The sequence below is a fragment of the Haliotis cracherodii genome, unplaced genomic scaffold (assembly GCF_022045235.1).
Source record: "Haliotis cracherodii isolate W230 unplaced genomic scaffold, xgHalCrac1.p SCAF_5, whole genome shotgun sequence".
Taxonomy (NCBI): domain Eukaryota; kingdom Metazoa; phylum Mollusca; class Gastropoda; order Lepetellida; family Haliotidae; genus Haliotis; species Haliotis cracherodii.
Genome location: NW_027266308.1, coordinates 12,822,476 through 12,883,423, shown reverse-complemented (window position 1 = coordinate 12,883,423; position 60,948 = coordinate 12,822,476). Strand labels below are relative to the sequence as shown.

At 43.5% G+C, this 60,948-nt stretch overlaps 3 protein-coding genes across 3 annotated transcripts; 2 read left to right on the top strand and 1 right to left on the bottom strand.

Moving 5' to 3' along the window:
- Positions 1–452: 452 nt before the first annotated feature.
- LOC139442673 (G protein-coupled receptor 137Ba-like) lies at positions 453–25,004 on the bottom strand. Its single transcript, XM_071223538.1, has 7 exons — positions 24,461–25,004; positions 15,697–15,740; positions 10,205–10,439; positions 7,161–7,310; positions 5,940–6,068; positions 4,619–4,731; positions 453–1,828 (listed from the first exon to the last, which is right to left on the bottom strand). Exons 1-7 carry the CDS (start codon positions 24,917–24,919, stop codon positions 1,597–1,599), a joined length of 1,362 nt encoding a protein of 453 aa, XP_071079639.1. The 5' UTR covers positions 24,920–25,004; the 3' UTR covers positions 453–1,596.
- On the top strand, positions 8,132–10,183 carry LOC139442150 (uncharacterized). The gene is made up of 2 exons (XM_071222954.1): positions 8,132–9,475; positions 9,608–10,183. Exons 1-2 carry the CDS (start codon positions 8,132–8,134, stop codon positions 10,181–10,183), a joined length of 1,920 nt encoding a protein of 639 aa, XP_071079055.1.
- Positions 25,005–25,247: 243 nt separating the features above from the next.
- On the top strand, positions 25,248–54,335 carry LOC139442610 (isoleucine--tRNA ligase, mitochondrial-like). The gene is made up of 23 exons (XM_071223467.1): positions 25,248–25,534; positions 28,142–28,264; positions 29,550–29,697; positions 31,282–31,430; positions 32,940–32,989; positions 33,382–33,491; positions 33,614–33,704; positions 36,015–36,130; positions 37,210–37,376; positions 38,605–38,695; positions 39,414–39,559; positions 40,363–40,523; positions 40,878–40,977; positions 41,391–41,484; positions 42,027–42,135; positions 43,869–43,971; positions 44,095–44,220; positions 48,716–48,847; positions 49,222–49,328; positions 50,207–50,361; positions 50,520–50,707; positions 52,428–52,572; positions 53,384–54,335. Exons 1-23 carry the CDS (start codon positions 25,316–25,318, stop codon positions 53,527–53,529), a joined length of 2,976 nt encoding a protein of 991 aa, XP_071079568.1. The 5' UTR covers positions 25,248–25,315; the 3' UTR covers positions 53,530–54,335.
- The last annotated feature ends 6,613 nt before the right edge of the window (positions 54,336–60,948 follow it).

Here is a 60,948-nt window from a genome sequence, read left to right as displayed (position 1 = left end):
ATGCAATTAAGGTCAAATATTACGAATAAAGAACTAAATGTTACTACTAAAGCTCAAAATACAATATTAAAAGTCAAAAGTTATGAAAAAGCGTCATAAGAAAAGAAAGAACAATGTGTACGAAAGAACGCCAGTGAGCACAAAAGGACGTTTTCAATAAAGAACATCAGTGAGCACAAAAGGATGTTTTCAATAAAGAACGTCAGTGAGCACGAAAGGGCGTTTTCAATAAAGAACGTCAGTGAGCACGAAAGAACTTTCGTGCTTACTGACGTTCTTTCGTACACATTGTTCTTTCTTTTCTTATGACGTCTTTTCGTAACATTTGACTTTTAATATTGTATTTTGACCTTTAGTAGTAACAGTTAGTTCTTTATTCGTAATATTTGACCTTAATTGCATACTTTTGTCCTTTTTTTCAACTTTGTACTTTTTGACCGAATGGCCGCCCATATACATAAGGAGTTATGTCATGTTACATCTATGTTGATGAGGATACAACAACCAAATGAATTATTATGTATATTACAATCTGTATGAAGTTACCATATTCACCGTATTTAGCGCCCTGGTTCAATAAGCCCTCTGACCAACTTCTGGACCAATCTGAAAGTAACCTTTATAAGCAGCCCCTATGACTGTCAACACGACAGTCCATATTTTCCTGTGCATATCACAGATTTTTTTACAGAAAACACCAGTGCAAAAGGCGAATACAGTTGTCTCGTAACTATTAAAAAGTCTCAGCTTCACCTTCCCGAGTCATCTTCCCAACGCAAGGGCGTTTTCACCCTTGCCAAACTTGGCTGGAACTTCCAGGATCGATCATAGCGCCACCAGTGGCTATTACAAGTTACGTCCCTTCTATGTTCCTCCTATTGACCAATCAGATTCAAACAAAATGGCAGCTCCGAGTCAAGACGATCTGCTCAATAATCAAGACCTATATTGTAATAAAACGGGTCTTACCCCGCAAAGTGCATCAGATCACCTGAGCACCTTGATTTAAAAAAAAATGAAACAATTTGCAAAATATCTGTCGATACCAAATTGCTTTGCAAAGCCTTGCAAATCCTGCAGTCGATCAAAATCTGCATTTGAAATCCATTTTGTTTAGGAACCGGTTGTCAATTTCGTTACGCGATTTTGATTGTACTATGAATAGCTTCCTTCCTTAGTCCAGTCCATAATTGCAGCCTAGTTCGGCAAGGGTGGAAACTGGACTTTTATAGTCAGTTAACTCCCTTGATTCGGGAAGATGTAATCAATTTGATCACTACAACTCTTTGTCAGATTTTTCTAAGCACCCAGGACACTTATTATGTTAAATACGGTATATCAATGAATATGCATATCAAAACATGGTCATAAACATATACTTCCCTTTCTCAAGGTACTATTTCCAGGAAAAGTACCATTAATTCCTTTTGACCTTGACATTCACGACCTTGAGTCAACAAAACATGTTAAACATTCTCTGAAAATATCATATAAACATGATAAATCTCGCCTTTCCCTCACCACCATTTTGACAAAATATAGATCGTCCATCACAGCACCAGCAAGTCATATCACATTATCACGATCCCACCATCATCAGCCATTATGTCCCTGATACAACTGGGATCCGTTATACATGACCGGTGAGGGTGACGCCCCCTGGCGACTTGAGGGCATACTTCTACTCATAATGGACCCGTATGCTGTTTTGGGGGTGCCTCTCGGTGTGCCCCCTCGTGGCGTGATCCTCCCATTTGGGGTGAGGATGGGGGTACCATGGGAGATGCCTCCAGTGTCCATGCTGTTGTAGGAGTTGTGTATACTGTAGCTGCAATAGAAATGGGTTTTACTGTGGGTAGCAGCCTTCTTTCTATTCAATGGATTCAAACAATGGATACATCCTGTGACACCCTGTGACACCCTGTCCCCTTCTCCCCCATGTATCCTGGCCCATCCTGCCCAACCCTGTGACACCCTGCCCCCATCCTGTGACACTCTGGCCCATCCTGCCCCATCCTGTGACACCCAGGCCCATCCTGCCCAACCCTGTCCCCCTCTCCCCCATGTACCTTGACCCATCCTGCCCAACCCTGTAACACCTTGGCCCATCCTACCCCACCCTGTGACACCTTGGCCCATCCTGCCCCACCCTGTGACACCTTGACCCATCCTGCCCCACCCTGTGACACCTTGACCCATCCTGCCCCACCCTGTGACACCTTGACCCATCCTGCCCCATCCTGTGACACCTTGACCCATCCTGCCCCATCCTGTGACACCTTGACCCATCCTGCCCCATCCTGTGACACCCAGGCCCATCCTGCCCAACCCTGTCCCCCTCTCCCCCATGTACCTTGACCCATCCTGCCCCACCCTGTGACACCTTGACCCATCCTGCCCCATCCTGTGACACCTTGGCCCATCCTGCCCCACCCTGTGACACCTTGACCCATCCTGCCCCACCCTGTGACACCTTGGGCCATCCTGCCCCTCCCTGTGACACCCTGGCCCATCCTGCCCCATCCTGTGACACCCTGGCCCATCCTGCCCCACACTGTGACACCTTGACCCATCCTGCCCCACACTGAGACACCCTGGCCCATCCTGCCCCACCCTGTGACACCTTGACCCATCCTGCCCCAACCTGTGACACCCTGGCCCATCCTGCCCAACCCTATGACAACCGTGACCCATCCTGCCCCACCCTGTGACACCCTGGCCCATCCTGCCCCACCCTGTGACACCTTGACCCATCCCGCCCTACCCTTTGACACCCTGGCCCATCCTGCCCAACCCTGTGACACCTTGGCCCATCCTGCCCCACCCTGTGACACCCTGGGCCATCTCACTCCACCCTGTGACACCCTGGCCCATCCTGCTCCATCCTGTGACACCTTGACCCATCCTGCCCCACCCTGTGACACCTTGGCCCATCCTGCCCCACCCTGTGACACCTTGACACATCCCGCCCTACCCTGTGACACCCTGGCCCATCCTGCCCCACCCTGTGACACCCTGGCCCATCCTGCCCCACCCTGTGACACCTTGACCCATCCCGCCCTACCCTGTGACACCCTGGCCCATCCTGCCCCATCCTGTGACACCCTGGCCCATCCTGCCCCACCCTGTGACACCTTGACCCATCCTGCCCCACCCTGTGACACCCTGGGCCATCCTGCCCCACCCTGTGACACCTTGGCCCATCTCACTCCACCCTGTGACACCTTGACCCATCCTGCCTCACCCTGTGACACCTTGGCCCATCTCACTCCACCCTGTGACACCTTGACCCATCCTGCCCCACCCTGTGACACCTTGACCCATCCTACCCCACCCTGTGACACCCTGGCCCATCCTGCCCAACCCTGTGACACCTTGGCCCAACCCTGTGACACCTTGGCCCATCCTGCCCCACCCTGTGACACCTTGGCCCAACCCTGTGACACCCTGGCCCATCCTGCCCCACACTGTGACACCTTGGCCCATCCTGCCCAACCCTGTGACACCCTGGCCCATCCTGCCCCACCCTGTGACACCTTGGCCCAACCCTGTGACACCTTGGCCCATCCTGCCCCACCCTGTGACACCTTGGCCCAACCCTGTGACACCCTGGCCCATCCTGCCCCACACTGTGACACCTTGGCCCATCCTGCCCAACAATGTGACACCTTGGCCCATCCCGCCCAACACTGTGACACCCTGGCCCATCCTGCCCAACACTGTGACACCCTGGCCCATCCTGCCCAACCCTGTGACACCTTGGCCCAACCCTATGACACCTTGGCCCATCCTGCCCAACCCTGTGACACCTTGGCCCATCCTGCCCCACCCTGTGACACCTTGGCCCATCCTGCCCAACCCTGTGACACCTTGGCCCATCCTGCCCAACCCTGTGACACCCTGGCCCATCCTGCCCCACACTGTAACACCTTGGCCAATCCTGCCCAACCCTGTGACACCCTGGCCCATCCTGCCCCACCCTGTGACACCCTGGGCCATCCTGCCCCACCCTGTGACACCCTGGCCCATCCTGCCCAACCCTGTGACACCCTGGCCCATCCTGCCCCACCCTGCTATGACTTCACCCTGTACCCCGACAGGCCCCGGGCCTCCTAGACTGGTGGTCATGGAAACATGGCTAGCTACTTGACACAACACTACACAGTGACTATCAAGGATATATTTAAGGACAATCAGTTTTAATGAAAGGAAATGTATCTGTTTCCTCATAACACATCAGTATGATCAAAACCGACTTAAAGTTGTTTTGTGCACACCACGATCTATGTCAGTAAGTGTATGTATTCACATTGACTGTCATGGCAAGGTTGAAATAATCATTTTGAGCCAGAGAAATAAAATACCAGAGACCAGCAAATATAATATCTTTAAAGTCAGATCATTTACTCTAAATCGACACCTCTCTCCATAAAGATCTGATAAATTCTCAAAGTTGTCATGTGAACATTCTAACCAGCGTAAGCAGTTCTGAATGGAGAATAATAAAGGTTCTGCTATATATTTCCAGTCCCTTACCAAATACAATCTAAAAATGGCACATGGTCAAATTTGCTGAAAGGAAGAGAGAGCGTGTATTGTATGAAGACAATCAACTTACTTGATGGAATGTGGATCTTCGCGTGTCAGATCATCATCACTGTCATAGCGCCGAGGGTTATCAAAGAAAAATACTTTTGAACTATGGCTGTGGCTGGAGAGATCATTCAGAGCCTGTAAATATCAAAACATACGTCTCAGGCACTCACTGTAGCAAGTATAGGCAGGGTATAGTGTGTAAATATTAGCTGCATTTCCAAGAAATATAATTTACATTTGTTTACATCCTTTTCTTATTATTTTAACTTTTACAGCAAAAATGTTTGAGAGAAAAAAAAGTAGGTTTGTTGACCCCCATTCTCATGAAAATAAGATCTTAGTTCTCGCTATCGCTTAACAAAGATCTGAGGACATCCCATTACAGGTTTGTCAGAACGACCTTTCATCCGACCAATCAGAGCATTGCTTACCAGATCATGAAAGTGACATTCGGAAAGTGTTTTCTAATCATGCAACCTTGAAAACTTTAAAACAGGGTATTCCAAACGACAGTCTGGCCCGGAAGACTGATTCCGTCAAAATTATTGTCTGTCTCTCACTTCCGTGGGATAAACATTTGGACGGAGGAGGCGTTGCAAAGTACGTGGGAAGCACTGCCATACAATCGCAACTATATATTAGACATTCCGGAATGTTCGTTTGTTCAGTTTTAAAAATTTTAATAGAGAACCGTGTCGACATATTTTTCACGAGTAGTCTGAAATGGAAGTCGCCAGGTTGAAAAAAGTGTCATAAAGCTCGAGAAAGCTGCTTTCTCAATGACTGATATTGACTTCTTGTTATTTGTTTCAGTGGTCGGTCAAAGTTCGCGAAAGGTCGTTCTGACGTGACCCGCAATGGGATGTCCTCAGATCTTTGTTTAGCGGCAGCGAGAACTTAGATCTGATTTTAATGAGATTGGTTGACCCCCAAATCTAAGGCAATGAAATGTATCTTGCTAATCAGAGTGATCCTTTGTTTCACGTTTCATAGATAAAGTTTTTAAGTAGAGCTAGCAAAGGGTGACTTGTTTGATTTGAAACAGGAAAAAATGATTGATTTCTTTGTTTGTTGTCTAAATTTGCCTCTCATCAATATTCCAGCAACATGATGGCAGCCTGTAAATAATGTCTGAGGATAAGTCAAACCAGTGATTGATGTCATGAGCAAAGATCCATGACTTTGGGGTATGTTAACACATCTGATTCATTGAGTTGTCTTGTATGACAATGACAAAGGTTGCTTGGGGTCTGTTCTAACCCCGAGTCCCAACAAGGGTAATTTGATTGAACACAAAACACGTACATCACGTCATAAAAGCAAATAACATGAAATCTACATACCACAGCATTGACGGCTCTTTTGACTCGAAAAAACAACACAACAACAAACGTAGGTAGGACCTCCCAGACGAACAACACTATCCCAAAAGACAGGTACTCGTATCCCCCGGACAGATCGTTGAAGTCAGCCTGCAAGAAATTGAAATATATGACAGCAACCACTGCAATCTCATTAAAAATCGAACTTTCAAATCAGATCTTTTTCCTTGGAACGTCCTGTCCAGTCAACCCTGACCATCTAATCAAAAAGTAGGAAACATGAGTTTTTTAAAGAATGAGTGAGTGAGTATGGTTTTATGCCGCTCATCACGGCGGGTGAACACTGGAAATGGGCTTCACACATTGTACCCATCTTGGGAATCGAACCCAGGTCTTCGGCGTGCATGCGAACGCTTTAACCACTAGGCTACCCCACAGCCTGAGTTTATAAAAGATGTATCGAAATAGAGTAAAAGATCTGATCTGATACAACTTTGTTTTTTCATAACATTTCAACATGTTTTTAGCCATTTTTTAAAAGAAATTGTTGACAATTTCTTAATACCTTAACATGTTTCATTTCCACCAGAATTTTTTTAATTGGTTTACAGATTCTGTTGATCCCAAAATAATATAAAAAAATATAAACATTATTTTTTTCATACTTTGGAAAGAAATCTTTGCATAAAGAACAAGCAAAAAAGACGAATTTTTTTCACAAGGCGACATATCCTGCGAACAATTTGAAGGCTCAACAAATCTGAAATGTCTGTTTGTTCTTCTTCTTTTCCCCCCTATCAACCAGGAATTTAAAAAAAAAAGATATGCAGACAAAAAATAAAATGAAATTTTGTCATAACCATTGATAACAAGATTGTTCAGGTGAACTGAATTAACTTGTGTTTCTGGCAACCTGACAAACCCATTTCAAATTTGACCTTGACATTTTCCAAAACTGATGTTAAAGCATCATTTTTGCAATTGTTTTGTTTACCAATTTGAAAATACTTTCCAAACAACCATAAACAAGATTTTGCCAAATAATCAGATAGAACTTCACAATCATAATTAAAATTATAAAAAAGCCAATAAAGATAAAAAAGAAAAAGCAATTGTAAAAAAAAATAATCCATATCTGTCCCAAGGAAACAACCTAAAACATAAATTGTTGATTTTTGGTCTTACTAAAACATGGCCTGGTTTAGAATGTAATCTAAGACTATATCAAAAATAGATACTAACCTGATCAGACACATTGACCCAGTCATAGCCGAAGTCAGGGACCTTGGTCTTGAGGGCAGGGTAGATGGAGATAAAGTTGTAGATAGCTCTGGATGTAAACAGCATCAAGATGACAACACAGGCTGCAATGGCCTGACACATACTAGTCCCCTGTGGACAGAGACAGCAGGCATTCAGTTCCACGGGGAATTGGCATTGGAACATTACTGTCACATCTGTCTGATGTTGTATCAAAATTGTTTGGGCAGAATATAACATTGCCTGATATAACACCTACATTCACCACCTAGCCTACACCACCCAGCCTACACGGCCAGGTTCACCACCCAGCCTACACGGCCAAGTTCACCACCCAGCCTACACGGCCCAGTTCACCACCCAGCCTACCCGGTCCAGTTCACCACCCAGCCTACACCACGCAGTTCACCACGGTGCCTACACCACCCAGCCTACACCGTCTAGCCTACACCACCAAGCCTACACCACCCAGCCTACACCGCCCAGTTCCCCACCCAGCCTACACCACCCAGTTCACCACCCAGCCAACACGGCCCAGTTCACCACCCAGCCTACACCACCCAGTTCACCACCCAGCCTACACCAAATAGCCTACACCCCCCAGCCTACACCACCCATTTCACCACCCAAATCACCACCCAGCCTACACCACCCAGCCTACCCGGCCCAGTTCACCACCCAGCCTACACCACCCAGTTCACCACCCAGCCAACACGGCCCAGTTCACCACCCAGCCTACACCACCCAGTTCACCACCCAGCCTACACCACCCAGTTCACCACCCAGCCTACACCACCCAGCCTACACCACCCAGCCTACACCACCCAGCCTACCCAGCCCAGTTCACCACCCAGCCTACACCACCCAGCCTACACCACCCAGCCTACACCACCCAGTTCACTACCCAGCCTACACCTCCCAGCCTACACCACCCAGTTCACCACCCAGCCAACATGGCCCAGTTCACCACCCAGCCTACACCACCCAGTTCACCACCCAGCCTACACCAAATAGCCTACACCACCCAGCCTACACCACCCATTTCACCACCCAGCCTACACCACCCAGCCTACACCACCCAGCCTACCCAGCCCAGTTCACCACCCAGCCTACACGGCCCAGTTCACCACCCAGCCTACACCACCCAATTCACCACCCAGCCAACACGGCCCAGTTCACCACCCAGTTCACCACCCAGGATACACCACCCAGTTCACCACCCAGCCTACACCACGGCGCCTACACCACCCAGCCTACATGGCCCAGCCTACACCGTCTATCCTACACCACCAAGCCTACACCACCCAGCCTACACGGCCCAGTTCACCACCAAGCCTACACCACCCAGCCAACACGGCCCAGTTCACCATCCAGCCTACACCACCCAGCCTACACCACCCAGCCTACACCAAATAGCCTACACCACCCAGCCTACACCACCCATTTCACCACCCAGCCTACACCACCCAGCCTACACCACCCAGCCTACCCGGCCCAGTTCACCACCCAGCCTACACCACCCAGTTCACCACCCAGCCTACACCACCCAGTTCACCACCCAGCCAACACGGCCCAGTTCACCACCCAGCCTACACCACCCAGTTCACCACCCAGCCTACACCACCGAGCCTACACCACCCAGTTCACCACCCAGCCTACACCACCCAGCCTACACCTCCCAGCCTATACCACCCAGTTCACCACCCAGCCAACATGGCCCAGTTCACCACCCAGCCTATACCACCCAGTTCACCACACCAGCCTACACCAAAAAGCCTACACCACCCAGCCTACACCACCCATTTCACCACCCAGCCTACACCACCCAGCCTACCCGGCCTAGTTCACCACCCAGCCTACACCACCCAGTTCACCACCCAGCCAACACGGCCCAGTTCACCACCCAGCCTACACCACCCAGCCTACACCACCCAGTTCACCACCCAGCCTACACCACCCAGCCTACACCACCCAGTTCACCACCCAGTTCACCACCCAGCCTACACCACCCAGCCTACACGGCCCAGTTCACCACCCAGCCTATACCACACCACCTAGTTCACCACCCAGCCTACACCACCCAGCCTACAAGGCCCAGTTCACCACCCAGCCTACACCACCCAGCCTACCCGGCCCAGTTCACCACACAGCCTACACCACACAGCCTACATGGCCCAGTTCACCACCCAGCCTACACCACCCAGCCTTCACCACCCAGCCTACACCACCCAGCCTACCCGGCCCAGTTCACCACCCAGCCTACACGGCCCAGTTCACCACCCAGCCTACACGGCCCAGTTCACCACCCAGCCTACACCACCCAGTTCACCACCTAGCCTACACCACCCCACCCAGTTCACCACCCAACCTACACCACACCACCCAGTGCACCACCCAGCCTACACCACACCATCCTGTTCACCACCCAGCCTACACCACACCATCCTGTTCACCACCCAACCTACACAACACCATCCTGTTCACCACCCAGCCTATACCACACCATCCTGTTCACCACCCAGCCCACACCACACCACCCAGTGCACCACCCAGCCTACACCACACCATCCTGTTCACCACCCAGCCTACACCACACCATCCTGTTCACCACCCAGCCTACACCACACCATCCTGTTCACCACCCAGCCCACACCACACCACCCAGTGCACCACCCAGCCTACACCACACCATCCTGTTCACCACCCAGCCTACACCACACCATCCTGTTCACCATCCAGCCTACACCACACCATCCTGTTCACCACCCAACCCACACCACACCACACCACACCACACCATCCTGTTCACCACCCAACCTACACCACACCATCCTGTTCACCACCTAGCCTACACCACACCACCCTGTTCACCACCCAGCCTACACCACACCACACCACACCATCCTGTTCACCACCCATCCTACACCACACCATCCTGTTCACCACCTAGCCTACACCACACCACCCTGTTCACCATCCAGCCTACACTTCACAAAACAATTTAAAGGGAAAAACAGGCAACTCACCTTAGCTTCCAGGACCAGTGAAGAGGAGGACATTTTTGACATTTTGTAAATACAGAACGAAAGTAAAATTCCAAAAATAATAAATAAAGAGTCGTTGATGGCCACACGTATGTAGATCAGCTCCAGTGGAATGGACGAGTAATTCTTCTCATGGTATTTGATAACCATGGCACATGCAATATTGGACACAACAAACAGAATGATCGCTAGGAAGACCAGGATACGAAGGGGACGTCTGAAAGGAAACAAAGGGTTATCAATACGCATCGTCATGAGTTGGGTGGCATGCCACTTTAAACAGTATTTCAGTTATATCATGGCATGTCAGCTTGCTGTGGGAGGAGCTGACAGAAGGAGCTGACAGAAGGAGCTGACAGAAGGAGCTGACAAAAGGAGCTGACAGAAGGAGCTGACAGAAGGAGCTGACAGAAGGAGCTGACAGAAGGAGCTGACAGAAGGAGCTGACAGAAGGAGCTGACAGAAGGAGCTGACAGAAGGAGCTGACAGAAGGAGCTGACAAAAGGAGCTGACAGAAGGAGCTGACAGAAGGAGCTGACGTCACAGGTGATAGCAACACTCAGAGCTTCCCTCACTCTTTAAGCTGACACACCGTGTTATAATCGAAGTACAGTTCAAACAGCACTAAATTCAACTCACTCACTCACTACTGAGGATTACTACACGTGTCAGTGAAGAATACAAACCAGGTTTTTTTTAATGTAAAAAAATATTTTTAAAAGTATATTTTTTAATGACAATAAAACAGGTAACTATAAAATAAGGATAACTCACATTATTATCCAATCAACAGCCAGCTACTGTGTACAGAGTTCAAACCATTCTAAACATTGGGCATCACTCACAAATTAAAGCAGAATGTTTTGTTTCACAGACCATGACATCTAGATTAGACATGACAGTATTTGGTTTACGACCCATTCAAAAATTCAGCTTCTAGACCAGTTAGGATGGCCTCTTGCCCATGTGGCAATTCAATTCCCATAACTCTGTGTAGAAATTCAGTTTGGCCTGTTTTTACATATTTTCCCCCTTTTTGTTATCAAAAAAGTATTAACTTGCATGAAGAAAGACACAAATAGTAGCATACTTTCATTATGTTTGTATTGTACTTTTGAAAATAAATTAACAGTAATCTTGACTTAGAAAGGGAAAATGTTAAAAAAAATGATGCAAAACAGTAGGGTAATTTCAATTGGTAACTGCAAACTTCATGTGATGAATTTTGTAATAAAACTTATATCATTAGAATCACAAATGCTTGAGGAACACTATAACTGCGATTTTTTTCACTTATTTTCGCCAACTTCCATGCGTTACGCCATGTAGACCATTTTGTTCCACATGAGTGAACTTAACTGTGCTTTCCATGTTAACCATTAGACTAATTTTCACATTTTCTGTGAGTAGATTGAAAATGACTAAGATCCCCAATACCATTTGTTTCGTCACATACCATTAGTAGTATAGCCTGTTTATTTCGCGCGTCCATGTGAGGCTTTCTTGTTTTTGTACAGGCGTTCGCATTTATTATTTGTTTAATTCATTTTTTAGCCTGCAAGGTTCCACTCGGGGTATAGCTTTCTTTATAAAGATTCTGCTAGGCCTTTTCCAGGTCAGGACCCTGTTCCAAAAAGCAATCTTAGCGCTAAGATGATCATAACTCCCATAGTTTAACATGGGCTTACGGTAGTCATAGCGCTAAGATCGCTTTGTGGAACGGGGCCTTGGTTTCTACCCAGTATCTCGTGCTGTCGAGACCAAATATTCTATTCCCATCATCCCTAGCCATATGGTTTAAATTTTGGTGTCATCGGCTAGCTGAATGCTACTTCGAACACATGTCTGTTTTTGTTCCCGGCCCATCTGCCGCCTTTTCTATTCAGTATATTCTAGTTGTATGTCCCGGTGGGTTGTAGGCTCAGTACAAGTTACAGTCTACTAGCAACTTAATATTTTCTCTTTAAGTTTAGATTTTATAACTGAGCTAATTTGTATTCAAGTCATTCAAGTACTGTAAATCGTGAAATCAATGCGTCTCCAAAAGAATGCAAATGCTGGCCTCTTGCCAAAAATGTGACTCAATATGAATGCGACACCTCCTCCTTTCAAGCATCAGTGGATTTCTATCTAAAGAAAATGTCCTCTGTCAGGTTTACCGGAGAATCCTCACCTTAATCCATCCTCACATTAATCCAATCACACACCAAATAGCACTGCTCTTTTGATGAGTAGTGTACATCTGCTAAAACAATTGTTGATATAAATGCGATGTTTAATAATGCGAGCCAAGACAACTCGCATTTTTTGCATTTAATTCACGCTCTCGTTAATTTCAAGATTTACAGTATACATTTTCTTATTGTGTTACTTTTGGGCTCTACATTGTAACTGGATCTGGTCTGCTTTTTCAACCTACTTCGGCCAAATAAATCTAGTCATGTTAGTCCTGTTGTGGTTCTTAATTAACACCTAGACATAATTGTTTATTCATCACTTGCATTGTTGTTGTCAAGACTACACTCCTTAGAGACTGACCAGTTTATAGTGTGAGGTAGGGAGCGTAGTGTTTTTAGTCTCTGCCTTAAGGTATTCCATGTTTTTCTTTAAAATGATTTGACCAACAATGTATCTTTTAATTGCAAAACACAATTCTGTCAGGACATGTCCCACATATAGGTTTATTTTGTTTGGTACATTCTGAAGACAAACATTTTCCATGACTATTAACTGTCAAATACTGATTCCAACAGTAGCAGTTGTTGGTAGGCCTATAAGCTGGTATATTGTGCAAAAACAAAGTTAAGGATCACCCGATTCTGTCATATTATTATGGTTAATCCAGCAAGCCATGACAGATTAAACACTGTACAATGTAATATGAAAGACAGATTAACGAATGTAATATGAAAGACCGATTAATGAATGTAATATGAAAGAATTGGGTGGTCCTTATTCATGTTATTATAACTTTGTTTTGAGCGAGTGAGTGAGTTGGGTTTAACGCCGCTTTTAACAGTATTCCAGTTATATCACGGCGTGTCAGCTTAATGTGGGAGGAAAGCCACAATCATAGGTTTCTTGCGTGCCCAAGGGACACAACTCTGCACTGCGTAACCGCGGCCCCTTAGATGACTGGGCCACCCGTGCCCCCACTTTGTTTTAATAGTATATGATATATGAGATTGTAGTTAAGCTTGCTACCACAAAGAGTCTCACTTTAGAAAGTAAACATGTTTAATTTTAACAATTTGTGTTGTTGCAAGTTTTTCAAACCAGCATGGAAACTCTAAACATTCTCCTTAAACTTGCTACAAATTAAAACCTGTTTTTATCATAATCAAACAGATGAGTCCAGACATCCAGGAAGTTGGGTGCAGGTCATTGAAACATCAATTTGTCTGCTAGCTCCAGTTTTATAGTGTATACTACTCAACTTTTGACAGGGATCATCAGATATGTCATTCTATTTAGATGTACACTTAACATACCATGATCATACAATACACATATACATATAGTTTTATGTATCATGGAAAGGTGAGGGTATCCCTGTACAAAGTGGAGTAGTATAGATCAATCCAACCGTGAACATGGCTAATGATTACTCTAAAGATACAGAGATAATGTCACAATTTCACCTCACCTAATGACACAGAGATAATGTCACCATTTCACCTCAACTAATGACACAGAGATAATGTCACCATTTCACCTCACCTAATGACACAGAGATAATGTCACCATTTCACCCCAACTAATGACACAGAGATAATGTCACCATTTCACCTCAACTAATGACAGAGATAATGACACCATTTCACCTCAACTAATGACAGAGATAATGACACCATTTCACCTCAACTAATGACACAGAGATAATGTCACCACCTCACCTAATGACACAGAGATAATGTCACCATTTCACCTCATCTAAAGACACATAGATAATGACACCATTTCATCTCACCTAATGACAGAGATAATGTCACCATTTCACCTCAACTAATGACACAGAGATAATGTCACCATTTCACCTCAACTAATGACATAGAGATAATGTCACCATTTCACCTAATGACACAGAGATAATGTCACCATTTCACCTCACCTAATGACACAGAGATAATGTCACCAGTTCCCCTCACCTAATGACACAGAGATAATGTCACCATTTCACCTCAACTAATGACACAGAGATAATGTCACCATTTCAAGTCAACTAATGACACAGAGATAATAACACCATTTCACCTCACCTTATGACACAGAGATAATGTCACCATTTCACCTCATCTAATGCCAGAGAGATAATGTCACCATTTCACCTAATGCCACAGAGATAATGTCACCACCTCACCTAATGCCACAGAGATAATGTCACCATTTCACCTAATGACACAGAGATAATGTCACCATTTCACCTCAACTAATGACACAGAGATAATGTCACCATTTCACCTAATGACACAGAGATAATGTCACCATTTCACCTCACCTAATGACACAGAGATAATGTCACCATTTCACCTCACCTAATGCCACAGAGATAATGTCACCATTTCACCTAATGACACAGAGATAATGTCACCATTTCACCTCAACTAATGACACAGAGATAATGACACCATTTCACCTAATGACACAGAGATAATGTCACAATTTCACATAATGACACAGAGATAATGTCACCACCTCAACTAATGACACAGAGATAATGTCACCACCTCACCTAATGACATAGAGATAATGTCATCATTTCACCTGATGACACAGAGATAATGACACCATTTCACCACACCTAATGACACTGAGATAATGACACCATTTCACCTCACCTCACCTAATGACAGAGATAATGTCACCATTTCACCTCAACTAATGACACAGAGATAATGACACCATTTCACCTCAACTAATGACAAAGAGATAATGTCACCATTTCACCTCAACTAATGACACAGAGATAATGACACCATTTCACCTCACCTAATGACACAGAGATAATGTCACCATTTCACCACACCTAATGACACAGAGATAATGATGCCATTTCACCTAATGACACAGAGATCATGTCAACATCTCACGTAATGACACAGAGATAATGACACCATTTCACCTCACCTAATGACACATATATAATGTCCCCATTTCACCTCACCTCACCTAATGACACAGAGATAATGACACCATTTCACCTCACTTAATGACACAGATATAATGTCCCCATTTCACCTCACCTCAACTAATGACACAGAGATAATGTCACCATTTCACCTCACCCAATTACAAAGAGATAATGTCATCATCTCACCTCACCCAATTACAAAGAGATAATGTCACCATTTCACCCTATCTAAAGACAAAGAGATAATGTCACCAGGGCACTAAATACAACATCTAGTCAGACCATCAAAACAATCTCTTACTAAAGAACTATCAACAAATGAAGCAGAACAAACATTTCTTACTTGAATTTGCTTGGCTCATACTTTGCTCGGGCCTTGAAAACAACCTGCAAAAATTACATCATTTATCTTTTAAAACTATTCAACATGTTCAATACTAAATGTGCTTCAGATACAAGATCCATCCTCGATTATGCAGGGTATTATATCTCTATTCCATGTTCATATATACCCTGGAGGCATTTGCTACTAGGGCTTCGTTTCAGGAGTGATGTCACCATCTGCATCTCTCCGATCGCGGCTTGCCCACATAGCTTAGCAGAGTTTTTCTTGCCCACGTAGCTTAGCAGAGTTTTTCTTGCCCACGTAGCTTAGCAGAGTTTCTCTTGCTAATGAGCATCAAATCAACAACCAATCAAAATATTTTTGGTAAATGCAAGTTCAGCTGAGGTCTATTTTCAAAATTGTAAACCAATATGACTGAGCCCTTGATATACATTTGATAGATTTAAAAGAATGTTATAAAATGTCATGGTACATGGTGTTCCTGGGTGTATTAGACATGTCATGCTACATGGTGTCCCTGGGTGTATTAGACATGTCATGCTACATGGTGTTCCTGGGTGTATTAGACATGTCATGCTACATGGTGTTCCTGGGTGTATTACAGATGTCATGCTACATGGTGTTCCTTGGTGTATTAGAGATGACATGGTACATGGTGTTCCTGGGTGTATTAGAGATGTCATGCTACAAGGTGTTCCTGGGTGTATTACAGATGTCATGGTACATGGTGTTCCTTTGTGTATTGGAGATGTCATGCTACAAGGTGTTCCTGGGTGTATAAGACATGTCATGCTACATGGTGTTCCTGGGTGTATTACAGATGTCATGCTACAAGGTGTTCCTGGGTGTATTACAGATGTCATGGTACATGGTGTTCCTTGGTGTATTACAGATGTCATGGTACAAGGTGTTCCTTGGTGTATTAGACATGTCATGCTACATGGGGGTCCTGGGTGAATTACAGATGTCATGCTACAAGGTGTTCCTGGGTGTATTACAGATGTCATGGTACATGGTGTTCCTGGGTGTATTACAGGTGTCATGGTACATGGTGTTCCTGGGTGTATTACAGATGTCATGGTACATGGTGTTCCTGGGTGTATTACAAATGTCATGGTACATGGTGTTCCTGGGTGTATTACAGATGTAATGGTACATGGTGTTCCTGGGTGTATTACAGATGTCATGGTACATGGTGTTCCTGGGTGTATTACAGATATCATGCTACAAGGTGTTCCTGGGTGTATTAGATATATCATGCTACATGGTGTTCCTGGGTGTATTACAGATGACATGCTACAAGGTGTTCCTGGGTGTATTACCGATGTCATGCTACAAGGTGTTCCTTGGTGTATTAGACATGTCATGCTACATGGGGGTCCTGGGTGAATTACAGATGTCATTCTACAAGGTGTTCCTGGGTGTATTACAGATGTCATGGTACATGGTGTTCCTGGGTGTATTACAGATGTCATGATATATGGTGTTCCTGGGTGTATTACAGATGTCATGCTACAAGGTGTTCCTGGGTGTATTACAGATGTCAGGCTTGTGGTGTTCCTGGCTGTATTACAGATATCATGCTACAAGGTGTTCCTGGGTGTATTACAGATGTCATGCTACAAGGTGTTCCTGGGTGTATTACAGATGTCAGGCTTGTGGTGTTCCTGGCTGTATTACAGATATCATGCTACAATGTGTTCCTTAGGTGTATTACAGATGTCATGGTACAATGTGTTCCTGGCTGTATTACAGATGACATGCTACAAGGTGTTCCTGGGTGTATTACAGATGTCATGCTACAAGGTGTTCCTGGGTGTATTACAGATGTCATGGTACATGGTGTTCCTTGGTGCATTAGAGGTGTCATGCTACTAGGTGTTCCTGGGTGTATTACCAAAGTCATGGTACATGGTGTTCCTTGGTGCATTAGAGGTGTCATGCTACAAGGTGTTCCTGGGTGTATTACAGATGTCATGCTACATGGTGTTCCTTGGTGTATTAGAGATGTCATGGTACAAGGTGTTCCTGGGTGTATTACAGATGTCATGGTACATGGTGTTTCTTGGAGCATTAGAGGTGTCAGGCTACAAGGTGTTCCTGGGTGTATTACAGATGTCATGGTACATGGTGTTCCTTGGTGTATTAGAGATGTCATGGTACAAGGTGTTCCTGGGTGTATTAGAGATATCATGCTACAAGGTGTTCCTGGGTGCATTACAGATGTCATGCTACAAGGTGTTCCTGGGTATATTACAGATATCATGCTACAAGGTGGTCTTTGGTGTATTAGAGATGTCGTGCTACATAGTGTTCCTGGGTGTATTGCAGATGTCATGGTACATGGTGTGCTGGGTGTATTAGAGATATCATGCTACAAGGTGTTCCTTGGTGTATTACAGATATCATGCTACATGGTGTTCCTTGGTGTATTAGAGATGTCATGCTACATGGTGTTCCTGGGTGTATTACAGATATCATGCTACAAGGTGTTCCTTGGTATATTACAGATGTCATGCTACAAGGTGTTCCTGGGTGTATTACAGATGTCATGGTACATGGTGTTCCTGAGTACATTAGAGGTGTCATGCTACACGGTGTTCCTGGGTGCATTAGACATGTCATGCTACATGGGGGTCCTGGGTGTATTACATATGTCATGCTACATGGGGGTCCTGGGTGTATTACAGATATCATGCTACAAGGTGTTCCTGGGTGTATTAGATATATCATGCTACAAGGTGTTCCTGGGTGTATTAGAGATGTTATGCTACATGGTGTTCCTGGCTGTATTACAGATGTCATGGTACAAGGTGTTCCTTGGTGTATTACAGATGTCATGCTACAAGGTGTTCCTTAGGTGTATTACAGATGTCATGGTACATGGTGTTCCTGGGTGTATTAGAGATGTCATGCTACATGGTGTTCCTGGCTGTATTACAGATGTCATGGTACAAGGTGTTCCTTGGTGTATTACAGATGCCATGCTACAAGGTGTTCCTTAGGTGTATTACAGATGTCATGGTACATGGTGTTCCTGGGTGTATTACAGATGTCATGGTACATGGTGTTCCTGGGTGTATTACAGATGTCATGCTACAAGGTGTTCCTGGGTGTATTACAGATGTCATGGTACATGGTGTCCCTGGATGTATTAGAGATGCCATGCTACAAGGTGTTCCTGGACGTATTAGAGATGTCATGCTACATGGTGTTCCTGGGTGTATTACAGATGACATGCTACAAGGTGTTCCTGGGTGTATTACCGATGTCATGCTACAAGGTGTTCCTTGGTGTATTAGACATGTCATGCTACATGGGGGTCCTGGGTGAATTACAGATGTCATTCTACAAGGTGTTCCTGGGTGTATTACAGATGTCATGGTACATGGTGTTCCTGGGTGTATTACAGATGTCATGATATATGGTGTTCCTGGGTGTATTACAGATGTCATGCTACAAGGTGTTCCTGGGTGTATTACAGATGTCAGGCTTGTGGTGTTCCTGGCTGTATTACAGATATCATGCTACAAGGTGTTCCTGGGTGTATTACAGATGTCATGCTACAAGGTGTTCCTGGGTGTATTACAGATGTCAGGCTTGTGGTGTTCCTGGCTGTATTACAGATATCATGCTACAATGTGTTCCTTAGGTGTATTACAGATGTCATGGTACAATGTGTTCCTGGCTGTATTACAGATGACATGCTACAAGGTGTTCCTGGGTGTATTACAGATGTCATGCTACAAGGTGTTCCTGGGTGTATTACAGATGTCATGGTACATGGTGTTCCTTGGTGCATTAGAGGTGTCATGCTACTAGGTGTTCCTGGGTGTATTACCAAAGTCATGGTACATGGTGTTCCTTGGTGCATTAGAGGTGTCATGCTACAAGGTGTTCCTGGGTGTATTACAGATGTCATGCTACATGGTGTTCCTTGGTGTATTAGAGATGTCATGGTACAAGGTGTTCCTGGGTGTATTACAGATGTCATGGTACATGGTGTTCCTTGGTGTATTAGAGATGTCATGGTACAAGGTGTTCCTGGGTGTATTAGAGATATCATGCTACAAGGTGTTCCTGGGTGCATTACAGATGTCATGCTACAAGGTGTTCCTGGGTATATTACAGATATCATGCTACAAGGTGTTCTTTGGTGTATTAGAGATGTCGTGCTACATAGTGTTCCTGGGTGTATTGCAGATGTCATGGTACATGGTGTGCTGGGTGTATTAGAGATATCATGCTACAAGGTGTTCCTTGGTGTATTACAGATATCATGCTACATGGTGTTCCTTGGTGTATTAGAGATGTCATGCTACATGGTGTTCCTGGGTGTATTACAGATATCATGCTACAAGGTGTTCCTTGGTATATTACAGATGTCATGCTACAAGGTGTTCCTGGGTGTATTACAGATGTCATGGTACATGGTGTTCCTGAGTACATTAGAGATGTCATGCTACATGGTGTTCCTGGGTGTATTACAGATATCATGCTACAAGGTGTTCCTTGGTATATTACAGATGTCATGCTACAAGGTGTTCCTGGGTGTATTACAGATGTCATGCTACAAGGTGTTCCTGGGTGTATTACAGATGTCAGGCTTGTGGTGTTCCTGGCTGTATTACAGATATCATGCTACAATGTGTTCCTTAGGTGTATTACAGATGTCATGGTACAATGTGTTCCTGGCTGTATTACAGATGACATGCTACAAGGTGTTCCTGGGTGTATTACAGATGTCATGCTACAAGGTGTTCCTGGGTGTATTACAGATGTCATGGTACATGGTGTTCCTTGGTGCATTAGAGGTGTCATGCTACTAGGTGTTCCTGGGTGTATTACCAAAGTCATGGTACATGGTGTTCCTTGGTGCATTAGAGGTGTCATGCTACAAGGTGTTCCTGGGTGTATTACAGATGTCATGCTACATGGTGTTCCTTGGTGTATTAGAGATGTCATGGTACAAGGTGTTCCTGGGTGTATTACAGATGTCATGGTACATGGTGTTCCTTGGTGTATTAGAGATGTCATGGTACAAGGTGTTCCTGGGTGTATTAGAGATATCATGCTACAAGGTGTTCCTGGGTGCATTACAGATGTCATGCTACAAGGTGTTCCTGGGTATATTACAGATATCATGCTACAAGGTGTTCTTTGGTGTATTAGAGATGTCGTGCTACATAGTGTTCCTGGGTGTATTGCAGATGTCATGGTACATGGTGTGCTGGGTGTATTAGAGATATCATGCTACAAGGTGTTCCTTGGTGTATTACAGATATCATGCTACATGGTGTTCCTTGGTGTATTAGAGATGTCATGCTACATGGTGTTCCTGGGTGTATTACAGATATCATGCTACAAGGTGTTCCTTGGTATATTACAGATGTCATGCTACAAGGTGTTCCTGGGTGTATTACAGATGTCATGGTACATGGTGTTCCTGAGTACATTAGAGGTGTCATGCTACACAGTGTTCCTGGGTGCATTAGACATGTCATGCTACATGGGGGTCCTGGGTGTATTACATATGTCATGCTACATGGGGGTCCTGGGTGTATTACAGATATCATGCTACAAGGTGTTCCTGGGTGTATTAGATATATCATGCTACAAGGTGTTCCTGGGTGTATTAGAGATGTTATGCTACATGGTGTTCCTGGCTGTATTACAGATGTCATGGTACAAGGTGTTCCTTGGTGTATTACAGATATCATGCTACATGGTGTTCCTTGGTGTATTAGAGATGTCATGCTACATGGTGTTCCTGGGTGTATTACAGATATCATGCTACAAGGTGTTCCTTGGTATATTACAGATGTCATGCTACAAGGTGTTCCTGGGTGTATTACAGATGTCATGGTACATGGTGTTCCTGAGTACATTAGAGGTGTCATGCTACACGGTGTTCCTGGGTGCATTAGACATGTCATGCTACATGGGGGTCCTGGGTGTATTACATATGTCATGCTACATGGGGGTCCTGGGTATATTACAGATGACATGCTACAAGGTGTTCCTGGGTGTATTACAGATGTCATGCTACAAGGTGTTCCTGGGTGTATTACAGATGTCATGGTACATGGTGTTCCTTGGTGCATTAGAGGTGTCATGCTACTAGGTGTTCCTGGGTGTATTACCAAAGTCATGGTACATGGTGTTCCTTGGTGCATTAGAGGTGTCATGCTACAAGGTGTTCCTGGGTGTATTACAGATGTCATGGTACATGGTGTTCCTTGGTGTATTAGAGATATCATGGTACAAGGTGTTCCTGGGTGTATTACAGATGTCATGGTACATGGTGTTTCTTGGTGCATTAGAGGTGTCAGGCTACAAGGTGTTCCTGGGTGTATTACAGATGTCATGGTACATGGTGTTCCTTGGTGTATTAGAGATGTCATGGTACAAGGTGTTCCTGGGTGTATTAGAGATATCATGCTACAAGGTGTTCCTGGGTGCATTACAGATGTCATGCTACAAGGTGTTCCTGGGTATATTACAGATATCATGCTACAAGGTGTTCTTTGGTGTCTTAGAGATGTCGTGCTACATAGTGTTCCTGGGTGTATTGCAGATGTCATGGTACATGGTTTGCTGGGTGTATTAGAGATATCATGCTACAAGGTGTTCCTTGGTGTATTACAGATATCATGCTACATGGTGTTCCTTGGTGTATTAGAGATGTCATGCTACATGGTGTTCCTGGGTGTATTACAGATATCATGCTACAAGGTGTTCCTTGGTATATTACAGATGTCATGCTACAAGGTGTTCCTGGGTGTATTACAGATGTCATGGTACATGGTGTTCCTGAGTACATTAGAGGTGTCATGCTACACGGTGTTCCTGGGTGCATTAGACATGTCATGCTACATGGGGGTCCTGGGTGTATTACATATGTCATGCTACATGGGGGTCCTGGGTGTATTACAGATATCATGCTACAAGGTGTTCCTGGGTGTATTAGATATATCATGCTACAAGGTGTTCCTGGGTGTATTAGAGATGTTATGCTACATGGTGTTCCTGGCTGTATTACAGATGTCATGGTACAAGGTGTTCCTTGGTGTATTACAGATGTCATGCTACAAGGTGTTCCTTAGGTGTATTACAGATGTCATGGTACATGGTGTTCCTGGGTGTATTAGAGATGTCATGCTACATGGTGTTCCTGGCTGTATTACAGATGTCATGGTACAAGGTGTTCCTTGGTGTATTACAGATGTCATGCTACAAGGTGTTCCTTAGGTGTATTACAGATGTCATGGTACATGGTGTTCCTGGGTGTATTACAGATGTCATGGTACATGGTGTTCCTGGGTGTATTACAGATGTCATGCTACAAGGTGTTCCTGGGTGTATTACAGATGTAATGGTACATGGTGTCCCTGGATGTATTAGAGATGCCATGCTACAAGGTGTTCCTGGACGTATTAGAGATGTCATACTCGAAGGCGAGTTGAGTGCTGGTGGAGTCCGACCACCCAATCCTGTTGGTCACCTCTTACAAACATAGTCGCCTCTTACAATAAGCATGGGTTGCTAAAGACCAATTCTAACCATGATGTTCTTGGTCATATTCATAGCAATAATGCTACACATTTTTTAAGCAACAATTTATTTTAGCATGTTTATAAAACTTTAGGGAAACATATGCATGTAGTACCAGATGCCTTTTCTAAAAAAAAACTACTCATGCTAACAAACAATATTAACATACTAAACATGCTTTATGTATCTGAGGTTCATCCAATTACAAAACAATTCATGTATGCATGATAATCTCTTGTTTCTGTCTTGTCCCTAATAATATACTATATCATCATGTCAATTGTCCTGATACTACAAGAATTGAATTACAATTTACATCATGTACATTGTCATATACATATTCATTATATCTGATACATATGAAATTTATTATATGTTGCATGAATTCAGGAAAATGAATGATCATATATATGTATATATATATATACATATACAGAGCTCCAGATAAGCTTTTGGTGTCGTGGGTATTTTACCCATGCATTTTAAAATCATTGGATATCAGTAATTCTATCTGGGTATTCAAATTTCTGTTACCCACTAGTTTTTACACATGTGGGTATTTAAGTTAAATATTTAAAAACACTATTCATCTAGTCCCTGCAAACTGGTGTCGTGTGGGTTCGAGAGCTTTATAGGACTCAAAAAGACGATACTTCCACAAGAAAGTGTGATGGCAAATGATCTTGATGTAACTGTCATTGTGGAGTTTGGCAAGCTTGACGGAATGTCCGTTTATAATTTCAAAATAAGTTATTTTGATGATACTCACAAGTTTAATTTCTGCAGTGTATCTGTAATGTTTGTTGCGTCTTTGATACGCTTGGATTTTATTTTACTGCGTATTTCTGCATTTCTGATGCGTATTTTACGCAGATATGCAGCTTATCTGGAGCTCTGCATATACATATATATATATATTTTTCAGTCTTGGCAGAAATAATTTACAGAACCCAGCCGTCAACGTACATCATGAACATATAACTAAATATAATCTTCATGTGATCATGACAACATATATACTTTTACCATGTTTACAAACTGACAGCTGACACAGTGGCACATGTCTACATTCCTAATTTTATCTACTATCGTAAGTGTACCACATTCCATTAACAAATGCATGTCATGGTTTGACAAAATGATAACAAACATTTTTGTGTGCGATCTAAGCTATAGATAATTTTTTGTTTGTAAACATCAGTCTTACCTGTGCAAAAAACAAAACCAGCAGACACAGCGTTGTGAACTGTAGGCAGACAGGAAAGCAATATAACAACCAGTAGAAAACCCAAGGCAAGTCATTAGCTTGGTCGCAGTCTTGGACGTAAAAGGAAAATAAAGTTGTTCTCAAACCAGACCATACTAGACAAAGAAACAGAAACACTGTCTGGTAGCTGAAACGTTTGTGTCGATAATACCAAATCATCCATAACTGGATATACACCACGAAGAACAGCAACCCGTATAATGATATGTATACGACTGTCAGACTTAACTGCACGCTCGGCGAGAGAGCGGGTTTCAGTCGGGGTAGACTTGTAATCGGGATATCTAGATCTGCATATTTGTCGTACCCTAAATTGGAGCTGACAGTTGATGCTATATCCTTTGAATGTGACAATAACACGTTTGGAAAGATCCTTGCTATTCTCTGTTGATCTGACATTATCAAAACAACATGTCCTTCGATCAGCTGTTACATGATCTTCCGAGTAAACTCCATGAACGAGTTATCTGCAGTTCCGCCCATCTTTTCCTGAACGAAGCAGCTGATTTGTTTATGCGACCTTGACCTTTGACATTACTTATTTATTCAAACTGAGAAATAAAACGATATCACGATCTTAATTGAACACATGTTTGATGAAACATGATTTGTCTTGGTCAGAGGCTTTATACATTCTAATTACGAGTTTTAGCGGTGTAGTCTACATTTTCTGCTGGGATTGCACCGTCTAATCTCTGCGGGATTGAAACATGGCTGCGCCCATAAAAGTCATATGTTGTTTTTCAGCTACGGCAGATATTTACTGTTAGAGAGCCTACTGCTGAAGTTAACAACATGATAAGTTGCATCGGTAGCTCGTGTAGACATTTCATGTCAAAACCAAAGCTGACATGTTACAACTTTCTTCTTTTCTCACGAAACAAGAGTAACAAGAGCTCGAAGAAGGGCTCCAAAAGCAAACGCTATTCTGAAACACTTAACCTTCCGAAAACATCATTCCCTTTATCCCTTAGAGAGGGAGTGGCCACGAAAAGGGAATTGGAGATACAAAAGGTGAAATATTTTTGTGGTGCATTATGCATAAATACCATAAAGAAAACCCCCTAAAAAGCCTGACATTCTTCTAACTATTAAGGCCGAAGTGGTTGTTGTCTGCACAGGTACTACAGATATGTACCCAGGTACGTTTCTGTATACAGATGTACCCTAGCCCAAATCAGAATGCAGAAAGGTACCCTAGGATGAGTCCATTCCTCCTTAGGCCGTATTCCACAATGCGCTTAACCGGTTCCTTGGACGCTTACGTATGTGACATATCCTGTATGCCAAACCGCGGTAAAATTAAACAGGGCCATAAGCATTGTTATTTTTCTCTCAGTTTTTCCTTTTCATAAATGGATCTGAACTGACATACTATTGTATGGGTGTACATAGTGACGTACTTACATTACTCTAATATTCCACGATGCACAGCCAGAACTACGACATAAACCAGTTTCGGTTTCGGGTGGAGGAATGGGGACTCGTCTGCGGTTTAGGGTACCGGTTACTGAATGTGGTTTGGGTACATTACTGTTTACAGAAACGTACCTGGGGTACATATCTGTAGTACCTGTGCCGACGACCCCTTCATCACTATTAATGGAGCAACTTGGCTGGGACGGTTCCAAATTTACGACACGGGTACTCAAACCCCAATTACCCGACCCTGCCCCGGTACCCACTGAAGGTCTCAGTTTGGTACATTATGTCCAATCTGATCATGCATACACTGAAGTCAACTGAAGTTGTTTCTTTACTCAAACGTATAAAAGTTAGAAACTTTGTGCATAGTCAGAAAGAAATGCAAACATAAGCGACTTTGGTTGTTATTGTATTTAGACAATATGTTACGTGACTAACCACAGGTTCAGGTAGTCCTGTGGTTACGTGGGTCCTAATCAGGACCCACCCAATCCAAGTTATTCGTCCAAGCCCAAGGAGCAACCCATTCGATTTTCGGGATGGGTGAAGAATTTCAGGCCACTGTTTTACTGAATTCTTTTTACAGATTCCTTGCTTTGTAGAGAAAAAATAATGTGCCCCTTTTATTGCAGATGTGTCAAAAGAATTCAGTTGGTTAATTTTATTTACTTAAAGAAATTGAGCACCTGTTTATGTGTTAGATCTTGAATAAATAATCAAGCTCAAAAACAAAATGCTGATTTCAAACCAATCTCAAACAAGAAACAAACAAACACACAAACTTGTCTACCTCCATTTATCATTAGAACAACCACTGCTATTTTGGTTCATAGAGAAAATAATGTTTTTGCTTTGCACGCCAAAGACCTGAGTTCGATTTCCCATATGGGTACAATGTGTGAAGCCCATATATGGTGTTCCCAGCCATGATATTGTTGGAATATTGCTAAAAGTGGAGTAAAACCATACTCACTCACTTTTCATGGTAGTAAGTATAATTCTAACAGGATGAGCCTGTTAGCCTGGGGATCACTGGTGTATAATCTGTTTAAATAACACTGTAGGCAAAAGAAGATGACACCACTAAACTTGTTCTATGGTGTTTTCATTAGTGGGGGCTTCATGCCAGTACTGAAATAGGTCAAACTGTATATGTTTGTCCAAATTGTGAAACAAAAAACTTCTGTAATCATCCTCAGTTGTGAAAAGTATTATGTCTCCAATTCTTGTGATAAATGCCCTGGTCTCTTCTGTCATCATAACCTGGTTTTGAAAGGGACGTCACCATGTCTATCTCTTTTATCACTAATTCAGCGCAGAATTTCTCTCGCTCATCAGCTTGAAATCAAACCAATCAAAACACTCATCGGAGTTTGTCACTGATCAACATTCAAAATCTCAAAGCCCTTGATACATTTAATCATGTAATCTGAATCAGGAGTCTGTTGTGAATTAACTCTTTGATTGAATCCTCTTATGAAGAAACCAATACTTATTAAGAGTAAATAAATATCTGACCCATGAAGATCCAGGGTAGAGTAGGTCTTCAGCAACCCATGCTTGCCGTAAAAGGTGACTGTGCTTGTTGTAAGAGGCGACTAACAGGATCGGGTGGTCAGACTCGCTGATTTGGTTGATGCATGTCATCAATTCTAATTGCAAGGATCGATGCTCATGATATTAATCACTGGAATGTCTGGTCCAGACCGCTGTCATATAGCTGGAATATTGCTGAGTGCGGCCTTAATCAACAAACAAACAAACAAACAAAACAAATAAATATCTACATGTCACTGTAAAAGTGTAAAATCTGCAGCTCTTGCAACAGTGTTAGCATGAGGTTTTATCCACTCGTCTGACGGGGGCACGGGTGGTCCAGTCGTCTAAGGCACAGCGATTCGCTGTGCAGAGTTGCTCCCCTGGAGACACCAGAAACCTATGATTGTGGGTTCGATTCCCGATTTGCCCTGATTATGTTTCTAGGTTTGTCAGCACCATGCCCGTGCTCGTTGGTTTCACCGAAGTGGTAAATGTCTGAGACCTGCATCACTTCGGGCTTTCCTCCCACATTAAGCTGACACGCCGTGATATAACTGGAATATTGTTAAAAGTGGCGTTAAACCCAACTCACTCACTCACTCACTTGTCTGACAGCTTCACATTGACTCCTCGTTGCAGTCTATTTTCTTTTTGTAGACATGTGCGTTTGACAAGTTATACCAATGGCAGCAAGAACAAGATAGAGAAGCGAACTTCGTCCTTCATGATGGTCCCCCATACGCAAATGGAAAACCACATGTTGGGCATGCAGTCAACAAGGTATAGCAATCTGAAGGATTTCCACACAACTTTTAATACATGAGGACCAATTACCATCAATAGCCTCAACTATAGTCTGGAAGTTAATTTAGGTACCCATGTTTACTACAATATCTGAAAAACTTTCACTTTCAGCCTTAAAGCATTCAAATATTTTAACAACGAAACCTTTCGCATCAGCGGAAAGATGCTTGCGTTGAGACATCATGAAATCTAATGCTAACACCGTATTCGTGCATGCGTGATTCCCGTGCAACCTTTCGAGTTTAGTTGATTAGTTCAACTGTGTCATATGGCCCTGTGACGCAGGGGTAGCAATATGCAGATGGCTGTTTCAATGAATGCTCGTTCCACCCGTGACAAACAGGTCTGGTTGTTGATGAAATATAGTGATAGCTAAATAGACAGATTTTTTATTCATGCACCGATTGTCTTTAAATGTAATATCTAGTTATGTATGACTGTTTAATAATCTCATACCAACTTTGACTGGAGTAGGTCCAATAGTTTTTCAGATATTGTAGTAAACGTCGGTACCTTAAATTAACTTCCAGACTATAGTTAAAGGTTGTTAGTAACTATTCACCATCAGTTGTGTAATGTGACATCTGAAAGTGAAACCATGGTAACAGATTGTTAAATTTAAGGTGAAGTTTGACATGAAAATTGATATTGAGTACTTTGTCATGATCAGCAAGTTGTTGACTGATTTTCTGGGGTCACACACTTGTTCATGGTTCATAGTTTCTCTTCAAGTACAAAAAACAACCATTGTCTCAAATTCTTGCCAGGGGCACGGGTGGCCCAGTCGTCTAAGGCGCCGCAATTAGCTGTGCAGAGTTGCGTCCCTTTGGCACGCCAGAAACCTATGATTGTGGGTTCGATTCCCGGTTCACCCTGATTATGTTTCTAGGTTTGTCAGCACCATACCCGTGCTCGTGGGTTTCACCGAAGTGGTAAACGTCCGAGACCCGCATCACTTCGGGCTTTCCTCCCACATTAAGCTGACACGCTGTGATATAATTGGAATACTGTTAAAAGCGGCGTTAAACCAAACTCACTCACTCACTCAAATTCTTGCCATTTTACTGAAGTTAATCATGCCTGAAGTTCAAAACATTTATTTGTAAGAAAGTAAAAAGTGTTGGTTGTCAGCCATTTGAACATTTCTGATAGATCAAAATTTGACATTTTCCATGTTTTTGGTGGACCAGAGAGGGTCTTTATTTTACTCCTTCCTTTGTATTGAGTTTGTCCCTATTATATTCAAAATGCTTCCTTCTAGATACTGAAAGACATAACAAATCGCTTCAAACTGATGCAAGGTTACAAAGTACACTATGTGCCTGGTTGGGATTGTCATGGCTTACCAATTGAACTTAAAGCTGTGAACCACCAAAAGGAATTATCTCCCCTTGAAATTCGCAATAAAGGTAAGGTTACAATCATCTCTATTTCCTTAGACTTCCAGATTTGGCCCAGTGATGATCAGTGGTCAGACAGCATTGTAAACAAGATTTGGTTCCATGCGTATAAAAGTTCCACCTGAACATTTACAACCAACATTTGTTCCTTTGGAGATTGACCGCCTCCGTGGTCTTGTGGTAGAGCGTCCGCCCGGAGAGTGGGAGGTCCGGAGTTCGATCCCCGGCCAAGTCATACCAAAAGACGTTAAAAGATGGTACTTGTTGTTACCCTGTCTGGCGCTCGGCATTAAGGGGCTAAAACAAGGACTGGTCGGCTTGGAGTGTCTGAGTGGGTTATTCATGTTAAACTGTTACATGCTATCTCAGTGAGCTAGCACTATAAATCGGCATCAGTCCGGACAAGTACAAGCAGCCACACACACACGTGCATGCATGTCGCTGTATAAGTGCAATAATCTTGGATGCGACGTTTAACCCAATTTCACCTCACTTCCTTTGGAGATCCATTTCGCGTCAAGTCTTGGTTCCTGTCACACTGACATTGGTTCCGGTCATACAGGAACTTTCACACACATATGTTCTACCTTGTGAAATTGTCAAGTGTCTTAAAGGGGGATTTTGTGATGGGGCTATGTTAAAAAATGGGGCTTGGTTATTTTGTTTTTGGTTTTGTTTTGTTTTTTAAGCATGGAACAAATACTTCTTATACATTTGTTCCAGTCAGAATAAATGCTCCATAACATTTTAGATTATGTTTATTTGTATTGGGATTGTACAATCTCATTAAAATCAGATCTTAGTTCTCGGTACCGCTAAATAAAGATCTGAGGACATCCCATTATGGGCCACGTCAGACCGACCTTTCGCGAACTTCGACCGACCAATTGAATGACTAACAAGAAGTCGATAATAGCCAATCAGAAGGCAGCTTAATCGACTTTTACGGTTCGGGTTTCAAACTGGTGACTACGCTTCGAAACATATTTTGAAATATACTGGATTAAAAAATTAAAAACTGGACAAAAGAATGTCCTCGATGGCTAATAGATGGTATACAGTCACAAAGCCTGTAACTGTCATTCGGAATACCCGGTGTGTGATTTTCCCGAGGTTGCACGATCAAAAATCACATTCCAACTGTCACTTTCAAGATCTGATAAGTGATGCTCTGGTTGGTCAGATGAAAGGTCGTTCTTACATGACCCGCAATGGGATGTCCTCAGATCTTTGTTTAGCAGTAGCAAGAACTAAGATCTGATTTTAATGAGATTGGGGATTGTATGTCTTAGTTTCCCTGTTTTTCATGTTGCATGTTAACAATATACAGGAACATCTCTCATAAACACACCCAAACTATATTCCTGTCGACCAGAACTTTTCACTACAGGGTCGAAACATTTTCACTGCAATTTTATGTATTTAATCCTGATATTTTTTCTGGGTCGGAACTTAATTTGGGTCGAACAAAAATATGCTTACACCATACCAGTACTCATGGGCTACATACAATCTTCATCACTTGCGCCTTTGTCTCACTTTAAGTTGACACACCAAGACATAACTGATATACTCACTTGTTGTGTACCTCAGCTGAAACATTTGCCCGTGAAACCATCAGTGTGCAGAAAGAGAGTTTCAAACGCTGGGGTGTGATGGCCGACTGGGAGAGATGCTACACTACACTAGACCGGGACTATCAAGTCAACCAGTGGGAAGCGTTCTTTGATATGTATGAAAAAGTAAGTTCTTAAGTCTTGTATCTACTTCTTAATACTTATGTTGAGCTTATGTTTGGTGTAAAGAACCTTAATTTTTATTAATAATTTGCATTTGATCAGGTGACCACTTTTCTTACTTTCTTCGTTAGGTTACACAAATATTAAAACTGAAAACTGAACTATAGAAAATCAACGACTTAAGTTATTATCTCATTTGATGTACCCACCTTTTGGGGTTAATTCTTTTTAAGGGAAAATGCTACCCTTTTACTTTAAGGAGAAAATGCTACCCTTTTGTTTCCAGGGGAAAATGCTATCTTTTACTTTAAGGGGAAAATGTTACCCTTTTACTTTAAGGGGGAAATGCTACCCTTTTACTTTAAGGAGAAAATGCTACCCTTTTGCTTCAAGGGGAAAATGCTACCCTTTTACTTTAAGGAGAAAATGCTACCCTTTTACTTTAAGGAGAAAACACTACCCTTTTGCTTCAAGGAGAAAATGCTACCCTTTTACTTTAAAGGGAAAATGCTACCTTTTTACTTTAAGGAGAAAATGCTTCCCTTTTACTTTAAAGGGAAAATGCTACCCTTTTACTTTAAGGAGAAAATGCTACCCTTTTACTTTAAGGAGAAAATGCTACCCTTTTGCTTTAAGGGGAAAATGCTACCCTTTTACTTTAAGGAGAAAATGCTACCCTTTTCCTTTAAAGGGAAAATGCTACCCTTTTACTTTAAGGAGAAAATGCTACCCTTTTACTTGAAGGGGAAAATGCTACCCTTTTGCTTCAAGGAGAAAATGCTACCCTTTTACTTTAAAGGGAAAATGCTACCTTTTTACTTTAAGGAGAAAATGCTACCCTTTTACTTTAAAGGGAAAATGCTACCTTTTAACTTTAAGGAGAAAATGCTACCCCTTTGCTTCAAGGAGAAAATGCAACCCTTTTACTTTAAAGGGAAAATGCTACCTTTTTACTTTAAGGAGAAAATGCTACCCTTTCACTTTAAAGGGAAAATGCTACCTTTTAACTTTAAGGAGAAAATGCTACCCTTTTACTTTAAAGGGAAAATGCTATCCTTTTACTTTAAGGAGAAAATGCTATCCTTTACTTTAAGGAGAAAATGCTACCCTTTTACTTTAAAGGGACAATGCTACCCTTTTACTTTAAAGTGAAAAAGCTATCCTTTTACTTTAAGGAGAAAATGCTACCCTTTTACTTTAAGGGGAAAATGCTACCCTTTTGCTTTAAAGGGAAAATGCTACCCTTTTCTTCAAGGGGAAAATGTTTGAGCGAGCGCAAGAAAACAAACATAGGGTGTCTGGGTTGCTAAGAAGTGACACAATTTTGGAAAACAACTTTGTTTGGCCTTACTGTATGTTGCAAAAAAAATGAATTTCTCAGTACCTTTCATTTTTTGTTGGTGGGGGGGGGGGGGGGGAGAAATACTGCTTTTTGTTGCAATGGTAACCATCTCTCTAGTAACATGCAAAGATCAGACATTTCAGTTAACATGTGTTTTTACTTGCTTTCAGGGTCTGATTTATGAAGACTATATGCCAGTCTATTGGTCTCCATCGTCCAGGTACATTGTACCAAGCATTAGTTTCCATTAGTGAAGGAATGAGTGAGGTAATATTAAAATCACAGTGGCAATATTTCGGCCATATCGTGACAATACCTTCCATTAAAATGAGTTGGGTCAAGATAATATGACTGTTGCCTCTTGCGGAAAATGTATTATTTTCATAGATTGAAACTTTAGTCATAATGAATATGATGAAATATTCTTCTTCCAGATTATCAGTAGTTGCAAAATGAGCATTGTATTTGTATTCTCAGATTAACATTTCCTTAGGGTATTTGAATTTTTTAATATATTTCTCACCACTGACATTAATTCATGCCTATGACACAGTTGTAAAAAATGTTCAGTGGATAGATGAGAAAACAGTGCCTGTGGATTTGTCGTTACAGAACCGCTCTGGCAGAGGCAGAACTTGAATACAATGACCAGCATGTCAGCAGATCTGTGTACGTCAAGTTTCCATTGGTCAGTGTCCCAGGGGAGATAACTCAATGTGTCGGTGAGCATTTACTTTCAAACTTGTATAAACTTGCACAGATGAAGTGATGTGTTTTTTAGTCGCATGTATTCACGTTCCACAATGTTTGTGTTTACTTTTTTGTTTGATGTTTGTTTTGTCAGGATCAGAATGTAAAGTATCGGCCATAGTTTGGACAACAACACCCTGGACGCTTCCCTTCAACCAAGCCATCTGCTATGGCAAAGACATTCGGTATGTATTAGGCATTATAACTCTAAAACCTAGCTATCTGAGTTGCCAGGCAACATCTGGAGTAAAGTCTAGCTATCTGAGTTGCTAGACAACATCTGGAGTAGAACCTAGCTATCTGAGTTGCTAGACAACATCTGGAGTAAAACCTAGCTATCTGAGTTGCCAGGCAACATCTGGAGTAAAACCTAGCTATCTGAGTTGCTAGACAACATCTGGAGTAAAACCTAGCTATCTGAGTTGCTAGACAACATCTGGAGTAAAACCTAGCTATCTGAGTTGCTAGACAACATCTGGAGTAAAACCTAGCTATCTGAGTTGCTAGACAACATCTGGAGTAAAACCTAGCTATCTGAGTTGCTAGACAACATCTGGAGTAAAACCTAGCTATCTGAGTTGCTAGACAACATCTGGAGTAAAACCTAGCTATCTGAGTTGCTAGACAACATCTGGAGTAAAACCTAGCTATCTGAGTTGCTAGACAACATCTGGAGTAGAACCTAGCTATCTGAGTTGCTAGACAACATATGGAGTAAAACCTAGCTATCTGAGTTGCTAGACAACATCTGGAGTAGAACCTAGCTATCTGAGTTGCTAGACAACATCTGGAGTAAAACCTAGCTATCTGAGTTGCCAGGCAACATCTGGAGTAGAACCTAGCTATCTGAGTTGCTAGACAACATCTGGAGTAAAACCTAGCTATCTGAGTTGCTAGACAACATCTGGAGTAAAACCTAGCTATCTGAGTTGCTAGACAACATCTGGAGTAAAACCTAGCTATCTGAGTTGCTAGACAACATCTGGAGTAAAACCTAGCTATCTGAGTTGCTAGACAATATCTGGAATAAAATCTAGCTATTTGATTTGATAGACAATATCTGGAATAAAACCTAGCTATTTGATTTGATAGACAATATCTGGAATAAAATCTAGCTATTTGATTTGCTAGACAATATCTGGAATAAAATCTAGCTATTTGATTTGCTAGACAATGATAGACAATATCTGGAATAAAATCTAGCTATTTGATTTGCTAGACAATGATAGACAACATCTGGAATAAAATCTAGCTACATGTATTTGATTTGCTAGACACCATTTTGAATCAAGTAACATTAGCAGATTGATTAAAATTCATACCAGTTGACCATACATGTCATCAGTTGTCAGTGAACAGTCTGACCCTGTTTGCACTTTGACCTACCAAACTGTGAGTTCCATGGTGATCACAAGAACTCGTATTGTCACATTCACACACAAAAGTTTACCTCTGTGACTTGCGAATTTGTGATGATAATTTCATAAAGTGAGATGTACATGATTGCACAGGCTGAACAATCACGCACAGCCTACAGCCTTTGGTCTCAAATCCATTCAGCTCGTAAAATCATGTACGCTCTACTTTCGACAGTAAAATGCTAGTTATACATTTATTGAGACCTGAGTATGTGCCCCTGTATTCAACTAATCGTCATAAAATTAGATACTTAATAATTATTCAACAATAAAGGTTGAAGCTTCCTTGAATGTATAAAAAAAGCACTTGAATAATAATTGTGTTTTTGGCTGAGGTCACAACAAATATTTTCTGTTTTCTTCTGAATATCCTCATCAATTGTTTACAGTTTTTTACTACTTTTGGAATTTTCTGTATGATCACGATTAGATTTTATGTTTAGGCTTTTAAGTACCCATCTTCATTTGCTAAAAAGGTGTAGGATTATTTAAAATCTCTTTAGAAGAAGAAACCTCTCAAATGTAAACTCAGTGATATGTTTATGGTTTTCCTTCAGCTAATTTGGAGATAATCCTACTGTGTTTTCAATGTTGAGCTGACCCGTGAAGATCCGGGGTAGAATAGGTCTTCAGCAACCCATGCTTGCCATAAAATGCGATTATGCTTGTCGTAAGAGGCGACTAACGGGATCGGGTGGTCACGCTCCCTGACATGGTTGATGCATGTCATCGAATCCCAATTGTGTGGATCAATGCTCATGTTATCAATCACTGGATTGGTGTTTATTGTGATTTGATAACCTCTAATTGACCAATAAAAATCAAGTATTTTCCAACTTCATGGCAGAATGGCATGTAAACATGTGCCAAGAAAATTGTAAACTTTGTTAAAAGTCAGTCTTTGTCATCAACAAATAAAACCATATTTCATCTTCCTTATCCTCGCTTGCTCAACATATTCTGAAGAACAAAAAATAAATTTGCCGTGGCCTGTTGGTGATTCTTTAAGTTTTAAAAACATCCCAGTGACGAATGCCGGTAAAGGACACTTATCATGAGGGATTTTTTGTATAACAGCTACACAGTATGGAAGGATGGCAGTGCAGGGGAGGCAATCCTGTGTGAGGAACAGTTCAGTGAGAAACTCCGATCCTTCCTCCCAGACACGGTCCAGCCTGTAGGCTCCGTACAAGGTAAACGTTGGCTCTGTGTGGAGTATAGGCCACTTTAGCAGGATGAAATAACATAGGTCCGATCGTGTAGGCTCCGTACAAGGTAAACACTGGCTCTGTGTGGAGTATAGGCCACTTTAGCAGGATGAAATAACATAGGTCCGATCGTGTAGGCTCCATACAAGGTAAACTTTGGCACTGTGTGGAGTATAGGCCGATTTAGCAGTAGGAAATAACATAGTTCCGATCGTGTAGGCTCCATACAAGGTAAACTTTGGCTCTGTGTGGAGTAATGGCCGATTTAGCAGTAGGAAATAACATAGTTCCGATCGTGTAGGCTCCATACAAGGTAAACTTTGGCTCTGTGTGGAGAAATGGCCGATTTAGCAGTAGGAAATAACATAAGTCCGATCGTGTAGGCTCCATACAAGGTAAACTTTGGCTCTGTGTGGAGTAATGGCCACTTTAGCAGTAGGAAATAACATAAGTCCGATCGTGTAGGCTCCATACAAGGTAAACTTTGGCTCTGTGTGGAGTAATGGCCGATTTAGCAGTAGGAAAGAAAAATAGGTCAGATCGTGTAGGCTCCGTACAAGGTAAGCACTGATTCTGTGTGGAGTAATGGCCACTTCAGCAATAAGAAATAACATGTGGTATCAGTGAAGACAGATATGGTTTATCATTACTAGTACCCCCATCATGTCAAAATGTTTTATTTGAAGAATAACATAGTTGAAATCCATGGTGTCAACCCACCCTTTTTCTTTGTAAGGGGTTTACGACTAAAGACATCATACAATGTGTTTGATCAAATATTATTGAAAATATTAATAGTTGTTATACCTTTATTGGAATTTTGTTTCTGATTGCTTCTCTAATCCATCAATGATGGTATGATTGGACAAATTAAATAAAATGTGAACTGTTTTTGTTTATTTTACTGATTGTGTTTTTATGCTGTGGTTGATCAAATCTGTAAGCCAAAATTACAAAAAGTGTTACCTGAGCTAGTCATCTGCTTTTAGATTGAAGATCATCGTAATATAAAAACTAGCAAGAATCTAATCCCACAAGTTTTGTTTCATATGATACCTTTGCAGGAGAGGTGTTAAAAAACTCCATCTACACACATCCCTTGAACGGGCGGAAGCTCCCACTGTTGGCAGGAAGTCATGTGACCAGTGGGAAGGGAACGGGATTGGTCCACACAGCACCAGCTCACGGCCACGAAGACTTCCAGCTAGCCGTCAAATATGGCCTCCCTGTAGTAAGGATTACTTGGGAGTATGTTGCTTCTGGCAGTGATCATTACTCATCTTTGTGTTCATCCCGAAATCTTCCTTTGCAATAATCGTATATTTCAGCCTGAGTTGCGTGATCACTACAAACTTGATGTAAGGATCTAAATATAGCTCTATGTTTGTATGAGCCATGTCCTAATGGGGGTTTGCCCAGTCGTCTAAGGCACCACAATTCACTGCGCATAGTTGCATCCCTTGATCTCCTCAGAAACCTATGATTGTGGGTTCGAATCCCGGTTCGCCCTGATTATGTGTCTAGGTCTGTCAGCACCACACCCGTTCTTGTTTCACCGAAGTGGTAAACTTCTGAGACCTGCATCACTTGGGGCTTTTCCCTACATCCAGTTGACACACTGTGATATAACTGGAATACTGTTCAAAGCGTCATTAAACGCAACTCACTCACTCACTCTACATATAATTGCATTGTAAACTCAAGGAAACCATATCAATGTGATTGAAGAATGAATGCATGTTGTTTAATGCTGTTTTCAATTTGCAATTATCCGTTGGCATAAAGGATCCCCGTTAGAATCATACCCCATCCTTTTAATAATTCTTGCATGGATTTTGCAGTTTAGTGTATTAGTAATATTTGGAGTGGCGTTGAAATAAATGTGTCCTATGTCATGTTAATATGACATGAGCACAGCGTTTGTGTGTTCCTGGATTGTCATGTAGATGAGAGAGGCAAGGATATGGACAGTGTGTTGCAGGATTTTCATGTAGATTAGAGAGGCAGGTATATGGACAGTGTTGCAGGATTGTCATGTAGATGTGAGAGACAGATATATGGACAGTGTTTGTGTGTTGCAGGATTGTCATTTAGATGAGAGGGGCAGGTATATGTACAGTGTTTGTGTGTTGCAGGATTGTCATGTAGATGAGAGAGGCAGGTATATGTACAGTATTTGTGTGTTGCAGGATTGTCATGTAGATGAGAGAGGCAGGTATATGTACAGTATTTGTGTGTTGCAGGATTATCATGTTGATGAGAGAGGCAGGTATATGTACAGTATTTGTGTGTCGCAGGATTGTCATGTAGATGAGAGGGGCAGGTATATGTACAGTGTTTGTGTGTTGCAGGATTGTCATGTAGATGAGAGAGGCAGGTAGATGGACAGTGTTTGTGTGTTGCAGGATTGTCATGTAGATGAGAGAGGCAGGTATATGGACTGTGTTTGTGTGTTGCAGGATTGTCATGTAGATGAGAGAGGCAGGTATATGGACAGTGTTGGTGTTCACCTGGCAGGTAAAACTGTTGGTGACGATGCAGATGATACAGGTAATTATATTTCACGTGACAGTTAGCATTACTATCACTAGTTTATTAGTTTTTCTGACTTTTCTATGTGTATTAGAATACTGTGCGAGTGTATAACATTACCCTCCAGTGTTAGAATAAGTGAGTTGGGTTTTTTCACCACTTTTATGAATATTCCAGCAACATCACGAGGAGGGGGAGGGGGGGGGGGGTCTGGGGGACACCAGAAATGGGCTTCATACATTCTACCCATGTGGGGAATCAAACACAGGTCCTTGGTGTGACGAGCGGACACTTTAACCACGAGGCTACCCTACCAAAACTCAACATTTAGAAATTCCTTGTATTTAGAATGGCACAGTTATTGTCGAAATTGCACAGTTAAAATAAGTTCCCAATGCCTGGTGGGCACTCTTAGAAATCATCTTTCACAACACCAATGCCTGGCGACAGTGTTTGTTATATGAAAACACAAATAAACATGACAAACACATAGAAAACCATCAACATTCGCGTAGTATTATTCACCCTAACAAATTTAGGATTCGGAAATTTGAAAGGATATTATCAAGTTATATTAAATGGAAGGGTGCATATTTCTTACAACTGCTTACTATCAAGCCTTGTTTAATGGCATTCACTGAGTACAAACATGATCAAAAGTATTCATCTTGTTGACACTCTTTAATTGCAAAGGGCACACTAAACATTTTCATCAGTGCCCTATGCCACCCCCTAGTGTTGAGCCAGCTCGGAGCCCACGTTCTACACCTGGAGGAGTTTGTGCACAGCTACCCCTACGACTGGCGGACCAAGAAGCCAGTGATTATACGAGCCAGCAAGCAGTGGTTCGTCAACACTTCCAAACTCAGGGACAGGGCTGTGGTAAGTGGATTTCAGTAGCCATTTCATGAATGTGGAATAAAATTGAATTTTGATAAGTTTTTAAACAAATTATATATACATTAGCGCCCTCTTCAAGGATGATATAGACTTCAATGCACGTGGGGGGGGGGGGAAACAAACTGATACCATGTGGGCCTCCAGCTTGATATTCTGTAGTGAGTATGCAAGACCAAGGCTTGCTTTCCTCTCGTCTGAATTGAATCTTTTCAACCTCAGCTGACCCGTGAAGATCCGGGGTAGAATAGGTCTTCAGCAACCCATGCTTGCCGTAAAAGGCGACTATGCTTGTCGTAAGAGGCGACTAAAGGGATCGCGTGGTCAGGCTCGCTGACTTGGTTGATGCATGTCATCGATCCCAATTGCGTGGATCAATGCTCATGATGTCAATCACTGGATTGTCTGGTCCAGACTCAATTGTTTACAGACCGCCGTCATATAGGTGGAATATTGCTGAGTGCGGCGTTCAACAACAAACAAACAAAACAAAAAAACATATCTTTACTTTGTGTTTCCAGTAAAACAGGCACTAATCTGAAGTGTTGCGAGATAGTACCTTGGTAATGTTTTAGATTCATTGTGATGATATTGTATTTTTTTATTATTCTTGAGAAATGAGTCTTTAATCAAGGGAGACAGTTCTATGGATATGCAATTTCTTTATTACGATGAATGTATTTCCATAGAACTTCCTCTCTTGTTAAATGCCACTTAACATGCTTAAGGAAGTTAAAAGATTATTTGAATGATGAAATATTGTTGTTGAATGGTGACTGTTTGTTAAGGCGAGCCTGAAGGACGTGCAGATCTACCCCCCGAACTCGGAGCAGGGCATGCTGCAGCAGCTGGGCAGCAGGACGTACTGGTGCATCTCCAGACAGCGGGCCTGGGGCCTCCCCATCCCCGTCTTCTACCACAGGCTCACCAGGGAACCACTGCTCACCAGGTGAGCTTCAGCAGGGAATATACTGATCCCCTGACATACAACCTGAAGGGGAGATAATCATGTTAAACTGCTTGTATATGTACCATGGATGCAGAAGATTATTCGCATTTCATCCATGGCAGGTAACATTGCAAATTTAGAAAAGTTATCTGTTTTTGAGGAATGTAAACTTTGTCTCCTTAGACTGTTAAGCAGTACCTTAAACAATTCAGCCTGTACATTTTCTGGGTAATTAGTGACTGATTTGCTCTGTATGTGAGGTGAGGTGAAATGGGGTTTAACGTCGCGTCCAAGATTATTGCACTAGTATAGAAGGACCATGTGTCAACTGTACCGATACCGTGTGGGTTGTAGAGACATAATGAGCCACCTCCAGCAGCTGCTGATGGAGCGAGGCCCTGACTTCTGGTGGACGCTGGACATGGTCGACCTGTTGCCGGACCATCTGCTGCAGGTGAGTGGGGAGGGTCCATCTCAGTCAGGGATGTGATTGTCTTTGACACATTGATATGTCTTGTCGAGGGTGAAGGTCATCCTCAACTTTATAACCTGATAAGACTTTGTTTACTGCCAAACTCGAGAAACATTACTGTTGGTCAAGGAAACTTGGTTCATTTCTGCGGGGCAGTTGGGTAGCCAAGTGGTTAAAGTGTTCATTCGTCGTGAAGACTCGGGTTCGATTCCCAACATGGGTACAATGTGTGAAGCCCATTTCTGGTGTTCCCCGATGGGATATTGATGGAATATTACTAAAAGCAGTGTAAAACCATACTTGCTCACTGGTTCTGCCGATATTTTGAAAGTCTTGTATGCTCCAAAACCCAACCAACATTATGGCCCTGTGTGATAGTGTCCAATGTGTTTCAGCCTTGTCAGGGCACAAGTGCAGACTACTGTAAAGGACACGACATCCTCGACATCTGGTTTGACAGTGGAACATCCTGGGCAACTGTGCTCAAAAGTGAGTTATGGTGATACCTTTCACAGTCAAACTCCTCTTCCAGTTTAAACATAGCAAGTTCCTGGTATTGTGTGTGTATGTGTCCCTGTGTGTGTGTCCCTGTGTGTGTGTGTGTGTGTGTGTGTGTGTGTGTGTGTGTGTGTGTGTGTGTGTGTGTGTGTGTGTGTCTGTCTGTCTGTCTGTCTGTCTGTCTGTCTGTCTGTCTGTCTGTCTGTGTCTTTCTGCCTGTCTCTCTGTCTGTGTGTGTCTGTCTGGCTGTGTATGTGTCTGTCTGTGTGTGTGTCTTTCTGTCTGTCTCTCTGTCTGTCTGTGTGTGTCTGTCTGGCTGTGTGTGTGTCTGTCTATGTGTGTGTGTGTGTCTGTCTGTCTGTGTGTGTGTGTCTGTCTGTCTGTGAGTCTGTGTGTGTGTCTGTCTGTGTGTGTCTGTCTGTGTGTCTTTCCGTCTGTCTGTGTGTGTGTCTGTCTGTCTGTCTGTCTGTCTGTCTGTCTGTCTGTCTGTCTGTCCCTGAGTATAGAGTCATACATCTGCTGCATGTCCCCAGACTGTGGAGGTCAGGCCGATGTGTACCTCGAGGGCAAGGACCAGTATGGATGCTGGTTCCAGACATCGCTACTCACAAGTGTTGCTGTCAATGACAGACCGCCATACAGGTAGGACTCTACAGCATGGATGATAGTTCCATATGTTGTTTCCATATTCTTTCTGTAACATCGATGGTTTTTATCTTTCTGATATGAAATCTTACCCATATAGAAGAAACAGCTTACAAGTTAGTTATGTTACGGTGTCTAAATATGTTTATTTAGGATTACAAAAACATTTTATGCAAACCTATGTTATTCCTATTATGTGATTCAGTATTCCCTCCCTTTTGGACCGTTTAATATTGTTGCAATATTAAGTAATGACTGGTCCCTATCATCTCACTGTCCAGTACAATAACTGATCCCCTTAAGTCCGGGCTTGTAAGATCAGGGCCACTGAAAGTAAACGAGTGAAGTCAGACATGCTTCTTGACATGTTTCAGAAATGAAACAATTCTAGCGCTAACTCGATTATGGCGCGGTAACGCATGGCTTCCAAAATTTATGTACATTTGTAATAAACTGAACTTTAGCACTGGTCTGCTGATATTTTTATCTAAATTTTTTCAAATTTTTGTTGACCAAATTTGTTTGTTCACCTGAATTCACTGAAGAGATACTTTGTGTTTTTCTGAATCCTTTGTTACACTATGAATCATAAACAACTGCTATATCGTCACATTTTACAGTCTCTTCAACATATTACACTATATTTTTACTCTGTTTTATTTTTAAAAATTTTGCTTAATAAGATAAACACGTCATGAATAGTGACCTTTCCTTGAGAAAATATCATAAAACATGAGCAACTTTTTTAATTTGCATATTTATCCGTTATTTTACAATGGTTGTATGGTTCTGTGTGTAGACATTGAAGCCCTATGGAGAGCTAGCAGGACTGTGACTTTGATGTGTACAGATATATTGACATAGTCCTCACTATCACAGTTGTAGAAGACAATCTTTATTATTATACAAAACAATCTGTAAGTCAGACTGAAAGGGTTTTATGAGACCAGACTGCTCTGATTTCAGAAGACTGGTCAGTTGGTGTGTAAATTAGATTGTAGCAGTGGTGTAATGTTAAGTCAGAGTAACAATGTAGCCTGGAGGGGGGAGGGGGGTGGGCCTTAAGTTCCTGCTAGGTGACCTCATTATCCCCCGAACACGTTTTGCGGGGGTAGTAAAATGGACATGGTCCGTTTGTCCTTCCAAGATGTCCTTATTGGAGCAGATCTTGCAAACCATACGATATTTCTACACCTAACTTATTATATATGTCTATATAGGTCTAGTGCTGAACTGTTGCTTTTTGATTGTTTGGGATTTTAAAAAAAAAAATCAAATTTCTATGGCAACATCTTCGACTTAAACTGAAATTTGGGGTAATGCTCATTTCCTAGAACAGATCTTGAAAACCGTACAATATTTCTTCACCAAACTTGGCACATAGATAGGTCTAGTGGTGAATTGGTGTCTTTTGATTGTTTTGATTTTTTTTTAAATAATTTTTTGAGTGTCCATGGCAACAAGTTTCTTATATTTATTCATGACAAGTATTTACCATTGTGGGGGATATAGATGACGTCTTTTTTTTTTAATATTTATTGAATCTGGATGCCATGTTAATCTGATCCATTTCTCGCATCAGTTCCACTGTCCATTACATGATAAATAATGGTCGTCCTTGAATACTACTAAAATAAGTTAAGAAATGAAAGATTAGCTACACTAATAGGAAAGAATCTGGTGGTCCTTAACTTATTTTGAGTAGTATATATGTTGTCTTGATGTTACAGGAACCTGATCGTCCATGGTTTCACAACTGATGAAGAAGGCCGGAAGATGTCCAAGTCTGAGGGAAATGTTGTTGATCCTGCTGTGGTCATCAATGGCGGAAAAGTAAGATTCTATACAGGCAGTTTGGGTATGACCAACTCTCAGGGATCCAAAGATCAACAGTCATTACTCTTATCTTATTGTTGTGTGGAAAACTCGGTGTGATAATGTGGCTTTTCTCCCTAGAACAAGAAAACGTCTCCGGCCTACGGAGCCGATGTGATGCGGTGGTGGGTGGCGCATGCTCATCTCAAGACCATTGTGATGATTGGACCCTCGGTGCTGGACCGCTGCGTGGAGGATATGTTCAATGTGAGCGCACAGGGAGACTGGGGATCAGTGTCCAATTGCAGGGTGATGTGGAGGCCTTGTGTGTAAGGAGGGGTGTAGGGAGAGGATGGGGGCTATGGGTGAAGGATGGGGGCCATGGGTGTAGGGAGAGGGTGGGGGTCATGGGTGTAAGGAGAGGGTGGGGGCCATGGGTGTAGGGAGAGGGTGGGGGCCATGGGTGTAAGGAGAGGGTGGGGGCCATGGGTGAAGGGAGAGGGTGGGGGCCATGGGTGTAAGGAGAGGGTGGGGGCCATGGGTGTAAGGAGAGGGTGGGGGTCATGGGTGTAGGGAGAGGGTGGGGGTCATGGGTGTAAGGAGAGGGTGGGGGTCATGGGTGTAAGGAGAGGGTGGGGGCCATGGGTGTAAGGAGAGGGTGGGGGTCATGGGTGTAGGGAGAGGGTGGGGGCCATGGGTGTAAGGAGAGGGTGGGGGCCATGGGTGTAAGGAGAGGGTGGGGGTCATGGGTGTAGGGAGAGGGTGGGGGTCATGGGTGTAAGGAGAGGGTGGGGGCCATGGGTGTAAGGAGAGGGTGGGGGTCATGGGTGTAGGGAGAGGGTGGGGGCCATGGGTGAAGGGAGAGGGTGGGGGCCATGGGTGTAAGGAGAGGGTGGGGGTCATGGGTGTAGGGAGAGGGTGGGGGCCATGGGTGTAAGGAGAGGGTGGGGGCCATGGGTGTAAGGAGAGGGTGGGGGTCATGGGTGTAGGGAGAGGGTGGGGGTCATGGGTGTAAGGAGAGGGTGGGGGCCATGGGTGTAAGGAGAGGGTGGGGGCCATGGGTGTAGGGAGAGAGTGGTGGCCATGGGTGTAAGGAGAGGGTGGGGGCCATGGGTGTAAGGAGAGGGTGGGGGTCATGGGTGTAGGGAGAGAGTGGTGGCCATGGGTGTAGGGAGAGGGTGGGGGTCATGGGTGTAGGGAGAGAGTGGTGGCCATGGGTGTAGGGAGAGAGTGGGGGTCATGGGTGTAGGGAGAGGGTGGGGGTCATGGGTGTAGGGAGAGAGTGGTGGCCATGGGTGTAGGGAGAGGGTGGGGGCCATGGGTGTAGGGAGAGAGTTTTGGGGCCGTGGGTGTAAGGAGAGGGTGGGGGCCATGGGTGAAGGGAGAGGGTGGGGGCCATGGGTGAAGGGAGAGGGTGGGAGCCATGGGTGTAGGGAGAGGGTGGGGGCCATGGGTGTAGGGAGAGGGTGGGGGCCATGGGTGTAGGGAGAGGGTGGGGGTCATGGGTGTAGGGAGAGAGTTTTGGGGCCATGGGTGTAATGAGAGGGTGGGGGTCATGGGTGTAATGAGAGGGTGGGGGTCATGGGTGTAATGAGAGGGTGGGGGTCATGGGTGTAGGGAGAGGGTGGGGGCCATGGGTGTAGGGAGAGGGTGGGGGTCATGGGTGTAGGGAGAGGGTGGGGGTCATGGGTGTAGGGAGAGAGTTTTGGGGCCATGGGTGTAATGAGAGGGTGGGGGTCATGGATGTAGGGAGAGGGTGGGGGTCATGGGTGTAGGGAGAGGGTGGGGGTCATGGGTGTAGGGAGAGAGTTTTGGGGCCATGGGTGTAATGAGAGGGTGGGGGTCATGGGTGTAATGAGAGGGTGGGGGTCATGGGTGTAGGGAGAGGGTGGGGGCCATGGGTGTAATGAGAGGGTGGGGGCCATGGGTGTAAGGAGAGGGTGGGGGCCATGGGTGTAATGAGAGGGTGGGGGTCATGGGTGTAGGGAGAGGGTGGGGGTCATGGGTGTAGGGAGAGGGTGGGGGCCATGGGTGTAGGGAGAGGGTGGGGGTCATGGGTGTAGGGAGAGGGTGGGGGCCATGGGTGTAGGGAGAGGGTGGGGGTCATGGGTGTAGGGAGAGAGTGGGGGCCATGGGTGTAGGGAGAGGGTGGGGGCCATGGGTGTAGGGAGAGGGTGGGGGTCATGGGTGTAATGAGAGGGTGGGGGTCATGGGTGTAATGAGAGGGTGGGGGTCATGGGTGTAGGGAGAGGGTGGGGGTCATGGGTGTAGGGAGAGGGTGGGGGCCATGGGTGTAAGGAGAGGGTGGGGGTCATGGGTGTAAGGAGAGGGTGGGGGCCATGGGTGTAGGGAGAGGGTGGGGGTCATGGGTGTAATGAGAGGGTGGGGGTCATGGGTGTAGGGAGAGGGTGGGGGCCATGGGTGTAGGGAGAGGGTGGGGGTCATGGGTGTAATGAGAGGGTGGGGGTCATGGGTGTAGGGAGAGGGTGGGGGCCATGGGTGTAGGGAGAGGGTGGGGGTCATGGGTGTAGGGAGAGGGTGGGGGCCATGGGTGTAAGGAGAGGGTGGGGGTCATGGGTGTAAGGAGAGGGTGGGGGTCATGGGTGTAATGAGAGGGTGGGGGTCATGGGTGTAGGGAGAGGGTGGGGGCCATGGGTGTAAGGAGAGGGTGGGGGTCATGGGGTGTAAGGAGAGGGTGGGGGTCATGGGTGTAAGGAGAGGGTGGGGGTCATGGGTGTAAGGAGAGGGTGGGGGTCATGGGGTGTAAGGAGAGGGGGAGGCCATGGGTGTAGGGAGAGAGTGGGGGTCATGGGTGTGTGGAGAGGGTGGGGGTCATGGGTGTAGGGAGAGGGGGAGGCCATGGGTGTGTGGAGAGGGGGAGGCCTTGGGTGTAGGGAGAGGGGGAGGCCATGGGTGTAGGGAGAGGGGGAGGCCTTGGATGTAGGGAGAGGGGGAGGCCATGGGTGTAGGGAGAGGGGGAGGCCTTGGATGTAGGGAGAGGGGGAGGCCATGGGTGTAGGGAGAGGGGGAGGCCATGGGTGTAGGGAGAGGGGGAGGCCATGGGTGTAGGGAGAGGGGGAGGCCTTGGATGTAGGGAGAGGGGGAGGCCTTGGATGTAGGGAGAGGGGGAGGCCATGGGTGTAGGGAGAGGGGGAGGCCTTGGATGTAGGGAGAGGGGGAGGCCATGGGTGTAGGGAGAGGGGGAGGCCTTGGATGTAGGGAGAGGGGGAGGCCATGGGTGTAGGGAGAGGGGGAGGCCTTGGATGTAGGGAGAGGGGGAGGCCATGGGTGTAGGGAGAGGGGGAGGCCTTGGGTGTAGGGAGAGGGGGAGGCCATGGGTGTAGGGAGAGGGGGAGGCCTTGGATGTAGGGAGAGGGGGAGGCCATGGGTGTAGGGAGAGGGGGAGGCCATGGGTGTAGGGAGAGGGGGAGGCCATGGGTGTAGGGAGAGGGGGAGGCCTTGGATGTAGGGAGAGGGGGAGGCCATGGGTGTAGGGAGAGGGGGAGGCCTTGGATGTAGGGAGAGGGGGAGGCCATGGGTGTAGGGAGAGGGGGAGGCCTTGGATGTAGGGAGAGGGGGAGGCCATGGGTGTAGGGAGAGGGGGAGGCCTTGGATGTAGGGAGAGGGGGAGGCCATGGGTGTAGGGAGAGGGGGAGGCCTTGGGTGTAGGGAGAGGGGGAGGCCATGGGTGTAGGGAGAGGGGGAGGCCTTGGATGTAGGGAGAGGGGGAGGCCATGGGTGTAGGGAGAGGGGGAGGCCATGGGTGTAGGGAGAGGGGGAGGCCATGGGTGTAGGGAGAGGGGGAGGCCTTGGATGTAGGGAGAGGGGGAGGCCATGGGTGTAGGGAGAGGGGGAGGCCTTGGATGTAGGGAGAGGGGGAGGCCATGGGTGTAGGGAGAGGGGGAGGCCTTGGATGTAGGGAGAGGGGGAGGCCTTGGGTGTTGAGAGAGGGGGAGGCCATGGGTGTAGGGAGAGAAAGAGAGTGTAAGGCCCTTTGGTAGAACCTATAATGTCCAAACTATTCCGTTCAAAAGTGAGTAAACACTTCCTGTCTTGTTCCGTCGGTATGTCACAGGCCCCAAGTCCTCTTCTTACAATCTCACTATTTAATTGAACCGAACCTCCCACCCTTCTCTCTCTCATTCCCCAACTCGCAATCCTTAAGCATTTTCCTCTACCTACACCCGACTTACTATTAGGTCATCTGAAAATTACTGCTGATGCTGACAATATCAACTCAATGTCTGACCTGTGCAGTTTCAGGCAGAGGCTGTAGTATTTTGTCAGGTTTCTACACTCATAATGGAAAGTATCCTGGGTTGCAGAGATCGAGAATGTAATAGCTGCACCCATGCTATTGTAGCGGCCATAAAATTTCTGAGTCCCATAATGGGATTTGAACCACGGACAAGGTAAGGATGTCATCTGTGGGATGACTCCACGCCCTGCTACATACTCCCCAGTCAACAGAAGGCATGTCCTGGGCCGCATAGTAGGGTACTGAGGCTTATTTTGCTCTAATTTAATATGAACGTGTTCAGCCCCACGTTTGGCGCCAATGTAGCGGCCATAAAATTTCTGAGTCCGGTGATGGGATTCGAACCACAGACCTTCTGATCCGAGGTCGGACGCCTTGTCCACATGACCAAAGAGGTTAACCCCGTCCGCAAGCTGACAAGGTAAGGATGTCATCTGTGGGATGACTCCACGCCCTGCTACACTATGGTAGCATCCCCCTGCAGTACAGGTCTGTGTGTTCCAGCTGAGGAAGAGTCTGCGCTACCTGCTGGGCAACCTGGCTGACTTCCAGCCCTCATCACACCTCGTGACGTACGACTCCCTGCTCCCTCAGGACCAGTACATGCTCCATCTCCTGCACAGCTTCGCCGACAAGGTAACGCCACATGCTTCACGGGGAACACTTAATCCAATGTGGCACACAAGTGGAATTTTTTTTTCAACAATCCCATCCAATCTGATAATAAATTTCAGTAATAATTTTTTTTTTCTTAACCGCTATCATGACTAAGGTTTTCAAAAACAACTTGTTGACGATGTATTAAGAGCACAAGGTCTTATCACATGAGGTTCCTGAGATTATTCCATTATTTCATCATGATAGGAGGTTATTGAGATATAGTTTTGAATTTTCGTCCTTGGTTTATCACAGCATCACTTTCGGCTTTGCTCCCATGTCAGGTTAGTTACATATGCTGTTGCATTCAAATCTCACTCACTTGTTAATGTATACCTCTGTTCCTCCTCCAGGTGACAGCTTTCTACGATGGATACAGCTACAACCAGATACTGCGCCACCTGGAGAAGTTCATCAACACCGACATGTCCCGCTTCTACTTCACCATCACCAAGGACAGGTCAGACATACACTTATGTGTACGATGCGTGAGCAGGTCAGATATATGCTTATGTTTATGATGTGTGAGTAGGTCAGACATACGTTTATGTTTACGATGTGTGAGTAGGTCAGACATACGCTTATGTTTATGATGTGTGAGCAGGTCAGACATATGCTCATGTGTACGATGTGTGAGTAGGTCAGACATACGCTCATGTGTACGATGTGTGAGTAGGTCAGACATACACTTACGTGTACTATGTGTGAGCAGGTCAAACATACACTTACGTGTACTATGTGTGAGCAGGTCAAACATACACTTATGTTTACGATGTGTGAGCAGGTCAAACATACACTTATGTTTACGATGTGTGAGCAGGTCAGACATACACTTATGTTTACGATGTGTGAGCAGGTCAAACATACACTTATGTTTACGATGTGTGAGCAGGTCAAACATACACTTATGTTTACGATGTGTGAGCAGGTCAGACATACACTTATGTTTACAATGTGTGAGCAGGTCAGACATACACTTATGTTTACGATGTGTGAGCAGGTCAGACATACACATATGTTTATGATGTGTGAGCAGGTCAGACATACACTTATGTTTACGATATGTGAGCAGGTCAGACATGTGCTTATATTTACTATGTGTGAGCAGGTCGGACATACACTTATGTGTACTATGTGTGAGCAGGTCAGACATACACTTATGTGTACTATGTGTGAGTAGGTCAGACATACACTTACGTGTACTATGTGTGAGCAGGTCAGACATACGCTCATGTTTACAATGTGTGAGCAGGTCAGACATACACTAATGTGTATGATGTGTGAGCAGGTCAGACATACACTGATATGTACTATGTGCTATATTTTCCCTGTTTTCAGATGTTACTGTGGAGCGAGTTCATCCTTGCCGCGCCGATCCACGCAGACCGTCCAGTATCATCTGCTTGATGTGATAGTCCGTTCCCTGGCCCCGATCCTACCTCACCTCGCCGAGGAGGTCTACCTTCATCACCCCGGCGCACACCACATAGACGGTACCTGCTGGTTCCTGATCTAGCTTTGTAGATGATGGATTGACATAGACCATAGCTGACACATTTCATCATAATGCCACATAGAGATATAACAACTGTTTTTCTCATGTATGCTTTTCACATTGATGCATGATCTGTTGCTCTCTGTGTGTTGTCAGGTGTGAAGAGTATATTCCGGAGTGGATGGTTCGACCTCCCACCCCAGTGGAACAATCCTGCCATTGCCCACGTCCTAGAGCCAGTATTCACAATCAAAGATGACATCAACCAAGTCCTGGGCAATGAAAACCCTTTAGAATTTGATGCTGTCATCTTTGCTAGTCACGACCTTGCAGAAACGTTAAAGGTAACATGACATCCATCATTGTCAATACTTTGTGGACCCCATGGAATAGACTAATCTTTACTCAAACGTATAAAAGTCATTTTCAAGGTCATTACAAGAATTTCAAGATTTGGACTTTGTACGCTGTGTGGGTGCAATACCTCAAGAACCAACTCGTACATTTCATTCATATTTGGCACCAAGGTGTATATGGAAGATGTCAAGACACCAGACGATTTTGGTGACCTTGACGTCATTTTCAAGGTCATTACAAGATTTTCAAGATTTGGACTTTGTATGCTTTGTGGGTGCGATACCTCAGGAACCAGTTGGTACATTTCATTCATATTTGCCACCAAGGTGTATATGGAGGTTGTCCATATGCCAGTCAATTTTGGAGACCTTGACATCATTTGCAATGAAGTTGACCTTTCATCTGACCAATCAGTGCTATGCTTATCACATCATGAAAGTGACAGTCAGAATGTGATTTCTAATCATGCAACCTAGAAAACGTTAACGCTGGGTATTCCGAATGATAGTTATGGGCTTAACGACTGAATCCATACAATCTAGACCATCTATTTAGCCATTCCAGAATGTTCTTTTGTTCAGGTGTCAAATCGAGAATTTGTCAAAATATGTTTTGAAGCTTAGTCGCCAATTTTAAATTAGTGCCGTAAAGCACAAAAAGCTGCCTTCTGATTGGCAAATGTCTACTTCTTGTCAGTCATTCCATTGGTTGGTCAAAGTTTGCGCAAGGTCGGTCTGACATGACCCGTAATGGGATGTCCTCAGATCTTTGTTTAGTGGTAGCGAGAACTAAGATCTGATTTTAATGAGATTGATCAGTAAATGCACCCCTATCTTTTACCAGGGACACTGATTGGTCGGGAAGTGTCTTCTACAATGTAAAGTTATAGAACCATGTGATGTAAGGAACAGTCCAGTACTCGGGTACATGGTGCTAACTTTCCATGCATTGCAGTGAAACAGTGATAACTTTCATTTTCCTTTTATGGCAGAAGACAAGTTATGATACGGTCCCTTCTTAGCCCATAGGATCGACACAGTTATGAAATGTACTGTTTGGAAATTGTTAATGTTTTCAGAAGAATTCTAAGGACAAAGGACGAGAAATTGTTCACGTCAGTTCTTGTATGTTTTGCACTTATAACAACACTGTTCGAATAGGCAAGGCTGAAATGAGTCAAAAAGGCTGAATATAGAGGTTTTCAGGTCATGTTTTTGTACTCTGAATGAGTTTGTTTTTTCACCACTTTAGTAATATTACTGCAATATCTGGGTGGGGACCCAACAAATGGGCTCTATCACATTGTACCCATGTGGGGAAAGTCGAACCTGGGCCTTTGGCATGACGAGCAATGCTATAACCACTGTTCTATCCTACCACTCCTTTTTGAACATGCGAAAGTCATTGCCCCAAGTTGATTTTCTTGTAGATAAAGACAGTACAAACATATTGTAAGAAATCCTGTTTGGGTCATGGACGTGATCATAGTTAAAACTTTTCTGTTGAATTTAATAATACACAATAGGGCTTTTTACACATTTTTCTAAATTAAGTCCAAAACAAGGAAAAAGGGCTACCAGTAGTTGTCAGCTATTGGTGGCATGTGGTGGTTGTCATACCAATATCTCAAAGTTTTCCGTAACTTTAATATTGGACATTTCCACTGAGAAAAAGGAACTATCTGACCTCATCCTCTTCTTTGTGTAGCCCTTGCAGGAGGAGCAGACATCGACCAACTCACCTCTCAACGAGGTGCTGCAGCTGTCTCACACGTCGCTGGTGGACGCTGTCCCCACCGTCATCCCTGACGACGCTCACGTGGTGGACGGAGTCTGCAAGGTCCATCGCAAGGGTAATTAGTCCGTGAAAACTTGCATCAGTGTCTCTCCAGTTTCACCCTCATACCAAGGAAATTAGATTAAAATAAATCAATAAACAAATATTAATCCAAATTTTTTGAAAATATGATATTTGAGGCATTTGTTTTTCGTATTTGTTTCAAACTAACAGTTCAATGCATATGATTTTGTAAACTGTCAGTGGTTGTGTTTTACAGAAGTATTAATGTTTGGTAGGGTTAGGTAGTAGTACATGGTGTATTTTTTCAAGTAAAGAACACAGTCAGTGTGTAGGGATTATTAATATCCTGTACCTGTACCAACCTGTCTCACAGTCTCATTAAAATCATATCGAACTTTGTAATGACTAACAAGAAGTCGAAATCGGCTAATTAGAAAGCAGTTTTCTCTAGTTTTACGGCACTCGTTTCAACCTGGTGACTTCCATTTCAGGCTACGCTTGAAAAATATGTTGCCACAGTTCTCGATTAACATTTTGAAAACTGAACAAACAAATATTCTGGAATGTCTAATATTTGGTTTAGATTGTATGGCAGTGCTTTCCACGTACTGTACAACGCCTCCTCATTTCAAATGTTTATACCACGGAAGCGAGAGATAGACGATAATTTTGACGGAATCAGTCCTTGGAATACCCGTTTTCAAGGTTGCATGATCAGAAAACACATTCCGACTGTTACTTCCACGATCTGGTAAGCGATGCTCTGATTGGTTGGATGATTTTAATGAGATTGCTAGCCTCATGTACAGAAATAAAGAACTGAATTTAAGGTAACCAACTTCAACTTTTTATTTCACTTCCAGATGTACAGAGTACGGAGCAGTACAAGCTGATTCTGATGGCGTCGGAGCACCACATCTGCGAGCGATGCCGCCGCTACACATCTAGCTCTGCCTCCACACCATGTGAGAGATGCCTGGATGTTGTTGCCGCGGGCTGGGAGGGATGAAGAGCGAACAAGAAGAACGCCCTACAGTTGTGTGTGCGCATTCAAACTGACATTTGTGTGTACAGTTCAACCCAACAGTTGTGTGTGCGCATTTTAAACTAACATTTGTGTGTACAGTTCAACCCAACAGTTGTGTGTGCGCATTTCAAACTGACATTTGTGTGTACAGTTCAACCCAACAGTTGTGTGTGCGCATTTTAAACTGACATTTGTGTGTACAGTTCAACCCAACAGTTGTGTGTGCGCATTTCAAACTGACATTTGTGTGTACAGTTCAACCCAACAGTTGTGTGTACTGTTCAACCCAGCAGTTGTGTGTGCGCATTTCAAACTAACATTTATGTGTGCAGTTCAACCCAACAGTTGTGTGTGCACAGTCCAAAAAGACAAGTGATCAGTGTTGATGGATCTGCTGTTATCTGCATCAGACGAACCAGTGATTGATATTATGACACCAAGCCTGACCACCCACTCCAAGTCACCTCTTACAGCAGGCATAGGTTGCCAGGGACCTAACTCAGCATCCCCACAGGGTACTACAATCTAGTGACTTGAAACTGTAGCAGTAGCAACCATGTGTTGCAGTATAGACTGTATCCCAGTTGATATCTAAAGCCACACATAGTGGTAAGATATTTCTCTTTTGCTGATGTGGATATTGGAAGTGAAACTGATGCATCTGCTTCTAAAGCACCTGGAACAAAATATACATTGGGCAAAATGTATGCAACAACGCTCGTTGTACAACTTCATCAGATGTCATTCCACTGAGCAGATGTGAAACATTTGATGAGGAACATGTAATAAGTGTGTAAACAGAACAAAGGTGTTTATGTAAAGTTTATGATGATGGTACTGTATGTTCCTCTGCCAAACTGCTGTTTCCGGGCTAAATTATGCACTCTCATAAGTTTGGCCTCGAGTCTTTTTGCATTGATGTCCCTTATAAAAAAAAAGCCTGAAAAAGTCCGAGACCGCCTTAATCATTCCCTGCAAGGCACATTTTTAACTTCTCCGCGGGGTCTTAAGGACGTCTCTAGATATTCCCGGCAAATGTCTCCACACCATCTCGGCAAACTACTCCAACTTGCATCTTGCCGAATAGTATCCAAGACTTCCTTACAGTACCTACTGAAGTAGTCTCCGATACTTCCTCAGAACTAACCTTTCATGGCTATTTAAATATGCTTTGAACCATCTCAGCAAACCTATTCAGGAAGTCCCTGATTAGTCTCCACAAACTATTATTAGGTAATCAAAGATGTTTCTGAAGCATCCCCGTAACATTTGCAAGGAAGTCTCTGAAGTATCTTCGCAAACCTATCATGGGTAATTAAATATGCTTTGAACCATCCCAGCAAAGTTCTTAGGAAGTCCCCATAACAAAGATGTTTCAGAGACAATTTACCTTTCTATCATTTTCAGTAATACAAAAGATCATAATCATAATCTAGTCTTTCCACAGCATCTTAGAAGTTGTAATGGGTCTCTGAAACCTGTACTGTCAAAAATGAGATAACAAAGATGTATAGTATTCTGTTTATTTGGAGCAATAACAGCAATAACAAGTGGCCAGAGGTAGACATCATCATCCGAGGTCTTCATCAACAGAAGATATCATTATATTGTAGCCGTCATATGAAAGTGGAAGTAACCCTCGTCCTGGCAGGGGTTGTTTGTTGTTTAACGCCCCACTCAGCAGTATTCCATCAGAGGTCTGTAAGAAATCGAGTCTGGACCAGACAATCCAGTGATTAACATCATGAGCATCGATCCACGCAATTGGAATCGATCACATGCATCAACCAAGTCAGCGAGTCTGACCACCCGATCCTGTTAGTCGCCACATGCGACAAGCAGAGTCGCCATTTACAGCAAGCATTGGTTGCTGAAGACCTATTCTACCCCGGATGTTCACGGCAGGGGTTGTCATGGCAAGCAGGCAGTCCTTCAAGGGGCTGAAAAGGGATCAGATGCTATTGTTAATCAGTGACGAACTTTATCTTGAAATTAAAAGATGTCAAGGGTGACGAATTAAAAAGTATTACAAAAAAATTTAAAATTCTTACAAACTTACTGATGTCATGGTAAATAATAAATCGTGATAAACTTATCTTGGCTCATTCACGTGAAGGCATTCCTCAGTGTACATATCTTCCTGCTCGCTGCATCAGAAAACTGGTTTGGCAGTAACTTGAACATCTCGGTGGTAAAAACTGTTAAAAAACATAACATTTGAAACATTGTTGGCATTTAAAATATTGTATTTAAAGTTTAAAGTATATATCCATTATCAGTGTGTTTTGATTTTTAGTTCTTTAAGGCTCTGTCCCTCCAGAGGTTTAGTCCCGCCTGAAAAGTCTGCAGCTCTACTTCTGTTAATGAACACTCGTCACAGCTTGTGAGAAGGGCCATAAATGAGCCAGCATGTTCGTTCGTTGCATAACTTATTTAGTTACAGTTCCATTAATCTAAAATTAAATTTACCTCCTGACATTTAACAAAATAAACTGACCTTGGAATCACACACTGGTGTCATTAGTATCATAAAAACACCAAGTTGCTGGCCACCAGGCGGCAACTGGCATCTTCTCCTTGATCCCTTCCCATGAAACAGGCTCATCATCAGGAGTTGTGACTTCTTCTTGATGTATCTTTGCTTTTTATCTTCAAAAGTTGCATGCATTTATAACCTAAAACTGGGTCCTACAATTTAACGCCCTAGGATGCCCGGGAACGTCCGGGGCGTCCGGAAACGTCCGGAAGCGTCCCGGAGTTGAATAATACAGTGCAGTCATCAATAAAACATTTCTTTCTTAGTTGGGTAAGCTCGTGAGATTATCGACTGGCGTACGAATAAATAGAACACACAGCAAAATAAAAACAAACAAAAATATGAGTACAGGTAACAAGGTAAGAAATATTGATGGTTTTGTTTTTTTATCCAAGGCGGACGTAAAAGTAATTACAGACTATGTAAAAAATGTTTGTTTTTTGTTTAACGACACAGTCAGCAATATTCCAGCTATATGACGGCGGTCTGTAAATAATCGAGTCTGGACCAGACAATCCAAGCAACCAAATCAACGAACCAGACCACCCGATTCTGATAGTCGCCTCTTACGACAAGCATGGGTTGCTGAAGACGATCTTCACGGGTCGTATGTCAAGTTTAGTTTGTTTGTTGTTTTTTCCCGCACTCCGCAATATTCTAGCAATATGACAGCGGTCTGTAATCATGTCTGCACCAGACAATCCAGTGATTGACATCATGAGCATCGCCCGATAATGTTAGTCACCTCTTACGACAAGCATAGTCTCCTTTTACGGCAAGCATGGGTTGATGAAGACCAATTCTAACCCATGTACTTATTTACAATACATAAGATGTTTAATAAATAATAATCAATTTTCATCATATTTTTCTGACTTAATTCCTAATTTCCTGCTGTACATGAATTTTTGTTGTTGAAAATACTACTTTCTTAGAGTGAACATCTTTGCTGTGTTAATCCTCTTTGGTTTTCGGGCTGTCTGTGGTGTCTTGGGGATGTTGAGGCACCATCCCACGAAACAGTAATGCTTTGGTGACATCTGGGGCCACGCAGGAACTTTCTTTCTCCTGTTGGCTATTGATCTCCAGCAGGCATTAGACAATTTAAAGCCTGCCATCCACAGTGTCAGTGGATAGTTGCCTTGGCCGTAGAGGGCACGGCGCATGTCAGCATACTGGATTTTTACAACTGTGTGAAGTTTGTCTGTTAAATCCGTGATTTTCAATGATTTGCAATTGCTACTTAATGTGATGATGTTCATGCTCTCACAGGCATTGTTAGTCCAGTGCAACAGAACTACTTTTGGTCTTTCTTTTGAAGGCAGGAAAATGTCAGTTATGGTTTTAATGACTTTCGAAAGATAGGGATAGGAATCGGGAGCAGTTCGCTGCCTCAGAATTATTTTGTTCCAACTCACTTTTTCCTACTTTGCGGGACATGAGTTTGAAAGTTTGGGGTGTTCCCATCAAAGCACCCCATGCTGTGTGACATGCAACGTGGTGCCAAATGTGTTTTAATTAGTAGAGTCGACACAATGGCGACAAAATATGTCCCAAATGGCTTCTAAATTGTTGATACGAAGACATTTCGTCCATCAGATAGAACAGTTCACCTCAATGATTTTGATTGTTTCTGATTCTTTAAGTGTTCTATCTAAATTTGTATAGAAAACTCCATTGCCCATTCGGTAAGTCACTATCATCAATGTAAATATTCGATTTTATAAATATTACAGATTAATCAGGGTAAGATGTGAGACCCAAAGGTGTTCCTTTGTTGTCCCTAAGATGTAAACACCCTTTACATTCACGAATGAATGTGTATTTCATGAATGGTCCAGTTGGGAGCGCATTACAATTTGCCCTGTTTATGTTAAAAAAATATGAGAACAAGACTTTCATGTGTTTTTAAAGTTTAATCTGAAACTGTATAATGTAAAGCCGAAAAAACATCAACTGATTATTTGAAATAAAATAATAATGTATTAAAATAAGTGAGTGTGTTGACAAACATCTCATTTGGATTTGCAGCAACATTTCTTTTCCTTAACCCCTGTTCCTAACATATCAGAGTAATGTCTGATAACCTTTTCAAACAAAATAATAGTTGAACAACTTTTAGAACTCATTCCCTTCGTAAAATACGATACTAGTGTAATGAGAAATACAAATCTTTCAGCTACACGGCAACATAAACTTTAGCAATAACTTGCATTTAATCCAGATAGTGTTTGAGAACAAAATGGTATGTGCTTAAACCATGTGCCCAATTGTTACAGAACAAATCATCTTGTTTTCAGCACAAATATATCTATGATCAACGTTAACCTTTGATAAACTGGAGATCGATCACTTGAACCTGAGTACAAACTGCAAAGAGATAATTTATTGACTTTGATAGACCGTAAGCATATACGCCTTATCATCTTGAGGCAGAATTTTGAGCATAGATCTCAAGTCTTTGATCTTATCTTTGCTCAAGGAAGGTGCTTCTTTGAGCACTGATAGACTTGGAAGGTCTGGATTTCTGCTTCTTTGCCGAAGTGATGTGTAAATCTCTGAAGAACTGAATGAGGTTTTGTACGAGCATTCCCTTGGCTTGTAATCATACAATGTGATCATTTACACTTTAGTGAATGGAATTACCTCAATTTGAAACATTTTGACACTTTGATAATCCAGAAACATGTTCTTTTTCATCTGTATAATGATCAAAGGCTGTTTTCCAATATCCTTCAGCATGCGGATAAAGCTCAAGGGAATAAAGATCTCTCTCTCTCTCTCTGTGACTTTCATGGCTTTTTCAATTATGCTGTGGAGGTTATCAACCTCTTGAATGGAGCTATGTCCTGGCTCACAGAACTACTGCTTGATGCTTTGGATTTCAAGCCTTGCAAGAAACTCCTTTAGGGCTGTGCACTTGATGGAATTTTGATTTTGAGGGACGCAGGAATCTGACCAGATGGAAAGAAAGGGCACAGCACCTGGTCTTGACACAACCAGTTACGAGACATTTCAAAACCAACCTGATTAAACCAAAAGTATAACACGATATGGTCCAAAGGAGAAGTCCCAAAAGCATGGAAACATGCCGCAGTTATCCCGCTTCTAAGGCAAGGGAAAGACGAAGCCCTACCAAACTCTTATCGACTGATCTCACTCACCTCAAACATGTGCAAAGCTATGAAAGCCATGGTTACGAAAAGGTTCGTGCATCACCTTGAAACTGGCAACCACACCAAACCTGATCAGGGAAGGGACACTCATGTCTAGACCATACTTTAAGACTGGAAAATGAAATTTTTAAAATGCTCAATTAAACAGACAATACCTAGCCGCAGTATTCCTGGACTTCATCAAAGCCTTCCACATGGTATGGTATAACGACTCCTCACAAAAACTAGCACAAAATGGAGTAGAAGGGAACATGGCAAACTTCAAAGACGACTTCTTGCAAGAAACGTCGCTATCTGTTAAAGTCGGGAACAATCATTCTGATCCTATGCCACTAATCAATGGCACCCGACAAGGTGGCATTATAAGCCCAACCTTGTTTAACATCATGATCAATGATCTTTTTGATCATGTCAACTCTCCTACCCAAACTTCAAAATTCGCCGACGAAGGAGCAATATGGGTAAAGTGAGTGAGTGAGTTGGGTTTAACGCCGCTTTTAACAGTATTCTAGTTATATCACACGGCGTGTCAGCTTAATGTGGGAGGAAAGCCCGAAGTGATGCAGATCTCAGACGTTTACCACTTCGGTGAAACCCACGAGCACGGGTATGGTGCTGACAAACCTAGAAACCTAAGGGTAAAGAGATATTTCACAAATCCGAAAAAAACTCCAGTCAGCCCAGGACGGAGTAGATCAATGGTGCAATAAATGGGGGTTCACCCTTTCAAGTGAAAAAACTGTGGGAGTTCTATTCAAACGCAGGGGGAAAGATGCTATGATACCCACTCTCTCCATAAAAGGCAAACCAATCAAATTCGAAAAAATCCGCAGTATTTCTTGGGGTGATCCTTGATCCACACCTCACTTTGGCGCAAACAAATACAATATGTGGAAAACATATGTCAAAAAGACCTGAACGTATTACGGTCAATTTCAGGCACATCTTGGGACATCGAGGGACACTCAGCTGGGCCTCTACAAATCACTTATCAGATCAAAAATAGACTACTGTTGTGAGACCTTTCACTCAGCATCCAATACTGTCTTGAGCCGCCTCGACAGGATACAATACAAAGCCCTAATGGTGACCACAGGCGCAGCAACATGCGCCTCAATAGAAGCACTACAAATAGAAACGGGAAAACTCCCATTGAAACTAAGAAGAGAGCAGGCAATATCATCATTCTTGGGACGTACATCAAACCCTTTGGTTAAAAAGATATGGCAGGACAAAAACACCCGCGATGAAGCCCTAGCTCGGAACAATCCCTCGCTAAAGCCATCTGGAATATTGGTACGAGAACTCATCCGAAGTCACATTGCAATGACATTCAGCCTCCAGAAAGTCACTACAAAGGGTTACACCCTCCCTGGACTTTATAACTCCCAAAGTTGACACTGCTTTAACATCAGAAGTCACTAAAAAAGAAAACCCAACCCTATTACGATCAGTAGCTATCCCTAAAATTTAAACTACCTGGGACAGCTGGGCCCATTTATACACTGATGGATCCAAGAATCATATCAACAACAGTGCTGGTTACAGGATCCATATTCACAGCTCCAAACCCCAAGCACATTCAGTTCGCTTGCCTGATGGTCAGTCAGTATTCACTGCCGAATTGGAGGCAATTCACCATGCACGCAAACTCATACCGGAACTTTCGGAAGCAAAGGCAGTCGTCTT

Coding starts and splice junctions, on each gene's coding strand:
- LOC139442150 (XM_071222954.1), top strand. CDS start 8,132: ATGGCCCAGTTCACCACCCAGCCTACACCACCCAGTTCACCACCCAGC. Junction 9,476..9,607: donor CACCCAGCCTACACGGCCCA/GTTCACCACCCA, acceptor TTCACCACCCAG/CCTACACCACACCATCCTGT.
- LOC139442673 (XM_071223538.1), bottom strand. CDS start 24,919: ATGTCAGATCAACAGAGAATAGCAAGGATCTTTCCAAACGTGTTATTG. Junction 10,440..15,696: donor TATGAGCCAAGCAAATTCAA/GTAAGAAATGTT, acceptor GTTTCCTTTCAG/ACGTCCCCTTCGTATCCTGG. Junction 6,069..7,160: donor GGGTCAATGTGTCTGATCAG/GTTAGTATCTAT, acceptor AATTTCTTGCAG/GCTGACTTCAACGATCTGTC.
- LOC139442610 (XM_071223467.1), top strand. CDS start 25,316: ATGATAAGTTGCATCGGTAGCTCGTGTAGACATTTCATGTCAAAACCA. Junction 29,698..31,281: donor CCTTGAAATTCGCAATAAAG/GTAAGGTTACAA, acceptor TGTGTACCTCAG/CTGAAACATTTGCCCGTGAA. Junction 31,431..32,939: donor TCTTTGATATGTATGAAAAA/GTAAGTTCTTAA, acceptor ACTTGCTTTCAG/GGTCTGATTTATGAAGACTA.